Genomic DNA, 59,130 nt, shown 5'->3' with positions numbered 1-59,130 from the left:
TCTGGCGCTCCTCAGACGGCTGCGTCTAATTCAGGCTGCAAGCTGGAAAAGTGAAGAAGATGAAACTTTGGTTGGTGATTTTATGGAGAAGCTGTACCATTCCTATGATACGCAACTTATAATTTATAAGCTTTCTTGAGTTATGGCATAATCATCTGCTAGAGTTATGTTACAGTGTACTATGACATTTTCAATAAAAATGCAGAGAAGACCTCACCTGTCTGGTTGGACTTCAGGTGTGGAGGTGGTCGTCTTTGGAACCCTGAAGACCGGCTGGAGAGTTCCTGCAGAAGCAGCAATGCCTCTTCTGTCCAGAAACTGAATCTCCGTCCATGTCTAAGAGAAAAAGGTCGGTGTGAATGGACTCTACTCTACACTGCTGCTGTCTTAGTACGTTCACTCGGGTTTTTCTGACTACAGTAAACAGCTTTCAATAACATTTGTGAGACCTGATGTCTCCTCTGTGCCAGAACTGTGACTATATGGTGCCGCAGTAGCAGCCATAGCCATCTTTTCAAAATCTTTCCATTAGTTAAATCTTCCACCACAGCTGAACTGTTGGCATTCCCCCCTAAGGAAAACAAGTATACTCTCTATCACAACTGAAGACTGGCACTGGTGTTTGGTGGTACTTTCTGAGGAAATTTACTTCACTGAATGTCATTTCAGAGGAGATGCAGATGCAGAAAGCATCCTGAAAAGTAAAATAAATGTTTTTTTTAGCGTGTTGAAACATGCTCAAGTAACAGGAAGAAAATACTCACCATTAGCATGAAAATGCTGCAGCTTTAAAAGAAGCACAAAGATCAAGGACTGTGAATTATCATATTGAAACTACTTTTCAGTTTGTAATTGCACCCAATTCTTTGAGCGTATAGAGCGCTGTGAATCCGTTGAAGGAGGCGATCCTTTTGCTGAGAGAAGAATGGATTTTTGTGAATGTGGAGGTAACCTTTTTTTAAAAACAAATCTTAGCAGTGACTGTGGCGACGTGATCTGTCAGCTGTTAAAGATACCCTTGTCGGATCTCTAGCTGTCAGAAATCAACGTACAATGTTCTTGGGAAGTGAGGAGAACAGTTGATCAAGTAAACTTTTAAGTCCCAAAACACCAGACTTCACTATTGTTGTTGCAAATTACTTATATTGAACACAATTTGATGAAAATTAGTTAATTAGTTTCATCCTTTTAATACGCAGCATGACTTGTTAAGATCTGAGATTTCAGACAGTTGAAATATAGACGTGACCATAGAGTGAATCTGTGGTCGAAGGAGCACTCAGTGAGTTTCTGTGTTTGAATAGACACACAAAAAATTTGAGAGAACGTTGTTGTGCAGCGTAAGATATTATGTGCTTTTAACTCAGAAAAAAATCAAACTTTTACCAAAGTTTTGCTTTGCATATAAAATCTGTGTATTCTGTAGATAGTGTTGAGAAAACAAGACGTCTTCAGGTCAACAGGGATGTTAAAACCTACATAGTTTATCATCTATGTGAAACTCAGACATCAATTTATACATTTAATTAATCCAAATTAAATAAATACAAATTAAGTTATTATTACTTTAAGAAAATATTATTTTTTAATTGTTTTTTCAGCCACACGGAGAGAAAAAAGAGCCACATATGACTGGAGCTGCAGGTTGCAGACCTCTGCTCTAACCATTGGGGTATGGGACTCCCTCCAGCAGATGGCGCTCTAGGCAGCCACTGAGGTCGCCTCTGCCCATGGCCGGCCCTGATTGGCTGACTCCTAGCAACCTCAGCCTCCATAGCAACAGATAGGAGTCTGAAACAAATGTTCTTTGCTCAGGAAACACAGAGTTTTAACAGTTTTTTATATATACTTTAAAACATGGAAAGCAACACCGATCCAAACAAGCCCAAACGAGTTTTTATAAACGACGTGGACGAGTTTTCCTCCAGAAACATCGCGAAGGTAAAAGGAAAAACGTCTTACAGAAAACACATCCTAACTTTGATGACTCTGTGCGTAGTTTTTATCCAGGTGCGAGGCGGGAAAGACGTTCGAGGAGGAGGAGGAGGGAGAGGAGGCGTCGGAGGAGCCGTCTGTTCGGTTTCAGGTCGTGGGAACCGTCAGCTCGTCCGCCTGTGGAGAAGAAACAGCGTTTCTGCGCGAACTATACGTGGTTAGTCCTTCTAACAACCGTAAGCACACCTCTATGGAGCTATGCTGGCGCCAATATGAATTGGAACCCAAATAAAACACATTGAAAAAAAATTGATGTTTGGCCAAAAAAAAGGAACATGTCACAAACCCTTTGCTATTCTAAAATAATAGTTATTATTTTAGCTTCAAATATTCCGCTCTTTAGGCTTCAAAACTTTTGGCCCCGTTGTGGTACGTTGGGGCGGGGGTAACACAACGTTTTAAGGATTTTAAAAAGGAGATTTTTCATGTTTTCAGCGTTTTCTAAGGACGTTTTCAATGCCTGTATGTATGGGGCTAGATTGGAGCCAATATTATTTAAAACCCAAATAAAACAAATTGAAAAAAACTTGTGTTTGGCCATAAAAAAATTTAAATGTCTGAAAGTTTTTGCTATTCTAAAATAAAAGTAATTATTTTCTGCTTCAAATTTTCAGTTTTTTAGGTTTAAAAACTCAAAATTTCAGTTCTCGAAACTTATTTGAGAAACCTTAGAAGTTAAAGAGCAAACACGTTGAAAAATTTTTGGAAACTGATAAAATCCGTCTTTGTTCTTGATAGTCCCCGACCAGAGACGATCTCTTCCAGCTCCTGCTGGAGTGTGACGTTGTGGTCTATAACGTCTCTGAAAGTTCTTCGCCCCAGCAGGTTGATGAAGCATCGTGGGCTGTTACAGGTAAGCAGTTCCAGAAAGTCCTGCAGCTGTTGTGTCCTGCTCATCCTCTGGTTGTGGACCACAGCTCTTCACGAGGCGGCCGAGAGCTTCAAAGCTCAGAAAATGTTCATCCTGGTCTCCTCTGTGATGGGATGGGCCTCGACTGCCCCTAAGGATCCGGTGAGGATAAAGAAAACGAGTTCTGCACGCCCTCAGCTTTTTAAAATCTGCCCAACATGGTTACTCCTCTTAGAGTAACAAAGACGAGCTGCCGTCAGATGTGGAGTTTTGGAAAAGGAGGCCTCACCCCAGATTTAAATCCCTCAACACTCTGGAAAAAGTTGTGATTCGACTGTCTAAAATGGTGAGTATTTATACTCTGATTGAGAGAGGAGTACTGTAGTATTACTATAGGTATGTTATGCTTTATTGTGTGATTGCTTAGTAAGCATTCACACTACAGGGATTCTCCTGCTCCTTTCCGTATGTTTTTCGGCACGTAAAATTTAGATCCAGGAATCGATTAAAAAAATTGACTAATTAATTGCAAATCTGGAAAAAAATATTCACGATTAATCAACATATTTTTTTTTTAGTCACTGATCTGCAGATAATCATAATATGAAATCACACGCAAAATTGTACATTTACAACATCTATTTTTAATCCTTTGGAACCTAGGGTCTAATGCTCAGTTTTTGTCTACTTCTGAATTTACTTTTGTATTTTCAATTTGAAAGACTACCTGCTGCTTATTTGGTATCATTTTTATCAGTACAATGTCTCCTATGTGACACCACATTTATTTAGTCATTTTTCCATGTTGTATTCACACACTACACATAAAATCATACAAAACAGACAATTCTGTCTAGAACAATGGGATTCATTTTGCTGTGGAAACCCCAAAAATGTTTAACAATCTGTTTTTACAACGTAGAATGAAAGTTTTTGGGTGTAATTTTATATAAACAACACGAATAAATTTTGTCAACAAACTAATAAACATGTTTTTGAATGAAAATACAAAAAAATCCAGGCTAAAGTCACACCAGGCAGCCCAAAAAATAGGATTTTCTTTTTGGAAAATTCCCTTGTTGGATTTCTCATAGCAGACAACTGCGTTCCCCCCCGCCCCGCCCCCTACAGCAGGTGAGGTGCTGCTGTGCAGCCTTCAGAGAGACGTTTTTCTCCGCCTTATTTATTAAAATACAATGTCGGTTTGTCCAAAAACTGTAAATAAATCCTATATTATCTCTTTAATTTAATAAAATCTCAATCACAGAATGTAAAAAAAGTTTGTTTATTTTAGACAGTTTCATTACGCTGATCTCACAGCTGCACGGCAGGACGCCTGAGCGCGATTAATGAATTAATTATGTTTTATTAATCGCACGCGTTAACACGCCAACATATACAGCCCTACAAAAAAACATTTGCAAAAGAATCATACAAAAAACAAAAACTGATCTGGAAAAAAAAAAACTAACCACAGACAGTTAGTGAAAGCTAAACTTGAGACCTTAGTTGGACAAAAAATTCTGAATTCAAAATCAAACAGGCGTGCACACACTCACATTGAGCCTGCATGAAGAAATGTAATTTGCTCTGCATTTCTAAATTCAGGCACAGTCCGTGACAAACCCTTGTTTTAATGTTCTGCATCGATGATCATGTTGTCGAGTTTTAATCGCTTTTTTTTTTACCATTTCACAAAGAATCATTACATCCTTATTCATTATGGAGGCCTGAGGCATAAAGCTGCCTGATTGACAAAACAGTAGATTCTAATTAGTTTCTCATTTATTCCAGTTAATTTGTGCTTTTACGACAGAAGTCCAAGCTGAAGTGTTACGTCGTAGCTGCTGGTCTCCAGTATGGACTTGAGGAGAACATCTTTCACTACTTTTTCAAGGTGAACAATTTGATATCAACTCAGTGACACCAAAGTAACTCCCTGAACTTTTTCAGTTCCTAATTTCTTCTTCACATTTAGGTGTCTTGGATGTTGGAGACCCCAGAGGTTCCTGTATTCGGACAAGGAACAAACCACATTCCAACAATTCACGTTTTTGACCTTGGAGGGTAAAATTCTGCTGTGACTGCGTTTGAAAAGATTCTGCTGAGAGCTGACCCGATGTGTGTCTGCAGAGTGATTCAGAACATCATTCAACTGAAGCCAAAGTCCAAGTACTTTCTTGCCGTCGATAAGTCCAAGGATACTTTGGAGAGCATTGTGGAGGTAGCATTCTGTGAAAGTTACATCTGCATGAGAAGTTCACAGAAAGAAACCAGATCTGCTCGTCTCTTTAGAGCATAAGCGACGTCCTCGGGTTCGGAAGAGTCTGCAGGTTATCCATGGAGGAGGCTGTCGCTATGAAAGCTTTGAAGGTGCAGTGTTAAAGTTTACCTACAGAACAATCTAATAAAGAGCTAAACACCATCCTCGTCTCTTTTAGGAAGAAATTCTCTCCCCAGATTATTCTTGGCCTTGGACAACATAGTAACATTTTATGAAGTCATTTGTCTTCTAAAGAAAAACAGCATCCATTATGCTATCAAGGATTACACGTATTCTTTCTTGAAGGGTTTTCCTGTGTATCCAGAGAGATTTACTCAACATTTCTCTCTTTTTGCTTTGTTAACCGAATCCCCACAGGTATGGAGCTAAATTAGGGCCAATATTATTTGAAACCCGAATGAAACAAATTGAAGAAAATGTTGGTGTTTGTTCAAGAATAATTTAAAATGTCTGAAACTTTTTGCTATTAAAAAAAAAAAACGTAATTATTTTCAGCTTCAAATGTTCTGTTTTTTATGTTTCAAAACTCATAATTTCAATTGCAGAACTTTTTTTGTTTCAAATCTTTTTTCACTTTTTAACATTTTTGTTGTTGAATTTTGTGACTGTAATGATCACAGTTCTCAGAGTCGGTGAATGCACCAGGACTGAAGTTACCATCTTATTGCTTTTGATTGGTCCTTCGTGTTAGCCAATCCCCAACGCGCCACAACAGGGCCAAAAGTTTAGAAACTGAAATTTTCAGATTCAACAGCAAAAAAAAAAGATTTGAAACTGGAAAAAAAGTTTTAAAATTGAAATTTTGAAACCTAAAAATAAGCATTTGAAGCTGAAAATAATTACATTCATTTTAGAATAGCAAACAGTTTTGGACATTTTACTTTTTTTTTTTTTTTGGCCAAACGCAAATATTTTTTTCAATTCGTGTTATTTGGGTTTTGAAATAACATTTGGCCCAATTTAACTCCATACACAAACTGCCTCTTGGCGAAAGGGTTGAGAACTTAAGTGATCTTTGAGCTCCAAACATACAGACTCCACCACTGGTGGCAGACAAAGAGAGTTTAGCTGTGGGGATGTTTAAACAAGGGTCACTGATGTTACTTGGTCCCCACCCTTCCCATTGCCCCATCACTTGCAGATGGGACCACATGAGTCAAGGAAGGGTGCCTCGGTGGCCCAGTTCCATGAAAGTGGACTTTAACTATCAGAACATGGAATGTCATATCAGTGTGTGGGATAGAGGCCGGTCTTGTGGGGTAGGCTAAGTAGTATCACTTAGACAAAGTTGGGTTGGTCTATTCTCCACAGTTTGAGCTCTGGTATTTAATTCTCAAGGAGGGACAAACTTTTGTCCTGAAATTGCTCATAGTGGCAGACAGCAGACTATCTGTAGTGTGGACGAACAATCATATCAGGAGTGTGGTTTGATTACTGTAAATTGCTTGAGAATTTGTTCCTGATGCATGTTGGACTGTGACAGGCACCGGTTTTGTTAATGAGTACAGGACTTTTATGGACAAGAGTTTGGAAGATGCAGGCAGGGGGTAGAGAAATACTGGCTTAGAGAGCGCCGGATTTTATCGCTGCTTTTTGGAGATGATGAGAAATGGCACCTTCAAGTCAGAAGCCACGACTCTCGACTAGAAGTTTAGCTTGCACCAAGTGATGGACAAGTATCTGGAGTTCTTGTTTACAAGTGAGGGAAGGGTGGAGCTTAACCCTTTAAATCAGGGGTCTCAAACTGGACCTCATTGTCCTGCATGTAGATCCATTCTGTAAGCTGTGAAAAAGATCCTCTGTAACTTTTGAGAGCTGTAGGGTTTCTGCTGCCTGAATGTCTTCCTTTCTAACGAATGGTAAAGCCACAGGAAACGGACCGTCTAAGCATTGACCTCCACCTCGATGCCGCTAATGTGAACCGTCTCCTGAGCCTGAACTGGAGGTGTCAAAGTGGTCTGGTGCAGAACATGGAGAGCATGGTGCAGGAGTTCAAAGACAGCAGACAGCTGCAGGTGGGCGTCCAAAACACTTTTAGTTGAAAACTAAAGCTCTAAAGTCTGAAGTCCAGTTTTCTCATTGGTCTGGTTGAATCTTCAGCAGAAAAGAGCTGAGCAGGTTTTCTGCTTTTGTTCTCAGCCAATCAGAATCTGCCTTCTCGGCCCCCCGGCTGTTGGGAAATCCACCGTCGCTGAGATGATCTGCAAACATTACAAGATCCACCGCATCAGCACAGGAAAGATCATCAAGGAGAAGATCTCCCAACTGGTTGTTCCTCAGCTGCCTCACAGATGAACTCAAATGACATTAACAAAGGTAGACTGGTTGGTAAACCTTCAGTCTCTGTGCCACAGAAAGAGACGCTGTTTAGATCCCAGACTGGATACTTCAGTGCAGAAGCTGCAGCTGCAGCACAAGAAGAACTGGAGAAGATTAACCAAAGCATGGAGAGCAGTCAAGGTTTGCTGCTGTTTCCTATGAAAGGGGCATGGTCTAAAATCCAGATATACATTTCTTTACAAAATTTACAGTCATCGCAAGAGCTGTCTTAAAAAATGCAAGGTCAAATTGTTTTAACATTTCATATAAAAATGGTCTTTATATGAATGACCACATTTTACAAATTAAAAGCTTTAATCCTGTAGCAATGGGCAAAAAACTCACAGCAGAACCAGACTGTACCAAAAAACTACATCTTACCAAGTGAATTTATCAAATTTAAAGTCAAACTAGAAAAGTTGCATTACCTGCTATAATGCTAGTGTGAATGTTGTTTTTTTGCTGAATTTGGTCACTGAAGGTCCTGAAGCTGTTTGCTGAAAATGCTGAATCAATTTAGGCTACCCTAATTGCTGGAAGGATTTGCTGAAATAGCAAAAAACTATTTGAAAAAAAAACTAAATTGGCTAAAAGATTTGAAATGTTGTTAAAGAACTATGAAAGTCTGCTGAAGTTGACTTAAATTTCTCAAAGAATTGTAGTAAGTTTGCTTTAAAATCCTCAATACATGCCGACTTTACTAAAACATGTAGTGTGATGCTTTAATAGTAGCTAAACTCCAAATTAGACCACAAACCCCTTAGTAGATGCCAAATTAGGCTAAAAAGCTGGCACATTGCTAAAATACTGCAACTCCAAAATTGCCTAAAAATCCTTAGTAAAATGCAAAATTGTCTTAAAAGAAAAACCTTATCCTGTTGCTAAAATATTAGGCAAACTCCTTAGGTAAACTAACAGATCACAGTAGATAACATATTAGCCAAAAATGTTAGCATGCTGAGAAAATATTAGTTAACTTCCAAATTAGTCTAAAAAAAAACCCCCTCAGTAGTTACCATAAGCCAAAAACATTAGCATGTTGCTAAAGTATTAGCTAAATTTTAAATTAGAATAACATAAACCTCAGTAGCCAAAAACGTTAGCATGTTGCTAATACTATTCAAAATTAGCTTTAAAAAATTCTCAGTAGAAGCTAAATTACCCCAATTAGCTAGCACAATGCTAATTTAATGGCGCAATGTCAAATTAATTTAAAATAACTATAAACGAGGGTTCAAGATGCACAAAATTTTTAAGTAACTTGTTGAAGAATTTGAATAATTACTCATTCATATAGGGCATATTTTACTCAGTATTTCAAAAACTAAAAAGTTGAACTTTTCACACGATCAACAAGATTCCAGCAGATTCTGAAGGAGAAAAGCGGTGAGCGTTCTTCCACAGTTGATAAGTAAATTGACTCAAAAGTGCTACATTTTTAGCTTTAATGTTTTTTTAAGGGTCAAATGTAAGAAAACCAGGTTAACACTTTATAATAATGTTCATTAATAAGCTTTATTAACTCATTGACAAACATTATAAATGTATTTATAGGGTGTTAGTAAGACATTTATTAGCACAATAAGCCGAATAAAGTATATTAACTTACTTGTTAAGATTCGTTAACATCTAAAGTGAAGTGATTGTCAAATTAATAAACTGCTTATTAGCTTAATAAATGTATTACATTTCTTTGACAACATTATATTGCGTGTTTTGCAGCATCTCATTTGAACTGTTACCAAAAATCATAGTGAGGCCGCAAACAACGGCAACCTACATCTAACAAAAACTAATTAAAACATGAAAACACAGAACTTTGAATGAGAGAAGATGGAAGACAAGGATTTGATTTGAAAACATAAACTTACGAATATATTAAAGCAACACAAAGCAGCTGGTAAACCACAGCAGAAGTATCAAAACAAAATAAAAACTTTTTTAGTTATTTTAAAACCTGTTTGCAATGATCAACTTAAATTGCTGTTCTGTGTTCTAGGTCATCTGACTGAAGGTCAAGTTTTTAAGATTTTGCAAGACAAGCTGAACTCCAAGCCGTGCAGGAACCAAGGGTTTGTTCTGGATGGTCTTCCTGAGACCTTCAGTCAGGCATCCATGCTTTTCTCCAGTGAGATTCTACTTTTACTTCCACTTCTCTGTTAACCCGTCTTGCTGTTTAGTACGTTTGGTTTGTCTTTGTTTAGCTGAAGATACAGAGAGTCGGGATTCAGACGTGGAGTCCAGAGCACCAGGATACAACAAGATCATCACTCCAGGTGGGATTTATGTAGAGCTGGGGATCAATAATAATTTCCAGAAACAATTTGATTCCAAAGAGCCTGGATCAATTTGGTTCAATTTTTTTTTCGTTTCTATCGATCCTCTCACTTCAATTTGGAGTTTACACATTTACACACATTTGTTTAGAAATACATTAATAATCTACTACATGTTTTGACTATATTTATATTAATCTGATCCAGTTGACATACTGTAAATGTATCAGTGAAATAATGAGATTGTTAATATCATCCAGTGTTACATGGATTCTCTAAAGGAGAAGTTCTAACTAAAATGTTCAGATCATTAACATTGGAAACATTGTTCTGCTTCTCCTGGAGGACGTTTCAGTTTGGACACTAGGTGGTGATCACGCTATAGCATTACACCTTATTCTACAAGAAGAAGAAAGTAAACTATGTTTTAGACCACAAATAGTTACTTTAAAAATATTTCCTTAAAAGAGTTTGTAAAATTCATGTCTATGAGTTTATAAAGATGTTCATTTAGTCAGTAATGTATGTTTAGTTTGAACAAGCATTAGCATTAGCCGTCCTATGGGAAATTCCATTAAACGTTAGCATCAAGCTAGTGGACTTTACCTTAATGTGCTAAATTGATCATTATTTTTATGAATCAATCTATAAAACTTATATCGATTCAAATTGATTTTATTAACCCAGACCTAGATTTATGTGACCCTAATCCTAAAAATGTTGAGTCGGTTTCTAAAAACTAATATTTTAGCTTTTTTAGGTTTTGGTTGCCCCTGTCATACATGTTGACACAAATTGATCATTTAAAAACAACTGTCTTTGAATTGTGATTAGATTTAGAAAAGGATTTCCCAACAGTTCCTCCACATTTGCTGGTCCACTGGTTTTAAAGGCAGTTGTTCTGTCGTTTCCAGATTACGTCTTTTCCCTGGAGGCGTCCGACGACTTCCTGACTGAACGAGTGCGTGATCTCCCACAGGGCGGGGCTGAGGAGGCTCAGCTGGAGCAGGATGAGCTCCTGTCTCGTCTGTCCAGGTACAGACGGCTGCAGGAGGCAGAGGAAACGGTGCTGGACTTCTTTGATTTTCGTGAAATCCATTCGGAACACATCGGTACGTTCAGTAGAACACCGTCAGCCTCTCTCTGCCAGTGGTAACGCTGAGCTGTTGGTCTGCAGAGCTGAGTGCCGATGATCCGGAGTACGTAGGTGTTGTGAAGAGGATCACAGAGGTGGTAGGACTCCCCAAGAACTACAGCAGGAGTTTCGAGGAGCACAAGGAAGGAGATCCTCTAAAGAAGGAGGCAGAGAGGAGGCAGGTGCTGGCAGCAGAGAGGAGACGCAGGAAGGAGGCTGCTCTGGCTGAGATGGCTGCTCAGCATGAGGCGTGGGTACGGCAGGACAGGAACTTCTCCATCATCCGCACAGGAAGGAACAAACAGCTGCGTCTGTCTTTCAGCATAGAGGCATGCAGGAGGTGCAGCGGCAGGAAAAGGAGCGGCTGGAGGCCGCGGCTCTTCCCCTGAGGATCTACCTGATGGAGTTCGTGGTGCCGACCATCACAGAGGCCATGACGCAGTGCTGCGCGCTCAAACCCGACGACCCAGTCGACTTCCTGGTATTTAAACACGACAAACCGTCCACTTTGCAAAGGCTGCAGACCAGCAGTGATCACCGGTTTGATCTTTGCAGGCTGAGTTTCTGCTAAAGAACGAAGAGGAGTGAGAAGATCTGCTGCAGCGCTTACACCAAAGACTTTCCAAGAGACTTCTAATGTTTTAATCGGTAAATTTTCTCTCATTAACAGAACCTCGTTCAAATGTTCTTCGTTGTTTGTTCCACAGAAAGTGATTTAGTTTATAATCTCTAAAACTTCAAGAGCATTCTTGAAATCTGAAGACCCAAAAATGTAGAAAACTGCTGCACTTCACGCTGTCGAACAGCAGGTGGTGCAAAGAGACTTTTCTAAAGCTCCACAGTGGTTGGTGTGACTGCTGACTGATGTGTTCTGGTGGTGCAGTGGTCACCTCATGTTCTGTAAACCAGCGTCTGCAGACAGACGCCTTTTGTCCTGGTGTTGTTCGACGCGTTTCAAAGGAGGAATTCTGCGGTTCTTCAGAACAAGCTGCCGACTGTCTGCGGATCCCTTCAGGACGGAGACCTCTCTCCAAAACAGAGTAAACACCAAGAATAGAGGATTACAGAACAGCTGTAAACACTCAGAATTACAAAGATTTAAACAGTTAGTCATAAAAAAGAACACTGTCGCAAGAAAAGTCAAAGATATAATCCAGTTACACAACCTTCACACCATCAACGTTAAACAAGCCGAGTTCCCAAACTTATAGAAATGAGGCGTCAGGATTTCCTGCACATCTGGATTTATTCATTCAAGTCTTATGAAATATTAGTTTGTTTGTCAGATTCCTGCTGTATTTGTCTTAAAAGAATAAAGTTATAACTATACAAAACTAACATTGATTCTCCTCTTACATATTTTTCACAGTAAATGGCACAAATGAAAAACTTGCAATTTAAATAAAACATGTTCCTCCTTTAAAAAAGGCAAAAACACACAAAAGAAGAAAAGTAAAACATTTAATAGATGAACTGAAACATGACAAAAACCATGGGAGCATCGAAAAGGTGGCAGAACAGAACAGATGACCTGACGAGGAACAACTAAAATCCAGACACTGAACTAGACTGAAGGTAATTAACTGACATGAAGACGGCGGTAAATCATGACAAACTGACATGACAGAGGGACAATTCAAAACATGACATGACCAAAACCCGTGACAGAACTGACTAACACCAAACCAAAGTCCACAATCCTGACAGTGCCCCTCCCAAAAGGGCCAATCCCAGATGCCCAAAAAATACCACACTTGGTAAGAAGGGACATGGAGGAACAGAAAAAAAAGAACAAGTCCAGAACACAGCTTGGGTTCCTTCAGCCCAGCAGGTGTGAGGGGTGACTTGGTAAGCCCCTCTGCAGGAACAGACGTGTAGAGGAGCAGCCCCGCGATCCTCCTCCAGAACATGCAACGTGGTCAAGGGTGATGAGGAACGACCATATGACAATAAAAAAACCAAAGTCCACAATCCTGACACGAAATAGCCTTGTGAACTACGATGTGAAATAACAGGTGAGAAGCATTTTCACTAGAGCCTTGTGCTTTTGGGGTCCAGATGACCCCACCCTGACATTATAGCGTTATCCTATCCTTGTATTGATTTTCCCTCTTACTATTAACTGTTGTGTTATTTTCTGACGTAGCTCCTCTTTGCTGTTGATCATGACCGTATCTGATCCTGCAGGATAATAGAGATAAACAAGGATCAAAATAATTTGTGACCGTCAAAAAATATTTCTATTAAAAGCATTCCTCTTTTTACAATTTCCCCTTTAAATACCCCGAAAAACAACAAATACCTCTGATTACAACAGATAAATTTAGCCTTAGGTGCAATTAAAACACACGCAGTCAACATGCAGCAATCTGGATCTTGGCTGCTCCTATTACATGTGTCTAACATGAATTTCTATCAGTTTTTGTGCTTGATTGCATTTAAAACACATGAGAATAACATCAATCAAAATAGAACCTGTTAGTATAATATCTGCTCAAATGAAAGGTCAATATTTTTAATAAAACCTCAAATATTAAAAGATTATTCACATTTGTATTTAGATTTGTGAACGATCTAAGAGAGGAAATGAAAATACAGTTCAGCAGGACATTCATAAATAAATATTGTTCATTTTTCTGTTGAAATTGGTAAAGTTACCTTGTATTATTTAAGTAAAATTGTATTAAACAGCGTTCAGATGTCAGCTTTGCTGTTCTAAACCTGAACACTGGAAGTCAATTTTCACATTTTCAGACCTGTCTCCATTTTGTCTGACGTCACCATGAGAAGAGTGTATTGAGTTGGAACAACACTCGTTGTTGTTGAATTTTAACACAGTGTTGAATCTTTATAATTCCAGTGTTTAGTGTTAAAAAAAAAACACAACAGATATTTTTTTAGACACTGAATAAAGTTCAAATCATTTGAACACTAAGTAGTGTAAGTGTGTAATCCCACACACTTGATCTCTTGTGTCTGAGTCCTATTCACACTCACTGCATCCTCATGCACACACTGCCAACTCATAGCCACCCGGAGCAATGTGTGGTTCAGTGTCTTGCCGTCTTCTCCAAGGACACTTTGGCACATGGGAGTGGAAGGCGGAAAACCAAACATAGAATCTTCCAGAAGTTGACAGCTCTACCTCACAAGTTACCACTTGATTAAGGCTGCGACTGACACCTCCCGATTACAAATGCCGCTGTTGAATTTGCTGTAAAACTTGCATTTAGGTTGCCACGCTGTGGAATTGTGGAATTTTTGCCCATAGCCTAAGAAGAGCCTTTTCACTGACCTCGGGAGAATTTGTAGGCCGTGTTTGGACGTTTGACTCACTCTATTGAGGTAGAATACTAATTCTAGGCTCCTATTTAGGCTGAAGACTGCGGTAGCTTAGAACTGGGGGTTCAGTTTCTTTATCAGTACAAGTTAACACAAAGTCTTAGTGTAGGTGTGCAAACGTGTAAGTGGGCCTGTGTGGTTTGTATGTGTGGTCCAGCTCAGAACAGCAGATGTTTGGATGACCACCACTGAAGAGGTTGCTAAAGTGTGTGTGCGTGCATGTTAGACTGCTGCAGGGGTGGAGAAGGCTGTTGTGACTGGAAAGTCAGCAGATAAAACAACACAGTTAGAACCCCCACAGCCCCCACAAGGACTCCCCACCACAAACCCATCATGTTTGTGTCACAGCTCGAGCCTGATCTAAACCCACACCTCCAGTGGACTCAAGTTCTGGGGTTTGAGCTCCTCAGTGTACTACTGTGCAGTAGATTTTCATCCACTTTGTTTTATAAAAGTCTGTGCACGTGGAAACACAAACGCCTACACACCACTGACTGTTTGTCATGCTAATACAAACACCTCACTCTTGTTTTAGGAATAAAGCGGTAAACTATTACAGCGACACATGTCAACCAGACCGACCTCCTCCACAAACCTGTGTTTAACTGCCGTGTTTGCTTTCTTTGGATAATGGAGCAGACATGGCAACCTGACAGCATGTGGACGCTTTACTGTGCGTGCAGACCAGTCACCCATTGAATGCTGCGTCTGTTTCATCCAACAGTTTTTAATATCTGTGAAAGTCTGGTTTCAGGAGGTTCACAATCTGCCTGAGCTGATCGCAGATCTACAGGTCTTCAACATATTTACATAAGTCAAGATCAGTTCATGATACAGCCTATGGAATCAGGATAAGAAAAATACTGCAGAGCAATGCTGATCATACATGAACACAAAATGTGACCAGATAAAGATAAAAAAATTCAAATACAAATTCAGCTTAAAATTAAGAAAGAAAACTGAAAAATTGTTAAAAAATAAAAAGTCAAACAACCTCAATAGAAATGGGATGAATTAAGATAATGTTAATTAAGCTAAAAAAAATGTTGCCCAGAGAGAAGAGAAAAGAAGCTAAATGTTTCTGTACAAGCACATGCTAAAAATACTGCAGGAAAGATCAAAAAGAATGTCTGAAAAAAATGGAATCATAAAGAAATTGCTAAAAATCAGAACTCAGGTGCTAAACCAGCTAAAGGAAGATGATACCCAGAATAACCAAAAAAAAAAAATCAGAAAACTGCTCAAAGAAAAAGTTAAGTTTGTAGAAGTTAAAATCATGTTCTTTTAACTGGTCGCTTTTATAGTAGCAAAATTTTAATTATCATCTCTTTAAAACTTCTTTTTATTGTTTTAGACTAAGAAAAAAAACATTTCAAGAAAAAGAAAACATCATGGAGAAACTCTAGTTTTATGTGCCAATGGTTTCTTGTTTATTGCAGAAGTTACATTATAAATATAATCCAAGATTGTTGAAATCGGCAAAGTAGTCGGCTTTATTTTTTACAATTATTCTATATGTTTAAAAGCAGTCAAACTCCTCACTACAGAATTTCTACACTTTTCTCAAACAGACATGAACATTTTCACACTTTTCTCTTTTGTTTAAACTCTCAAAGTTCGAATCTTCATAGAAAATTAGGTCCAATATAAAAGAATTTAAACAAAAATCTAATTAAAAATCAGAGATTTATGTAAATGTGTCAAACATAAGACATTCTGTACAGAAGACATGGCACAGAGATCCATTGACAGAGATCAACAGCCAATCAGGATACAGAACAGTTGACTGTAAGGAAAAAACGTTTAAAATGACACTAAAAAAGTGCCTGTGAAAGGTGAGCTACGATATAATGAAGGATCACTGCTCGCTTCAAGTTATGCTTTGTTTTAGCTAAGAACATCAAAAGATTTGTTGTGATTTTCACAAGATATGACCCAACAATAATCAGAACATTTAGAAAGTAAAGATTCAGAAGAAAATTTTCATTCTGAAAACTCATTTGATGTGATCGAATCTTTGCAATTTCCAGGATGTCTGCCTGCAGTGAGGGTTAAAGTTCTGAGTTGGAGTTTATATCCTCTAATGAAACATTTTTACCTCTTTGGAGGCTGGAAATTGTTCCCTGTGCCACAAACTGTCCCAGAATGGACTGACTTCAAGCCACTCTTCAGTTCTTCCACCGGCTTACAAACAGTCCCAAAGAGCAGAAAGCAACAACATTTGTGAGGAATGTCATCAACTTAAAAAAAGCCTGTAATCAGCTTTCTGCAGTCTATAAGTGCCTTTTAACTGGACCGAATGATTTTTGTTTCCAAGTTTATGATGTAATGACAGACTTATCATGTAGAAGCAGCTAACAGGAACCAGGTGATCCGTGCTCTGAAACCTGGTGAGATCATTATTCTTGAGAGTCCGTAGCATTCCTGCTGCTCAGAGTGGTTCTGTTCTTCTGCAATGTGCTTTTAATTAAGCTGTTTTTACCATTTAGAATGCAGGGGGTGTATGAGCCAAAATTAACAACCTTCACTATTGAATTACTTACATTAAACTTTGTGGGAAACCTTTAACTTTTATCTGTGTATCTGCTGTTGCTGAGATGACATTAAGTTTAATTTTCTTTGTATTTTCTTCAGATCTAAGAATTCAGCTGCATCATCGTTTTAATATCTTCAGTGCACGAGCCTGTGTTTGGTCCATCACAATAACGTTCTTGGAGCGTCTGTTCAAACTCGTAACTTCTTTAACTGACTGTTCACACGTCTGATGAAAGCACTTATGGTTTAGTCACAACCGTACGAGTGGAAACAAGAGTGGAAAACCTGTACGGGAAACGCAGATGACCCGAACAAAATATCAACATCGTAGACCGTTCAGTTGGTTAGTAAAGTGAAAATATTCAAAAAAAAAAAAGACTGCTGAACATTTTAACGTTTGAATGGTATCTAACTGAAATGATATGTGGGACTTCACTAGTTTGAAAATGCACAAAGTTTTTGAAGGATTCGAGCAATTTCTCATTAATTTTCTATGGGGTATATTTTACGAAATAAATACCAAAAATAACTTCAGAATTAATTTTGCTTTACAGAATTTAGTAATTTTAATCACAAATCTCTGATTAAACTAAGGCTAAGACATCTAAGGAGGGTGAAACTGCTTCAGAAAAATTAAAGGATAAACACTTTTAAAAGTACTTGTGTTCACAGTAGCGTTCCTCTATGATTTGACTTCTGAGCATTTTGGCTCTACAGTCAAACATGGGGCATGTTGAGAGATTTGTGTGTATGTTTGCATCACAAAGGTCACTTTAAGTACCATGTCTAATGTCTTCCTAGCTGTTCTGCTGAGTCAACGGAAGCTTAGATTAAATAAAAGACTGAGACCAGAGCCAAACATCTCCGAGCAGCGACCTCTGTGTGGAGCAACCCGATTACTGGTATTCCAAACACAGGACAGATAATGAAGCAGCTCCTCCCCAAACGCCAGACGAGGATTAACTGTTTTTTGAGTTTACTTTTGGACAAGTTCAGATGATGTTTCAGAGTATCTTTTGTTTTCATGAACATTTCAAAGTCTGAACTTATATCAAGTCATAGACCCAAGACCCTTCAACACCAGAGCTGTTGGATTACTGTAACTCCTTGACTGTTTACGTGATTCTTGTAATTCCAACGGATTCTGAAAGCTGAGAAAAGTGGAATCCACTGAAATTACGTTAATTGCTCAAACAGTTGCAGAGTTGCCAAGATTTAAAGGGTGTGTTATTTCCTGTCCACCAGTGGTAAAGGGGTAACTCTTTCCTCAGTGTGACCAACTGGGATAGCCTTTAGCAGGGTCGTTCAGGCCTGATCTTCAGGTCAGGTTCACCAAGGCATCCTCAGGGATCTCATGAGGTACTAGCATGCAATGTCAGGTTTTTCCCACTAGCAAAAGGCAAGTGCCAGATGCTCGGTGGCAATGGGGCAGTGCCATGACAACGCTTCTTCTTTTTTATCTTTTGGCTGCTCCCTTTAGGGAGCCATGATGAGTCATCTGTCTCCATCAAGCCCTGTAGCATGGATCCTGCTTGCTCACACCAACCACCCTCATGTCATCTATCAACCCACTCTTTGGTCTTCCTCAGGACCTCTTTCCTGGTTTCTCCAACCTCTTTTATCTCCAGAACATCCACCATGATCTGTTCCTCTGATGGATTCATTCCTGATCCATCCTGGTCTCTCCCAAAGAGAACCTCAACATCTTCATCTCTACTGTGTAGCATTACACCCTTGGAAACAACTGTGATAACCTGTGTTGACCATTTGATCACCCAACTTTTATGTGGAGTGCCTCTTCTCAAGATAACGAAGTCCTCTCCCAGCAAGGGGGGCATAAAGTTGTCTGAAACCCCCATCTCCCACTTGGATGTAAGTCATTAAACCGGGCCAGAACCCTGACTATTTAGCATTCAAAACTCTGGTTAATTTCAGCCTGTCAACTTCAAAAAAGTCTTGGTTCCAGCAGACTGACCCCCTGGAGAGTGGAAGAATTCCCGACAGACTCTCAGAGTCCTTTGTTTGAAACATGTGACCCTTCATAACTTTTCTTATGTTTTAAATCACAGGGCTTTTGTTCATTGGATCTAACATGTAAAACATCTCTCTACAGCACCAAGAAATGTCATATTATTACATGTGTGTAATCAAACCTTTATTCCTTACAGAAGAAGATTCACAACTACTTTGAGGTTAAAATCCATTAATTAATCATGTGTAACCGTCAAAGCTTGGAGAATTGCTTTTCTGTGTTTATGTGGACTTTGGGAAAAGTTTTATGTGCCACATACAGGATCCACACATACATATAGGGTTTTACAAACTTTTTGACAACTTTGTTTGATAGAAACCACTTTTGTTGTTAATTCAGCATTACGAATAAACACATCCACAGACCAGAATAAAGTTACACCCCTGATATTTGCATAGACAGAGCTCATTGGGACATGCAAATTACCTCCAATCATAAAGTACCTCAAATCCCCACGGATTGGGCGATTCTGGCCCTGCCTCCCAAATTCAAAACCCTGGCGCGCACGCCAGAGCAAGCTGCTTCTCAGGCTCAACAACACGTGTTACGGCCACCTTGGCCGTTCCAGGGAGGAGCGTGTTTCCGACTCGCAATCAAAAAATAAAGTACTCGCGGAGATCATCTTGTAAAAATAAAAGTTGGTTTATTTTCAAAACGAGTCCGTGGTTGGCTTCCTGTAACAAAAAAATGATCAATGTCTCTGGTGTTCTGTTTGCTATTTGTTCTGATTATCTGCGTGCTTTGCGATTATGAAAAAACCTTTTGCTCCTCATCCTCCTGGCTTCCACGCCAAGTTAAATGGGCTCACCTGGCTGCAGGTGGCTGCTGATTGTGGGGAGGAGCCAATTACAAATATAAACTACATAAACATAAACTATCTAATTTCATAATTATTTTATCCAAATAAATTGTAAATTTCATACATCCACTAAAGTAAATCTACATGGCTCCAACATTCCGGCCCCTAATTGTTGCAACGATAGTAAGACAATTACTAATATTAATATTAACTAATTAATCGGAGCCAATTCATCAAATCCCCATTTAAATAATAATAACGATAATAAAGTATGGCTATAAGCTACTGCTTATGCTACTCTGAACCTGATCTTAGAACTAAGATGAAATCCAGGTCAAAAGGTCTGTATAGTCTCTGATTACGTCAGAGTCTTGTTACTGTCTGTACTGTCAGTCAGTCTGCAGCAAGCATAGCTTACTTATGGGTCTTTGAAGGACGGTGGTCTTGGTTTTCACCAAGACGCTTCTCACGAAACCCTGAGCGTCAGGAAAGGTCTTCATCACACGTCCCATAGTCCATGAACTTCTTGGTGCGTTGTCATCAACAATGATGACAAGGTCGTCAGGTTGAAGATTTCGTGTCTTGTGGTGCCATTTATTTCTCTCTTGTAAGAGGGGAAGATATTCCTTAATCCATCTTTTCCAAAAAAGATCTGCTAAATATTGTGCTTGTCTCCATCTTCTTCTTGAATAAAGATCTTCTTTAATGAAAAGTCCTGGTGGCAGAGTTGCTTTCGTTTTCAGTTGGAGTAGGTGATTCGGCGTTAAGGGTTCCAAATCTTTGGGGTCATTTGAAGCTGGTGTGATTGGTCGATCATTTAATATTGCTTCAACCTCACACAGTGCCGTCTGTAGCGTTTCATCATCCAATGTCTGTTGCTTTAGAACTGACATGAGAGTCCTTTTGACTAGTTTGATTAGTCTTTCCCATACTCCTCCATGGTGTGCTCCTAGAGGCGGATTAAAGATCCATTTCACACCGTCCAACAAAAGCGAATCACTTAGCCTCTTTTCATTTATTTCCTTTAACACATCTTTTAGCTCTCTTTGTGCTCCAACAAAGTTGGTTCCGCAGTCTGTTCTGATGCTCAGAACTGGTCCTCTTCGGCAAATGAATTTGCGAATCACATTAATGCAAGAGTCTGTGGTGAGAGAATGCGCCATCTCTAAATGTACAGCTCGACTCACCAGACAGGTGAAGATGACTCCCCATCGTTTCACATGTGATCTTCCTCGTTTTACATCTATAGGTCCAAAGTAGTCAATTCCAACATGACTGAAGGGTGGCAGATCTGGTTTAATACGATCTTCAGGCAAGTCTGCCATCTTTTGCACTGCAGGTTTTGCTTGCATACGTTGGCAGTAGACACATTTTCTGATGATCTTTCTGGCAAGAGTGTTAGCATGTGGCAGCCAAAACCTTTGTCTTAATCGAGACAACATGTGATTTCTTCCAAAGTGACCTACTTGGTGATGAATGTGCCGAAGGATGAGAGTTGATACTCTGGAAGTCTTTGGTAAAATTATTGGATTAATTTGATCTTCAGAGATCGTAGCTTTATTTATTCGACCTCCAACTCTTAGGATGCCTTTTTCCATGATGGGATCTAGCCTGGAGATGGAACTCTTCAAACTCACAGGTTTTCCTTGTTCCAGCAAGTCAACCTCCTTTCTAAAGTGGTGACATTGTTCGAAACGAATTAGTGCTTTCTCAGCCTCTCTGATATTCTCTATGTCCAAGTGTCCTGTGTCTCTGGTTGTCTGGCATTCATGCCATTTTGCCTTCAAAGATTGGTTCTGAAGCAGTCTTCCAGATTTTCTCTGACTTATTATATGCAGTCCTTTTCTCACTTTCAGTATCCATGCCACGGCTCTCAGAAGTTTGCTCCATGAAGAAAAGTAGTTGATCAAAGTGTTCACTGGATTTTCCTTTTCTACGTTCAAACTGTGAACTATGGCGATTTTCTTTACCTCAGGGTCCTCTTCTGAAATCACATCAGTGTCGTGTGATGAATTTGGCCATTCAGTTTTTGTCTTTTGTAGAAACGTTGGTCCTTTAAGCCATCTTGATTTCAAGAATGAGTCCACATGCAGTCCACGGGAAGCATCATCTGCAGGGTTCTCTTTTGAGTTCACATGTCGCCATTGTTTGGGAAATGAAAGGTCATGAATTATTGCCAGTCTGTTCGACACAAAGGTATGGAATCTTGAGGTTTGGTTGTGGATGTATTTAAGTACAGCTGTACTATCTGTCCAGAAGGTGGAGTCGTTGAGTGACATTTGCATTTCTTTTCTCAGCATCCGATCAATCTTCACAGCCAGCGTTGCTGCAGTGAGCTCCAGCCGAGGAACTGTGATCTGCTTGATTGGAGCCACTCGAGCCTTTCCAAAAACAAAGGCAATGTGGATTTGGTTTTGGCTGGTTGTGAATCTAAGGTAGCTTACTGTTCCATAACCTGATTCACTTGCATCACAAAAATGATGAAGTTCGGCTTGTTCAACAGAATCTACGTTCTTTGGAGTCATGCATCTGTCAATGTGAAATCCAGTTAGCTGGTTCAACTCTCTCAACCATCTTTGCCAGGACTTTGTGTATTCTTCTGGGATGGTTTCATCCCACCCACATTTGGATTTGCAGAGTTCTTGAAGGATTTGCTTAGCTTTTAGCACAAATGGTGCAAGAAACCCAAGTGGATCATAAGCAGAACCTACTACAGACAAGATTCCTCTTTTCGTGGCAGGTTTTTCTTTTGCAGCAGCCTTGAATACAAACGTATCCTCTTTAACGTTCCACTGCAATCCAAGTGCTCGTTCAATCAGGCCATGCTCTTTACCCAGATCCATTTCTTGCATCAGCGGAGCTCGGCGACAGGCAGGAATTGATTCCAGAACTTCGTGGCTGTTGCTGACCCACCTTGTCAATGTAAATCCACCTCTTTTGCAAGCACTTTCTAGATCTTTACAGAACTTGGTTGCATGATCAACTTTGATCAGTGATTTGAGACAATCATCAACGTAAAAGTTGGTTTTGATTGTTTGCAACACTTCTTCATCATAATGGGATTTGTTGTCTTCTGCTGTTTGACGCAGTGCAAAGTTGGCGATGCTTGGAGAGGACACTGCTCCAAAAAGGTGGACGTTCATCCTGTACACCTCCAATTCTTTGCTGATATTTCCATTAGGCCACCACAAAAAACGTAGATAATTTCTGTCCGACTTATTGACGCACACTTGGTAGAACATTGCTTCGATGTCAGCCATAACTGCAATTTGTCCTTGCCTGAATCTCAGAAGAACTCCAATAAGCGTGTTTGTTAAGTCGGGTCCTTGGAGAAGTTCATCATTTAGAGAAGTTCCCTGATACGATGCAGTGCAGTCAAACACAACTCGAAGTTTGAGTTTTTTCTTATGGTAGACACCATGATGCGGTATGTACCATACATGTCCATCATTGTTGGTAATTTGATCTTGTGGTACTTTCTCTGCATATCCTTTCTCGAGCATATCCTCCATGAATGCTGTGTATTCAGATGCATATTCTGAATCCCTTTTGAAGCGCCTTTTAAGACTTTGGGTGCGTTCTTTAGCCATCGTGTAATTGTTTGGCAGGGCCTTATATTTGTTCTTCAGTGGCAGAGGCAAGTGGTAATGTCCATCTTTGTAACATACAGAATTTGTTACTATCTTCATGAATTGCTTATCTTCTACTGACATTTCTCTCTTTTCTTCATATTTGTTTTCAGAGAAGTCTTGGTTGTACTGTTCCACCAGCAAGTCTCTTAGTTCCAAAACAGAGATGCGGTTAGATGTTACTGCGACTGGTTCAGTTGTGGGACTTGTCTTTAGTGGTCCACTGACAACCCATCCTAACAATGTCTTCCAGGCAAATGGTCCATCATTTTCACTATTCACAACATGCCATGGTTCAATTGCTTTTGGGACGTTGGTTCCTATGAGTAGGTCAATGTCAGCATCAATTCTTTTCAGTTTGACTTCTTTGAGATGAGGCCATTTCTTCAAGTCCTTTTCTGTGATGATGTTGCCTTTGGATACAGGTATTTGACCTTGTGTGTAAACCTTTGGCAGATCCAAATAAACATCTCCATTTAAATTTCCTACTTCCAGTCCAGTAATTTCATAGGTTTTTGTTGGTGTCTCCTGTCCCATTGTCTGTAGAATAATTGTTGTCTTGCGTCCTTTAGCGTTGAGCTGATCCATTAGTTTTGTGGTACAAAACGTCGCTGTACTTCCAGGGTCTAAGAATGCATAGGTCAGTATGCTCCTGTTGCTTCTTGCCAGTTTGACTCGAACAGGGACAACTGCAAGTGCAAAGTCTTTTCCGGCCCCAGTTGCATCCTGAGCTGAAATAAGCGCATTGCTTATTGAAGTTTCCTTTGTCATTGTTTCCTCTTCTTTTGTCTTTACATTTTCTTTGTGTAGAATTGTTGGATGTTTCATTTGACATACTTGACATGTTAGTCTCTTTTTACAGTCTTTGCTCAAATGTCCTCTAAGTAAACATCCAAAACAATGTCCTTTGGTTTTCAGAAAATCAACTCTGTCTTTGTGTTCTTGTAATCTCAACTTTCTGCATTCACTTATTGCATGCTTTCCTTGACAATAGCCACAGGATTGAGAAACTTTGAGTTCATCTTGTTGCTTTAGATTGACAGATGATTTTGCCGATGTGTTTTCACTTTCAGTGTTCACAGCCACAGAAGTCGCAAAACTGCTGTTTCTTGGTTTTGATGTTCTTGTTTCAAGCGCTTTGTTTCTTGAGAGTGTCTTTTTTGCAGGATTTTGGTCTTGAATGTCACCAAACAACGGATCCATCATTAATCTGGCTTGTCTCTCCACAAATTCAACCAGATGCTGAAACTTGACTCTCCTTTGGGACCTTAGTTGCATTTCATATGCTGCTGTGCGCCATTTTTCACGAAGTTTATAGGGCAGTTTTGAAGCAATTAATCTTAAATTTGAGGAATTGTCAAGTTCATCCATATAGTTTAAATCTTGCATTACATTCCAGCATCCTCTCAAATACAATGCATAGGCATGTAGTGCTTTTTTATCCTCAGCTTTAATCACAGACCAGTTCACTGCCTTGTCTAAATAAGCTTGTGAAATCTTTATTTCATTCCCGAAGTAGTCTTTCAAGAGACGTTTGGCTTCACCATAACCTCTATTTGCATCCATATGTAAGCAACTGCGAACAAGGTCACGTGGCAAACCTGATGTAAATTGTTCTAAATAGTACAGTCTATCATGATTGTTATTAGTTTTTTCTTCAATCAGATGTTGGAATGCGTTCATAAAAGACAGGTATGTCAGAGGATCACCATCAAAAACTGTGAGATTTCTAACAGGCAGCGATGACAATTTTTGTTGTGAAATTATCAGCTGAGCAATGTCGGTTTGAGCTTGATTTGAATTGTTGCTTGCATTGTGGCTAATTTTAGCTCTTGATGTCTGAGGGGGGCTCAGAGTTGGTTGACGTACGTTTGCTCTTCTCCTTAACGCTTGAATTGGTGTAGTATTGATGAAAGTCTGTAGTGGTGTTTTTGGTGCACTGTCCAGTCTTTTGAATTCCTCCTCTGTTTCGTCCTCTTCATCAACATTATTCTCTTCAACAGGAGATCTTTCATCCTTATGTTGCTCCTGTTTGTATTGGTCAAGGTATTCATTCATGCCATCTTCTTGTTTGTCCACATTCTCACCATCATCTTGCAGAGCTAAGATCTTTGCATTAGCTGCAGCAAGTTTTCCTTCTATTTCAACTTGTTCCAGTTGACTTCTTAACTCCGCTTCCTTTAGCAGTAGAATGTGTTTTCTCTTCAAAGCTGCCGCCTCAGCTTCAAGTGCAGCATGTTCAGCCTTGGCCTTCAGTTTGGCAGAATGAGTAGATGAGGACCCAGATAATGAGCTGGTTTGTGACACACTGTCTTGTGGTCTAACTTTGGTTTGTGCAACATGATGTTCTCTCCATTCTTTGAATTCTTTAATGAAATATTCAATGTTCATCATTCTTGGTTCAAACCAGTCTTCATAATCAGTTATTTTATCTTCTTCAGACAAAAACTCTTGCACACATTTATGAACACTTCTGAATTGATGCACAGACTCCATAAACGCTTCATAGTTTCTGTTTAAGTCATCAAGGTTCACATCATCCACCATCAGGGATTTGATTTCGTTCCTCTTGCGCGTGCATACAGCCAGCTTGGCACGTCGTGACGCCATGCACGCTGACAGCCGCTGCTCCGCCTCCTGTTCCTGCTCAGCGCCCCGCATTGTCTTTCATAAACAAAGCAAACTTCTTCAACAAAGCAAAACGGGTTACTCTCCTTTAGTGACCCTTGGTTTCATTTATGAACATGTCCAAAAAACACCGCTGATCGTTCATTCATAAACGCAATCAGCTGATTCCATTACTCACGCTCCGTTGCTCAGCTGATGTGTTGCGCAACACCTCCTCAGCGCTGGCGTCTTTACTTTGCAGCTGAATGTTTGAGCGCCGAATCTCCAGAAAAAAGTCCGGTTTCTTGAGTCTTGCAGGTTTTTTCATAACTTGTTACGGCCACCTTGGCCGTTCCAGGGAGGAGCGTGTTTCCGACTCGCAATCAAAAAATAAAGTACTCGCGGAGATCATCTTGTAAAAATAAAAGTTGGTTTATTTTCAAAACGAGTCCGTGGTTGGCTTCCTGTAACAAAAAAATGATCAATGTCTCTGGTGTTCTGTTTGCTATTTGTTCTGATTATCTGCGTGCTTTGCGATTATGAAAAAACCTTTTGCTCCTCATCCTCCTGGCTTCCACGCCAAGTTAAATGGGCTCACCTGGCTGCAGGTGGCTGCTGATTGTGGGGAGGAGCCAATTACAAATATAAACTACATAAACATAAACTATCTAATTTCATAATTATTTTATCCAAATAAATTGTAAATTTCATACATCCACTAAAGTAAATCTACATGGCTCCAACAACACGCCTCTAAGCCAACAGGCTGACAAGCCAGAAGCCAGAACAGGAACAGAACAGAAACCTCACAAGTTCTTTCAGTCTTAAGATCATGTTTTTTTTGCGCGCTTTCTTCCTTTTCAACATTTTTGTCTCCAGTTTATTTCATAGACTGATTCCAACATTTTACCATTTTTGATGCTTTTATTTTGAAACTGATTTTTTTGGCCAGACCATTCGATACGTTTCATTGTCCGGCCAGCTTTGCGACTTATACTTTTTGGTCACAAAACGGAATAGAGAAATCGTTCGACCACCCCAGAAGCTAAGTGACTGAACGGAGCAGAACCAGCATAACCATAGGTTCCCTTTCCTTCTACGCCTGGCTGCAGATCTCGCCTCCACGGCCCGCCTGAAGCATCCAGCTAAGAACGGGATCAACCACCCTTCCTGGCAGAGCAGACCCAGATCTCCAGACCGCATGGTGAGAAGTCGAACTTCGCTCATACAGTCAACTGCTGGTGGTTAGAACAAAGATTAACTATTTTTGTAAGAGTAACATCTTTGCCCCGTTTTGAATTCCCCCTTTTAAGAATAGCTTATTCTCAGCTCAGTAACAACACAACACACACTTAATGCAGCCAAACACTTAGCATTTCTCACCTTAATATTGTATGTCTTTTCTTCTCATTTATCTATTTCTAGTTATTGGTTAAAGCTAGGGCTGCACGGTGGTGCAGTGGTTAGCGCTCTTGCCTCACAGCGAGAAGGCCCCGGTTCGAATCCCGGCTGGGACCTTTCTGTGTGGAGTTTGCATGTTCTCCCCGTGCATGCGTGGGTTTTCACCGGGGACTCCGGCTTCCTCCCACCATCCAAAAACATGCTTCATAGGTGAATTGGTGACTCTAAATTGCCCCTAGGTGTGAATGTGAGAGTGAAGCTATACTATATTCTGTGTTCCACATATGTTCATTGCTTTCCATGCTTTTACGTCCAGTACTTCTGCTTGTTTAACCTCATGTTATTCAATAAATATTCAAAAGGACGTCGTTGTTCAGAGATCATTATTTTTCTTCTTTGCGGTAAAGTCCCTTCAAGGGTAAAGATACTTAGGCTAAAGTTGAGAGACTGATTAATTGATTACTTTACTGATTGGAAGTAGCGGCTGATCACTAATGAGTATTATAGCTGACTAACTATTGGTGACGTCATCGAGTGGAAGTAAGATCTGAATTCAAAGACTATTTTTCCATAACTCTCCGTTTGCAGAGGTAAATGTGGGCAAGAGGAAGAATTCGGATTTGGTCTTGTTGCATTCTTCCAAAGTTAAAGTTGCTTCTGATGAAAGAAAATACTCATGACAATTATAAGATATAAGTGGTTCTCAATGGGTTTTTTTTGTCATGTTTGAGTTCATTTAATATTTTAAGTTTCTGCCACCAAGCCCGGTCCACCACTTCCTGACACATACAGGTTCTTACCGGATTTTACAGCTGCAGACAGCCCATATCTCATCATGAGGGAGATTCTTCCTAAACTTTATCTTGTGCATCCTTAAAATGTAAAAGCTGTCACAGTTCTGCACCGTCTGCAAATGCCAGAACTTCAAAAACTGTTACTAACATCTTGACATAAACAGCATCCATCTCTTTTAAGCACAAAGAGCTTTGCACTTCATTTTAGGGCCAAAATCTTTCACAAAAGTCTTGGGGTTTTCACAAACTAAGCATAAAAATCTTCATTTGAAGGAAACTTTTGTCTTCAGCTGGAAAACGTGGTGGGTAAAATTTATTTTTCTAACTTTACATGATGGTAAAGGTTTAAGCAAACGTGTTTTCACTTAACTAACCAAATGTCGGGTTTCCAGTTGTCAGCTGTTATGGGGCTTCGACAGAATTTAGCCGCCTAAACCAAACAAGAGATGCAATAAGAGAAAAACCCACCAACCCACAACAGGACCACCACTGAGCTGCAGCTGAAAGGCTCTGATGATATCCAGAACCCAACCATTTCAGCAATTAGATTCAAATTAACTGTTTAGCAAAACCACACAGCAAAATACGGCAGGAAATTTATTTTGTAAACAAAACATCTCAGAGGCTAAAATAGAGGATTACATGTCTAATTTCCACTTTAATTAAAAATCTAAGAAGTTATGGAAGAACAGTTCAACAAAACTGGTCAGGAATTTCTTTGTATGAAATCTAAAGCAATCTTTTCTGACATTTTTTTTACTCAACTATATAATTGTCTTCTATAGAACACCCGGAGACCCAAATGGACTCCTCTGTCTTGCATTTAAAGGTTACCGTAGACGGGCTAAGAGAAAGGGAGTTCTGAACTGCTCCTGGTGCTTCGGCACAAACTCTCCTGTACTCAGCATGCCTGCGGCCCTCTCCTCTTCACTCTCTGCCAACAGAAATATTGTTTCCAGCTGGATGACTCCGGGAGTTCATAAGGTCTTTGCAGCTGTTTTTGTCCATGAGGTACTTTTTGTGAGCCTGTTTGTATCAGAGGATTCTACTTAAAATTTCACTTCCAGATCCAACTGATAAAGGAGAACAAACAGGACTGGCTTCAGGAAACTTCTCAGACAAACATCAATGGTTAAGAACAATACAAAATAGAAGGTTTTACTCTACTTTGTTAGCTGCTGACTCATCGTCTGTCTTATTAAGTCACCTGTGATGCAGTTGAAAGGGTGAGGGTGTTTTCACAGCTGTCGATGTAATGAGCGTTTTTGGTGCCTGTCAAGTCAACGGTTAGCTAACGTCTGAAGCTGTGCAGCTCACAGCATGTTAGGTAACCTATGGCAACCCTGGCCGATTTAACCCTTCAACACCTGGTGACCCTGAAACACAACATTTTTATCATACTGTACATTTCCAACCATTAATGCGATCAACATATTTTCACCAGATTTTGAAAATCTATTATGTTGATCGCATTAACAATCGAAAAGTAAACACTGGACCTCCTGGGTTAAAGGGTTATAAAGGGTTAATGACTGAATTGACAAAAACCGGACCTGAAAGGCTTCTGGAGGAGCTCGAACTTTAGTCTAAATTCTCTTAAATTTCATCAACACAAGGTTCAGTCCTTGGACCAAAGTGGTTTTCACTATACATTAATTATATTTTTTTGACGTCAACAAAGTTGAGATTTATTATGTTTGCTGATTATACTAAAATGTTTTGTTCAGGAAAAACTATTGATGAACTATTGAAGGTTGCTAAACATGAATTTAATTTGATTAAGAAATAGTTTGATTATAACAAGTTATCTCTAAATGAAAACAAGACTAAATGTATTATATTTTCTGGAAATAGAAAGATTGGAAATGCTAAATTATATTTAAATGGTGCAGAAATACAATATGTTACAGAAGTAACATTTTTAGGATTAATAATTGATGATAAATTGTCTTGGATTCTCACATAAATTACATAAAACATAAAGTTTCTAGATCTGTTGGTATTCTGTTTAAAATCAGTGATGCACTAAACAAAAGAGCTTATATCTTGTTTAGTGTTGATTAGTTGTTTCGTATCTTTCAGATTGTGTAGAGATTTGGGGAAATGCAGGAAAAACTATCATTGAATCTTTGGTTAAATTACAGAAGAAACAATTAGAATAGTTAACAGAACAGGATATTGTGAACCAACAAATTCTTTATTTTGTTCGAATAAAAGTTTACAATTAAAGAAAGTTGTTTATGTTAAGGTATTAGAAATTTTCTATAGAGTAAAAATAATTTAGGTTAAAAAATATACAGAAATTATTTACTTTAGGAGTTATAATTTAAGAGGTATTTTATACTTTGAACAGGTTAAAGTTCAAACCAATGTTAAGATGAGATGTGTTTCAGTTCTTGGAGTAAAATTATGGAATGTCTTGAGTGATGAATTCAAATTAAGTACTTTGCTTTTGCAGTTTAAAAAAAGTTTAAAACATAAATGTATAAGTGATTACAATACATCCATCCATCCATTTTCCTGTCCGCTACTCCCCTTTCGGGGTCGCGGGGGTGCTGGAGCCTATCCCGGCCACTAAAGGGCGAAGGCGGGGTTCACCCTGGACAGGTCTCCAGTCTGTCTCAGGGCCTCAATGACACACACATCCACTCTCACATTCACACCTAGATGCAATTTAGAGTCACCAGTTAACCTATGAAGCATGTTTTTGGACGGTGGGAGGAAGCCGGAGTCCCCGGTGAAAACCCACGCATGCACGGGGAGAACATGCAAACTCCACACAGAAAGGTCCCAGCCGGGAGTCGAACCGGGGCCTTCTCGCTGTGAGGCAAGAGCGCTAACCACTGCACCACCGTGCAGCCCCGATTACAATACACATATGTAAAATTATTTGATTTACTTGTATCTGTTTGTAATTTTTTTTTATTGTATCTTTGTCAATCTGATCAGTATGGACATTGTCGAGTTATCAAGGATAGACATTGAAAAAGCTTCATAAGCTTTTACCTATTCCTTTTTTATTGGTTGTTTTTATATTCTTTATTATGTTAACTTCACAAATGTCAACAAGATCTTTAGTTAAGTGATCACTGAGTCATCAAATGTTTGGATATTACCCTAAAGGGGCCATACCACGACCACAACTTTATGAGCTTTCAAGTGTATTATACTGTTCATGGGCTGCACGGTGGCGCAGTGGTTAGCACTCTTGCCTCACAGCGAGAAGGCCCCGGTTCGAATCCCGGCTGGGGGATTTGGGACCTTTCTGTGTGGAGTTTGCATGTTCTCCCCGTGCATGCGTGGGTTTTCACCGGGGACTCCGGCTTCCTCCCACCGTCCAAAAACATGCTTCATAGGTTCATTGGTGACTCTAAATTGCCCCTAGGTGTGAATGTGAGAGTGAATGTGTGTGATTGAGGCCCTGTGACAGACTGGCGACCTGTCCAGGGTGTACCCCGCCTTCGACCTTCAGTAGCCGGGATAGGCTCCGGCACCCCCGCGACCCCGAAAGGGACGAAGCGGTCAGGAAGATGAATGAATGAATATACTGTTCATTCCTCCCTATAAAGAACCCCAAAGTGGTATTTTGATCTGTTCATACATTTAAGAGTAATCCTCTAAAAACCTGCACTGTCTGCAGCAGCCCCTCCCATACCTACAAAAATGAACGGATCCTCAATACAATCACGATCATACGATCACCCACATATTAATGTGTGATTCCTTCCATGACAAATGTGGACAAAGGTGGACAGGGTTTTATGTCTGCCATGGACATTAGTGAAACTCAAAAATCAATGATAAAAAAAAAAAAGTTCAGCACACTGTCTTGTCCAGATGACCCCACTTTTAATGTAAACAAGCTAAGGAGAGAGGAAGGGTTTTAATGCTCCTTTAACACCAGAGATTTCACAACAGTGTGTACATTCTTTAAACTATCGAAACTTTAACTGTTTACACAATAATTCATTCCAGTGGATTCTGAAGCGAAAAAAATGGGTTTTGCGCTGATATGCAACACCAACAAATAGGGGTTTTTCTGATTTAGGTTGATTTTGTGAACGGTTTTAAAAAGTTACAGTACTTATGATTTATGCGTTTGTCACAACTATCCTAAGAGTGTTTTTTGTGTGGACATCCTACCAGCACATGTATCACATGCACACCACACGCATGCAGCATATGTGCACGACCAGTACTCACACCTTTACACGCTCCCTTGAAAACTCTGATAACCCAAGAATCAGGTACTGATGTGATATTTGTTGCAACCAAACTTGATGTCCGTAGTCACTCAAACATGCTAACATGGGCTACTGACTCAGACAGTTGCCCATGTTGAGGGATGGTTGAATACAAATTAGCAAAAGAAGTAATTTTAATTTCTTATTAGACAATTTTGTTGGGCAGTTTCATAAAGCCACTCTTGATATGAGTTCCTATCTTCGCTTTACATCACCAACCATGTGATTTTTTTGGGTGTCCAATTTTTTATTGTAAAGACAACACAGTAAGAAATCCCAGTTTGATAGAAATCAGAGACTTTTTAAAACTTTTTTTTACTTTATTGACCAACTGCAGGAATAGAAAACAATAGAATTGTATTTATAACCAAAGCAAAATGTTTCAATTGAAACTGCAATTCATGGTAGTGTCTGCAGAGTACCTGCTCTGAAAAATAGACTTTAAACTACATTTTAACAGCCAAAGAGAACTCTCTTTTAAACAAGAACATGTCTTTTTTAAAGTAGATGTAAAGAAAGTGTGAAATTTGTAAAACTTTAAAAAAATAACTGGGGCAAGATTTGTCAAAATCTGTCTTTCGTCCTAGATGCTGATGAAGACCCTCAGCTATAATTTCTGTCTGCACACTTAGAGTGCCCAACACTGGATCAGTCTGAGGGACCCTTCATGTCTTTGGGTTTCTAGATGTTTGTAGGTTAATCTGGAAGACACTCTACTTCAAGTCAAAGAGTCAATTTGATTTATAGCAACAGGTCATTGAGGGTTTTGGTTTCTTTGATCCTTGATCACAATAGATCTTGTTTTAGTTTGTTGCTCGTGACAGTCCATATCTGGGTTTGTCTCTAGTGTCTCTTGGAGTCCACACCAGGTGTCACAGAGTGCGTTTGAGGGGTCTTACTCAGCATTCCTATTTCGACTGGAGCAGGAGGTCCTGGAGGTCCTTGTGGCCCTGGAACCCCTGGTATTCCCCTTGGTCCAGGAGGTCCCATGATGCCCGGTAATCCTGCTTGGCCTTGTAACCCAGTGGGCCCGGGGGGTCCTGGTACACCGTCACTACCGATAGGACCCATATCCCCTTTCTGGCCCCTCTCACCTTTTGGGCCTGGTGGGCCAAGTGACCCTTTGACTCCTTTCAATCCTACTGGACCTTTGTTCCCAGCTGGACCAGGTTGCCCAGGTGCACCCTTTGAACCGGGAGAACCCTTTGGTCCACTTACACCACGGATTCCCATGGCGCCTTTATCCCCTTTATATCCTGATAATCCTGTGGCTCCTCTTATGCCAGTCTCTCCACGGTTTCCTTTAGGCCCTGGAGGCCCTGGAGCACCTGTTGAAAGAAAATAGAAGGTGGAGTTCAAATTTAAATTGAACTCACACTTACATTGTACTTTAACATTAGAGATCAAACAATAAAAGTTTGGAATTGTTCAGATGGATGGTAAAATGAGATTAGAGCTGCCAGGCAGGAGGTCTGAAGGAAAACCAGAGGAGATTGCAGGAGATGCAATGTGGGACCATTAAAAAAGTGAAGAGGAAGAGTGGACTAGAGGTTGATAGTTTAGTGTAGGTTCCTCTCGTTAGATCATTCAACAGAAAACAATGAAAGATCCTCTGCACCTTTTACAATGGTGAAGTTCTGTATAATCTGGCTGTGGTGAATGTCCACCAGCTTCATCTCTTCCATCAGCATGGACAGGTTCCTGACGTCCATGTTGAGTCGGACATTCAGCATCATGTTCTGCTCCCTCAATGACTCGGCGGACTGCAGGAGTATCATGACTGTACTGTTCATGCTCTGAAGAAAAGACAACTTGAGCATAAATGACCACGAACAAACAAGAGAAATCAGACAATAAGGAATCATTTTCTAACTATATATATATAGATTTACCTGCGATAACGCAATAAGTGGGAATGCTGTAAGCTAAATGTGGCTAAAAATGCTAAAGATGATAGCTGAAAAACTTGAAGTTTATAGCTTAAACTGCTGAGGCTAATAGCTGAAAATGCTGAAGCTGATAGCAAACTAAAATATTGGGGGAAATGACAAATTAGCCTAAAAAAAGTGTAAAATGTCTAATTGAACCAAAATAGCTAGCATAAAGCCAAAATATTAGTCAAATCAAAATTAGTCTGAAAATACTGAAAAAGGCCTAAAATAGCCAAAACAGCTAGCAAAAAGCTAACATTTTTGCTAAATTCCAAAATAGAGTAAACACCAAAAATTACTCCAATAAACAAATCAAATGATTTTCAAAGATAATGTTAATACTTTCTTTCAACCAGTCGTCATATTTCAAAACTTTGTGAATCTGAAGTTTCGTTTAATCCTGAAATAAAAGTGGTCATCACAACTCTTCTTAAAGGTGCTTTCAAAATAACCATGCATATATAAGTGACCTTTAGGTGACGGCTACCCTCATAGTTTTGGATACCATCAACTTTTCTCAAGTCCAACCACACATTTGTAATGAGGTTCAGGTAAAGTTTAAGACAGGTCAAAGGATCCAAAGATTTGAGTATCCATAAAGACGGAAAATGATCTTAAGTTTCAAAATGGACAGAATCAATCCTGTGCTTCTGTATCTATTGGTGGTCAGTGTAACTGCATACCAGTCCATGTTTGAGTGTGGGTAGTTGGTTTTATGCAGATGTTTCATTCTTCCTTGTTCAGGTACTTTTTTGATTGAGCATCAAGTTTATTTCATTTTAACAGCCAAAATTTCCAAATGATTGATTCATTTTGGAAACATTATAGAACCAAAGTTTCTTGTGTATGAAGTGAAGATGGAACCCTACTGTATTGGACTGCCAGTTAATGTCATGGAGATCTCTGGGGATCTTGTACTAGCCATTGGTTTGTATTTTCCTTTTCCTTCACTCCAGACAAATGTTAAATGGCATACACTTGTAAAGCACTTTCTACCCTCCTTCGAGGGCCCAAAGCGCTTCACAGTCACAGACCTATTCACCCATTCACACACACATTCACACACTGGTGGTGGCTCTGCTGCCAAACACTGGCACCAACCTCCCACCAGAGGCAATTCGAGGTTCAGTGTCTTGCCCAAGGACACTTTGACACATGGGCGAGCAAGGCGGGAGTCGAACCCACTCACTTCCGATCACGAGTCGACCACCCTACCGCTGCACCACAGCCGCCCCAAGTTTCTGTTCCTTTGACTTCAGAACTCTGCTTACAGCTGCATCCTTTAGAAAGGTCTACCCTGTCTATATGTGCACCTATTGATAAATATCTTTCAGACAATTTCCTGATTCAGCAGCAGTCTAAGCAAAGATGCCCAGATTTCCCTCTCCCCGGCCACTTCCTCCAGCTTCTCTGGGGGGACCCCGAGACGTTCCCAGGCCAGTCGAGAGACGTAGTTTCTCCAGCGTGTCCCAGGTCTTCCCCGGGGCCTCCGCCCAGTGGGACATGCCCGGAACACCTCTCCAGGGAGGCGTCCAGGAGTCATCTGGACCAGATGCCTGAGCCACCTCAACTGGCTCCTCTCGATGTGGAGGAGAAGCGGCTCTACTCCGATCTCTCTCTGGGTGACCGAGCTTCTCACCCTATCTCTAAGGGAGTGCACAGCCACCCTCCAGAGGAAACTAATTTCAGCCGCTTGTAGTCGGGATCTTGTTGTTTTGGTCACGACTCAGAGCTCATGACCATGGGTGAGTACTGGAACGAAGATCAGCCAGTAAATTGAGAGCTTTGCTTTCTGGCTCAGCTCTCTTTTCACCACAATGGACCGGTGCAGCGACCGCAAAACGGTGGACACCGCTCCAATCCACCTGTCAATTAGGAAATTTTGTTTTGAAAAATAATTTAAAGTTTTCAGCATTCTATATAAATACTACAAACATCTCTTTTTTTCCAAACTTTGCAATCCATCTATCCCTCTTCTGCTGTTCATTCAGACACAGGTCATGGAGAACCAGTCTGAGCTGAAGGATTTTCTGGCCAGCCAACAGACATAGTCTCTCCAGCATGTTCTGAGACATGCCTCCAAACACACGGCTCCAGCAACCATTTGAAAGAAACTCATAGCCCTTTTTAGTCTTACCTGTAAATAGAGCAACCACGTCAATCCTTGAAAACCAGCGGTAGCTGCTTGATTGTTTTGATCTGTCTATCATGACCCAAAGCAATGCCGATGAATGAGGACAGGAATCTAGATTCACCAGTCAATTGAAACCTTTACCTTTTGATTCAGCCCATTCCAGAAACAGCAACCACTGTCCCTAACTCGCTATCAAAGCTGGCAGGTGTATGAGAGGTTCCTGTGCTTGTCATCACCTGCAGGTCTTCTGTGTGTCTTCCCATACGGCTCTTGCAGGACGAGCTCTCGATGTTGATGTACTTGTACATGCTCTGGACGTGAATGACGGTGGCATTGATGCTCGATGAAATGGTGTCGATCTCCATCTCAATGGAGTTCAAACGGCCGTCCAACGCAGAGAAACGCTCGCCCGTCCGGTTTTCGTAATATCTAAAGAAGATGGTTAATAACTATTATACAGGATTTTTTCACCTCTTATTGTATGAATACATAAATAAAGACAGATACATAAAATAAAAAATATGTAAAAGTACAGAAATAGAGCATGTTTGTATGCACGCTACCTGGAGTGGTAATGAAGATCATGGACGTTCTCCTCATGTTCGTCCATAAATGAGGACACGTTGTCAAGCTGCATTTGGAGGTTCATCGCCTGTACAAAATCACATGACCTAGAGTTTTGTTTTTACTAGTTAGGATCAACCACATCTTTTCAAGACCTCACTCGCTTTAGTTATCAATCAATTATTACTAATGGTTTAAAAAAAAAATCACGATAATTGTATAATTTCATCATTTCAGCTCGTCTACATTATGTAGTGATTAGTTGAATTTTTAATTTTTTTTTCAATCAGCTAGGGGCACTTTGGGCAACTGTTTTACTTTTTGAAAAAGATTGGGTATAAAGTGAAAGCTAAACCCCGTCAGCCTCTTAACAGAAGGAGAGCTAAATAAAATGTATACGTTTTAATTTTGATCTCTCTTTCATTCCTCTTTGTCCTGGGCGGGGTCAAAAGGATGCTGGAGCCTTGCCCTCCTACTTCAGGTCAAAGGTGAGGGTCACCCCGGACAGTTCACCAGTCCATCAACACTCACCCTTCAGAGACTATTTAATACTCTTTAATCAACCTGATGTTTTGTGAGAAGACCAGGCCTTCTCACTGTGCAACAACAATTCTAGCCACCACACAGTTTATCATTATATTAAAAGAAATTAAATAATTGATGATTGATTATCCATTTATACAAGTTTAGGCCCTTTGAATCCATGTTGGGGTCACGGGGTTGCTGGAGCCTCTCAGTTCAATGTAATTTTGAGTTTACACATTTATACACATTTGTTTAGGAATACATTAATAATCTATTATATGATTTGAATATATTTATATGAATCTGATCCAGTTCACATCCTGTAAATGTATCAGTGAAATACTGAGATTGTTAATATCATCCAGTGTTACATGGATTCTCTAAAGGAGAAGTTCTAACTAAAATGTTCAGATCATTAACATTGGAAACATTGTTCTGCTTCTCCTGGAGGACGTTTCAGTTTGGACACTAGGTGGTGATCATGCTATAGCAGTACAGCTTATTAAGAAGAAGAAAGAATGAGGAAAAACAGTGTTTTAAACCACAAATTGTTACTTTAAAAAAGTATTTCCTTAAAAAGTGTTTGGACAATGTCTGTAAATTTATAAAGAAGTTCATTTATTCAGCAATGTATGTTTAGGTCGACTGAGCATTAGCATTAGCCATTCTATGGGAAATTCCATTAAACGTTAGCCTCAAGCTAGCGGGCTTTAGCTTTATGTGCTAAATCGATTTATATTTTTATGAATGGATTATTGATCTGTTAAAGCTTAAATATATTCAAATCAATTAATGGATTTTATTAACCCAGCCCTATTTAGAACCACCAATTAACCTATTGTGGGATCCATACAAAAGGAGAACATCCAAAGTCCACACAGAAAGGAACTGCCTGGGACTCAAACCAGCACCTTCTTCTTCACGCTGCAACCCATGATTGATTACTATCCCTCTAAATTTCTCAAAACGCCCGTTGCTCAAAGACCAGAACTGCGCCTACCTGATGGGACAGGTCATAGAACATCTCCGTCGCCGTGGCGATTCTCTGCTGGTCTATGAGGATGTTGCTGTGCAGGTAGAGCACGTTCTGTGAGATGCTGCTGGTGTTGGACATGATTGCGCTCATAACTTGACTGTTGTTCTGCCAGCTGCTGTTCAACGTCTGCAGAAGCCGAGAGTCCTCGTCTGCTTTTCTCTGCAGCACGTTGATCCAGTCTTTGCTGAAGATCACGAACAGCAGAGAATATATGTGAGAGACAATGACTCAAAATCAGACTTTTAAGGCTAATTTTGAGTTTAGCTAACAGTCAAGCAACATGCTAGCGTTTTTGGCCAATATTGCATCTAAATCGTTTTTTTAGGCTTGTCTTGAGTTTAGCTAATATTTTAGCACCATGATAACGTTTTTTAGCTAATTACTCATCTACTGAGGTTTTGGGGCTAGTTCTGAGTTAAGCTAGTATTTTAGCAACGTGCTAGCTTTTTTGGATAGTGTTTCATCTCCTGAGTTTTTTTTTTTTTTTTGAGGTGGGGGGGGATTTTGAATCAAGCTAATATTTAAGCAACGTGTTAGTTTTTTTTGGCTAACTTGGCATCTACTAAGGCTTTTTGGGATTATATTGAGTTTAGCTAATATTTTAGTACCATGCTAACGTTTTTGGCTAATTTGGCATCTAATGGGGTTTTTAAGACTAATTATGAGTTTAGCTAATATTTTAGCACCATGCTAATGTTTTTGGTTAAATTAGTATCTAATTTGGCATCTACTGAAGTCTCTAATGCTAATTCTGATTTAAACTATTTTTTTTAGCAACATATTAGCTGTTTTGGCTAATTTGGCATCTACTGAGATTTTAGGCTACTTTTGAGTTCATACCTTTTACACATTTTAAGCTTTTTTTGCAATTTTCCAAGTAATTCTATAAATTATTTGTGCACTTTCTGCAATTTTAAGTTACATAGCAACTTAAGCATCTTCAGCAGAAAGCTGAAGCACATTCAGTGACCACATTTTGTAATCAGCTTTCACACTGGCATTATAGCAAGTAATGCAACTTTTCTTGTGAGACAGTACTGTCACTTTACAGCCATATTGTTATCTATTTTTCCAAATTTTTTAATTAAATTATTCCCACATTTTTTACATTCAGATTATTTGAAAGTGTCAACGTGGTCAGAACTTTTGGGAAATCTTTCAAAATAAAGTTAAACTCTGATAAAGTAGCGCACAATCCCAAATATTACACTTGCTCCTCATGTTAAAGCAAAAACACAAAACGAGATTGGCGTCACGTTGAGGGCCGCGTTTCCCTCACAGGTTATCTCACCTGAGCATCACCGTCGTGTTGATCTGCTGCGCTGTGGCTTTGACGTGATACTGATCCTCAGTGAGCGTCTTCATCTTCTCCTCGGTCTCCTCCATCACCTCCTTCCAGCCCTCTACCCTATCCACGCACCTCTCCAGGGACTGGTTGAGTAATCGGATGGACACCAGGTGGTTTTGGACTTCCTGTTTCAGCTGGTTGCTGGTAGTTCTTGTAGCAGTCTGTATTTGGGAGGCTCTGTCCAGGACCTGAATGGGGAGAAGATTTTATCCTTATCATACTGTATAATTGCAGGCATTTCATATTTGAGCTTGGTGTCTCATCCTCATACCTGTTCTTGTCGCAGCATCCTTTTCTGGATCTCCTCAAACTCCTTCTTCAGACGGCTGATCTCCTCGCTATAAAAAGTCGGATCCAAGCAGCCTGAAGAGTTAGACGAAGACTTCAGATCTGAAAATGTGGTAAGGATGGAAAGTGTGTCTTCAGTTGAGAGAGAAAGACATTTTTTCCATCTTTTGTGAACTTTCAGTTTGAAATGAAACATTTTTTTTCTTTACCATCTATTCCTTGTTGAGCCTGGTTGATCTTCCTCTGATAGGAAGATTCCTCTGTAGATAAGTAGTTCATCTTTCTGAAAACTGAAACAACAGAGCATCCATACAGAAAATGTGTGGCTTTATTTAAGGAGTTGAAAAGTGAATCTACTAAATGACAAAGCACCAAAAAAAAAAAACAAAAAAAAAACCTGAAGCTGAAGATCAGCAGCACTTCAGCTGAACAGGAAATGAAAAGTTACAGGCGGAGGTTTGAGTTTACGCCACCCAAGTCTTCATAAGTTGTTGATGTTTAAAAGAGAGATTTGATGGTTTGTGTTGCAGGGTCTTGATCTCCCAAGGAAACGATTTCTAACATTTTCATCAGTCATTGTGCAAAAGTAGAATCATTTATTTAAAAATATATATTTTGACAATACTTGGTAATGATCCAAATTCAGAGAATAGAAAAGAAAGGTCACGTAACCATTAATTCTGAGTTTACATTGAAACAAAACTTTTAATCTCCTAAACATGAAAAAATAAAGCAGAACAGAAAATGAAAACTCTGTCTCTGAGGACTGCAGTCGTTCTTTTTGCATAAACGTATTTCCATTTCTCTGTATGGTCTGATTTTATTCACATTCATTGGTAAAAAAAAAAAAAAAAAAAACTTTCAATAATCAAAAAATGTTTTAACATGATTGTTTTGTCCTCTATTCATATTCACATCTGTTTTTAAGTGTTGCCATCGACATCTCCGGTGTTAAAGGGTAACAGGTTAATAAAAACCTTTGAAAAGGAGATAGGACGAAATATTATTGACAATGTTCATAAAAAAACACCAATAGTGTTACTAAATACAACGAATGTACCCTTGTGTGCCTTGAAATGGCATCTATTAAAATTGCAGTTCAAATAATGCTAAAAATCCTGTAAACCTGGATGACATGGTGTCGAGGAGCTGAATACAGGCTTGTACTTCATAGGATGACTCGCTCTCCCTCTGAGGTCCCTGAACAACAATAAAGCCTGAAGATTTACTGCCTTCAGCTCCAGTTAAGTGTTGTTAATGTGAAAACCATCTGTGGATGCTGAGCAGCTGTCAGGAGGAATGTGGAAAACCTCATGGATTCATGAAGACAGAAAGTTCTGAGGGTTTTCCTCACAGAGCTGGAGCTTCACAATCAAGGTGGACTTCAGCACGCAAGAAACACGAGGCCCCAGAGAAAACATTTGAGACGAATATTTCTCACCGAGAGACGCGAGCACTGCAACTATGATGATGAGGAAAGCAACAAATCCGTACAGGACTTTCACTGCCGTCTGGAGAGAATGGCTCTGCTGGCATCTCACACATCCACCTCGAGAACGACCTGCAGACAGAACCACGAACCTCATTGATCTCATCCTGTCCAGCAGAACCAGAGAAGCGTTTCACTTCTGCGACCTTCTTTCATGGGAGGGGTAAACTTGTACAAACCCATTTAGTATCTGAAACTTTACTTGTATATATTTTCATTTATTTCTATTGTATTGGATTAGACAGACCCGAACACAAATTCAAACCCAAACCATAAACAAACTAGCACATAAGAATAACTGGACGAACCCTCATGGACATGTCAATGCAGAGACAAGATGATTGAAGGACTTCCACCCGCAAAGATGCAACACCCAGAAACAGAGGTTGCTGTGTCTTCACAGGAGGAAGTGTTTCTGAAGATTATGTTTTTCAGATTTTCTTATTGGAAGATCTTTTGGACTCAACCGAGTTTGCTTAATTTGGTCCGGATAGAGTCAGAAACCTTGTTTTTGGTTTGTATTCAGACTGGTGTCCACTGAAAATTTCTGCTTATAAACAAAAGCCTGTGACTAAAGATCTCTTCAGTCACTGACCAGGAATGAAGAGGGCAGCATAAGGCAACGACAAGAAGAAATGTTCGGCTTATTAACCCTTGTTGGAATAGTCCACTTATTCGGACTTTAGATTTCACTGACCAATTTTGAACGTCTTTATCAACGTCAGGTTCAACACTTTTTACTGCTGCTTTGGTACGGTGGAGGCATGCTGCAAGACGGCTAAGAAGATACACTGGTAAGTGTTTATGACATTCATGCCTCGTTTCCACTGAGCGGTCCGGACTGGACTGGACCGGGCCAGGCTGGACTTCTGAGCATTTCGATTACAAAAAAGACCCGTTTAGCAGGACCAACTGGTACCATTTCTGGTCCACCGTTGGTCGTAGGTCCATAGAAAAATGGAATGGACCCATTAGGGCGGAGCTTCTGTCATCACACGAAGTAACCCATTGATTGGTGGAAAGGTTTTACATCAACAGCAAGCGTCAGACTAGCGCTTTTCTAGACACAAGATCGAACCCGAAAGTTTTGTCCTCTTTTTGTCACTATTCTTCTTCGCCCTCCACAATCTTCTTGCAAGGAATGATAATCTTTTTACATACAGTATTCAGAAGTAGTTGGGGACCGGAGAGACGCCAAATTCACCAACACAGAGACCCCTCCCCCTTTTCCATCTCACCCGACCTCTGCAGCCAAAGAAAGTCCGTTACCGATCCATAATCATCAAAAACCCTTCCCATCATGCTTTGTAAACATTTATTGAAGAACATTGGAGTATTGCTCAACAGAAAGAGACTGTTCTGCAGCGTGGAGGCCGGCTTCATCCATAATAAACACCTGATCCGGAATATAATGATCCTCCACGGTTATCTTTTTCAATTTCTGTCCGTTTCTGAGTCAGCTTTTGCTGTATTTGCACCGTTTTGACGCACAGCTACGTCATCGGTCTACACCTGATGGTCCAACGCTCAGTGGAAAGGCTCACTTGAATTATTCTGACCATTCTAAACTGGCTAAGAGGGGACTGGTCTGGTCCGTTCACTAGGTGGAAATGAGGCATTAGATTGCCAGGAAAACAGAGTGAGAAGCAATGTGAATGATGTTTCAATGAGCTCCTGTCATCCAACCACATTTAAATGAGTTGTTGTGTCTCATCTTCGCTCTACTACTCTGTAGCGCCCAGTTACTGTGCACATTTTGGTCCAGTTGATCCAGTTCCAGCTGGGATCTTATTCAGACTGAGGAAAGTCAGAGCGAACCGAATCTTGGTCTGCTTGGAAATGAATCGAGACCCCCTCAAAGACGGGTCAGAGAGCGGTTCCTTGTCCCGGACTAGGGTCTGCTTGGATTTGTTTAGACTGACAATTTGCTCCAGATTATTGGAGAAAACGAACTCTTGTGTCCCGTTTCCTTAAATAATCCCAAACAAATTTTCAGTCTGATTACACCCAAGCAGACCTGGTCCAGGACCTGCCAATTTTTACAATCACCTTAAAATGTTTAAGTAAAACAGTCTCATTCATTCCTCAAATTTGCTATTACCTCAAACATGACAAAAATCTCCTGTTTGTTCATATTTACTCCAAGATTTCTCCCTACGGCAGCAAATATAGCCAAACTCACGAGAATTCACAGCAGACTACAAAGCAATCTCCACTGTAGCGAGCTAGCAAGCTCCTCTGTATTGAGCTAGTGAGCTACGCTGTAGCATGCTTACGAGGTCTTTTGTAGTTACCTAGTGAACTCTGCCACCACGGAAACTGTGGACAAACCAATTCGTGGCCCACATTTTCTGCTGGGGTGGGGACCAAACATGTCAAAGCTGTCTTTGACACACAAGCACAATCTCACAACAGAGATCCAGTACGTTTGGAGAACATTACCTCTAAATGAAGGCATCTCCTCCTCTTCCACTGTGAAGTCCTCGTCTAGAGAAACAAGGAAAATCCAAGTGTTATGGTCCACTTGTTTACATGATAAAAGGCTCAATAAATATGCAGTTTGTTTATTTTTTATATATAATTACACATATGTCAATCAGCCCAAAAGAAGACATTTAATGAATCAAACTACTGTATTTTTTAAAGTATTTCTAAAGTTGCTCCTTTGACTACTTTGTTTACTTTTTTCACTTGTAAACATTTGTGTTTTTTATCTTTAAAAACGTAACAGCCACAAAAGACTGAGATCTTTACCTTTAAAGAGCTGGTTCTCGTATCCATCGTAGTTGTCTGTCAGAGAGAAAAAGAGAAACACTTTTAATAAAAATGTCTGGTTTATTCTTTAGCAGCGACAGAGAAGGAGCAGCTGGTGGTTTGTGTTTTTCTTCTTGGAGTTTTTGGGATCCCCATGGTGAAACGAAACCTGAAAGCCCCAATAAAACAGCCAATTTGCAGTAATTCTCCCACATTACGTTCAACCTGATGTTTTCATAGCTGCTGCAGCGAGCGTGGAGGTTTCTGCCATCATCCACACCTGAGACCCTGCTGGAAAGAAAGAGTGTGGGGAAAAAAAGGAAAAAACTCCCACCAGGATAAGATCATCAGAAACAGGCATTTAACTGGGCTAGAGAGCCTCAGGAACATCAATGCAACTCTCCAGAATCTATCCAAAATGGAGTTTTATGAACCTGAACTTTTACTTACAGAAGCAGGTTGTGTTTGTTCACAGTTTCTGCACAACAGTTTCACCATAAATGTTCAAGTATTCCAATTAGACAGGAAGTGAGGTCACTGGACCTGCATTACAGGAGAAAGCTAAAATGTCAGGAAACCAAAATAAGGACGATGACGTCCATCCTCAGTCTGCAACGCCAGCCAAAGTGAAGGTTGGAAAGTCTGGAGCGAGGTCGGTGTTTACATGTGTCAGTGGAGCAGCTGAGCTCAGGTCTGAGAGTCACTGAACACTCCCACTTATGTAATCATGACGGCGGCCGAAAACAGAAGCACACGGTCTGCACTGTCCCAACCAACTACAGAAAATAAAAAGAAGATTCTTTAAAGGGGAAATACCATGAAAAACTAACTGTTTGATCTTTTAAGTGCATTAAACTGTTCATTCCTCACTATAAAGAGCCTCAAAGCAGTATTTTGATCCATTCACCTATTTCTAAGTAACCCTCTAAAAACCTGCAGTCTCAACAGCGGCCCCTCCCATACCCACGAAAACAAGCGGGTCGTATCGTGCTGACATAACATTGTGAGACCGCCCCTTTTAGGAAGAGTCTGCTCCGCCCCCAGGCTAACACAAACACTTTCTCCATAAAGCTAGCACCTCGAGCTAACAGTGAGTACACCCCCATCCTCCTCCTGTCCGTGCACAGCAGACGACAGCTGTCTGTGTTGTGAGTTTGTGCAGATGGCTAAAGGTGCATGCACACCGAACGCGATTCGCGTGACAAATTTGCATGCCCCGCACCTCTTTTTGACGTGCGGGCTGTTCCTATTAAATCAGGGATTCCAAACTCCGAAACTGGTGGCCCGCCATTCTTTCGCCGTGTGGCGAATTCGCTGCTTGCTGCCTGTAAAACATGTTATGAGCTTGACGTTGAGCGTCTGAGTTTGGATGTCTGTGGATGTCACACTTCCAATGAATGGAAGATACGGATAATGTTGGTTTATTTATTGTGAGGCGTTCTACAAAAATCTACAAAAAAATGAAATCCTTCAAAGATTTTCTCGTTACCGGGTCTATTATGTTACTCGAGGGTGTGTCTGGCTGACAGCCGCTTCCACAATATTTCTGTGTCTCTGTGACTGAGTTTGAAGGCTGTCCCCCATTAACCCGAGATGGGGGAAATATGGGACCTTTTTTTTTATTGTGTCGATGAAAATAAGTAAAACATCACAGTTCAGGAGACCCGAGCAGGCTGCTCCCGCTCCCCGCAGAGGCTGCCTGTCTGCCGGAGTATTGAGCGAGCTCCACTGAAGTCTGGGAGGCTAGCTATAACCAGAGAACTGCTACAGACAGGCTCCCGATCTGTCCAGTGTCTCCCGCCTTGCTAGAGACGAGCTCTGGAAAAAAATCCCTAAAATGGATGGAAGTTCTGGACAAAGTGATGGTATTGGATTAGTATTTAGTTTGGTGTGAATGCACCTTAAGTGGATTGTACACAACAACTATGAGCTTTTCCAACAACTTTTTTTACGTCTGTTCCTCATTCACAACTATTTGAATAAATAAATAATCAGAAATTCAATCTTAATCTTAATTGTCTTTATATATGTCCTCTAAGAAAATGTTAAAGTCAACAAAAACACTATTTTCCTCTGAGTGGGTGTTTAGAAGACAGAGACACAAAAAGTAGGATAACATTCTTTCCATGAAGTCACACCTTTTAGTGGTTCTATTGACAAAATGGAGAAAAAACTAAAAACCAGTTTGATCCAACTGAACACTTTCTGTGGGGCCACAAGAACTACCAGAGGAGTAAAGCTGCTTTCTGGGTTGTCTGGGACTTTGGAGGGTCGTCCACCCTCGTACTGCACGTGACTAAAACTTTTACTAATCATTTTGTTTTGGTTAAACTTATCTTTACAGTATTAGTTTCACTCTAACAGGAAGTTGTCAATCTGATACTGGTAAACCGCTTGAAGGTTTTTGGTTGAGCTGGAAGCTTTTCAAGCCTAAAATCAACCGAAAGTATACTTTGAATTCTTTCCCACCCTTATTAACATGCATCTGTGGGGCAGGAACCGAATTCCAGTTCTGTTCTGGACTCTGCGGTCTAAATGTGCTCATATTGAAATGCTTAAGTGTCAGCACATGACTTTTTGGAAGTTAGGACATAAAACCTCACAGTCAGTCTCCGCCCTGAAGTATCTGCCAGCTTCACAGCTCTGGCTCCTCTGCTCCCTCACACTTTCATGTTTCTCCGCTAACATTTTTATGGCTTTTTGAGGAAACAAAAAAAAAAAGAAAAAAGCCAAGATCAGTCCAGCTCTTCAACAAACAGAGCAGAGCTGAACCCATCTGACAGCAGCTCTGCTGGGTGACTCACTGATTCAATCAGACAGAAAAAAAGAAAATTGGTAGAAAATCTATAAGAAAAATCACATTTTTTCACCATTTTAAACATTTACTTTTATGGTCTCTATTGACGTTCCTCCAGTTTTGTTCTTCTGTGAAGTACTGGAAATATGTTTGCATAACTATAGTGAGGAAGACCTCCATCTCTCCTCCAGAATACAGAGAAGTTCAAGAGTGAGATTAAATCCCCCCCGAGGGTCCGGGTCTGCTGTGGGGGCTCGTCCGGGACTTGGAAGTCATCCAGGTGTCTTTTTTTTGTCAGATGTCCAAAACCGGATTTGGCTCCTCTATATGTGGAGGACTGGGGGGTGAACTCTGAGCTCCTTCCAGACGGATTAACTTTGAACCCCGCTTTAAAGGGAGACGCCCCCAACCCCCCCCCCCCATGACGCTGTTAGGTGACTACCTATAGAAAAGGATCAGTACGGGGTCAAATCAGGATCAGCTGAAAGAGGTGAACGAAAAAACAGATTGAAAACTTTAAAAATAGACGTTGTAACTGAAAAAAAGAATTGAAAATTTGAAATCTAAAAAACAGAATTGAAAATTTGAAAGAAAAAAAACTGAATTGAAGTGAATGAAAACAAGTTTGTAAATTTGAAAAAAAAATTGAAAGCAGTTTTAAACTTGAAAATAATATTGTAAATTTGATGGAATTATTGAAAAAAAATGAAACTCAAAAGAAATTATTGAAAATTTAAAAAAAATGTAAATTGGAAACTTGAATAAAAAAACTAAAACTCTTACCTATTAAAATGTTTTTATTTTTACTTTCAACTTATCCTTTTTCCATTTCTCGTTCTTTGTTTTAATTTATCTGTTTTTTTTTTGTTTCAATTAAGAATTTTTGAGTTTTCTCTGCCTAGCTAATCATAATTTCACATTTGAGCTCATTGACTACCGGCTACTAGAACAATATAGCTGCCTTTAGCAAGTATATAAACTTCTGCACAACAGGCTTTGGAAGAGTTTCCAAAAAAGAGATCTACCTCACATCCAAGTACTAGATCTGGGCGGATTGATCCAAAATATCAATAATATCGATCTCTAGTTGGTACCGGATTGATACCAGCCCGCAGATATCAATATTTCAGTATCGCTCCACAGACGGCTAAAGGGAGAGTTTCATCTATAAACTCGGTGTCACCACAAAAGACCTCTAAGACTGCATAACTGCTGACTCTGCACTAACTCGCTGCTTATTTCACTCCTCCAGCCGAGGAAAAGACTCAGTCACAACACCAAAGGGCGTTCCAGCCTTCTCCTGTTCAGAACCGAGGATTCAGACGTGGAAATGCTGCTTCATCCCAGCTGTAAACACCTTCAATGAGAGCTGGAGGTCATGACCCGAAGGACCACTTCCCCTGGAGGGGCGGGATTTGAAAAGCATTCTACGCCTGACAAGGAGTTAAATATACTATTAAAAAGAATTTGCCAAAAAACATAAAAAATGTAAATTTTACTTTTTAGGAATTCTCACTTAACAGTAATGCAAATGTGTCTTGTGTCTCTCCAAACCCCACTGCATACTACTGAATGAGCTCCTTTTTGGAATCTACAGAGGGCATTCGGGGCTTTTTGGTGATCCCAAATGTAAATGGGTGGAGATCTGGGAATTGTAGTTTTAGGTAGATTTAAAAATGACTTTTTGTTGTTCTGGTTGTCAGGAGGATATCTAAACAAAACCACAGATTCCAAATGATTAGCAAAAAATGATATTTTAAACTCCAGACAGCATTGTAAAAGAGTGAGACAACTAAACTGAAGCTAAACATGAGCTAGTAGCAGGTAATTAATGCAGTAAAACGCTGAAAACTTACCAAAAAAGGTCAACTTTATGCTAAAGCAGCTGTAACAGTGAATCTTTCACAATGCTGATGTTGATGCAATTATATTGTTAATTGTTCGTTGGGATTATCAAGTAGAAAAACAATAAATAAAGCTCATGTTTTACTGTTTACTGATGACATCCATACATTTTTTTATTTGATCCCAGTTTTTAGGTTATTTTGTGCAGCAGTTTTGATCTCTTGAAGTCCCTCTATGACAATTTTAGTTTAAAAAATATTCCCAGAAGTGTTTTAATTATGATAATGAAGTTTTCAACTAAAATCCCACAACCTAAATGTCTTAAAAAGTCCTTTTTAAGCTGTTTTGATGTCAAGAAGATCATTCATTCAAACAGGACTCTAAAATCCACAGAAGACCTATTTTTATTTTCACTCTTTTCTTTCCCCGGCGTTCACCTGTCTCCTGCCCCCCCTGATGTTCAGCCCCCCCTCCCTCTGACAGGAATGCATGAGGCAGCATGTTTCACTCTGAGCGAGCAGAGCTGGAAACCACATTAACCAGAACCGCATCTGTTCCTCAGCCGGTGAATTCACAGCGTTGCTCTGTGGTTTAGATGTAACCTGAGAGTTGACATGTTGAATTTGTGCTGCTCGTTTCTACGTCCAAACTGACTCATTTTGTCTTTAATCAACTCTGATGTTACACAAGTTTACATAAAAGACATGTTTTTGTCTTAGAGACAAAATCACAGTTTCAGGAAAAGTACCAACACTCAACCAGTTATAGAATAATTCAAAAACTAAATTCTGTTTTTAAGGGGTAACTTTTACTTTAAATGTAGTTTTCAAAATAAACTGATTTAAAATGTAAAAAACGGTTTTGAGTCCATATGACACCACAGGTATATAGTATCATGATGTTCTGTTACTGACAGTAAAACAAACGTTGTGTCTGACCAATCAGAAGCAGGGTAATATACAAACTCACTCACAGGTGCGCACACACGTACACACTCACAGGTGCGTGCCCACACACAGGCACGCTCACAGGTGCGTGCACTCACATATACAGGCGTGCACACACTCAAAGTGAGCGTGCATGAGGAAATGTCATCAGCTCTGTTCCTCTTTTAAACATTGGCACAGGCTGACATTTTTACATTTTCTGCAGTGATAAACATGTTGACGAGTTTACATCAGTTTTTTTACAGACTCAGTTCTTCAGGCTTCACTTTTGCAGGTCAGAAAGAATTTGGTTTTGACAGGGATTAGTGATCCAATACATAAAGCAGCACAGTAGGGGGCGCTAGGCATACATCCATCCATCTTCCAAACCTGCTCTGTGTGCTCTGGGGGCCACAGGGTTGCTGGAGCCTATCCTAGCTACTGTTGGGTAAAGGTGGGAACACTCTGCACAGGTAGCCTTCCAGCCAGCAAGGCCAAGTGGGCCCCATATGGTATAAAAGTAAGAAGAAAATGTGGATCCCAAATGGCCAGCCACCCAGTGATAGCTGAAGCATGCTAGCAAGTTCCCCTAACGTGAGCTCTGCTGTCCACCGAGCAGCTGGCTAACTTAGAGAGTCAACCCCCTGAGTCACTAAAGTCAATGTGGGCAAACACAGGTGGAGCCACCACAGAAACTGCTGAAAAACCCATTCGGGGTCACATTTCTAACCACTTTCAATCTTTGCTGTCCCACTTTGCCTTGCTGGCTGGGCAGCCTGTCACAGAGCCACACAATCACCATGGAGACACTTCAGAGCATGTGTCAAAGTCAAGGCCCGGGGGCCGGATCCGGCCCTCAGGGTAAATATATCCAGCCTCCAAGATCATTTTATATTCTTATTTTTAACGGCCCGATGTTATCTTGTAGCATCCCAATTTTGACAGAATACAGATTTTATGGAGAGTAAAATATTGAAAGTAATTTAAGATTTAGGTTGATTTATTCTAGAATAATATTCCTGCCTGTGTTTGTTCATATTTGTGTTAATAAAGTTATGTTTTAAAAGCTTTTTCCCTATGTATTCACTAAATGTTTGTCCCTTTACTCATTGTGAGTTTTGGGTTTGACACTCCTGCTTTAGAAGCCTCATCTAACCAATAAAGTGTGTTTTTGGACAGCAGGGGGAACCAGACAAATCCCACACATGTACAGGGAGAACATGCAAACTCCACACGGAAACAAGCCAGCTGGGAACTGAACCAGGACCCCCCACTGAGAGGTGAGAGTGCTAACCACTACACCACGATGCAGCCTTTTCACTGTTCAACCAAACTATTCTTTATAGCTTAAAAACCTTCAAACTCATTTAATCAAAATGATCAACATCATTGACACAAATGCACATCAGCTCTTTCCAGATTTTTCCACAGAAAAAGTCTGACTTTCTGAGCTCACACCAGAACCAAACGGACTCATCCAAGCTCTAATCCCCTGAACTCCCGCCTGCAGCGTGCTGCTGAGTCAGAGCAGAGGTCGAGCACAAGCTTCAGAGTTTCAGAGGGAAAACAATTCTGATTCTAATGCACAACAGCGCCACACTTTTACTTTATAAGGAAAAACGGCCAGACTCTGGGCTGAGTTGACCTCATGGTGACCTTTAGCAAAAAGCAGTACACCTGAAGTTAGTCTGATCCTGAAGTACAAGAATAGTCCATGTATGTGCAGTGAATACTTCATGCTAACAATACATAGATAGTAGATAACATGCAGCATAGACTAAGTATACTTGTAGTGCACTAGAATAGAAGATGTTTGTTAAAGAAAGACTTTAACTCAACAGAACTAAATCCAGTCACTGTTAGAATTCCGAACCAACATCATCCACTGCATTCCTGTTCTCTTCCAGCTCCAGCAGGAGCCCCCCCTCCCTCCCTCCCTCTCTTCAGGAGTGCTGGGTTTGGAACAGAAAGGCCGAGTTTTTAAAGTCTGACGTCCAACAACAACAACAAGCCAGAGGACTCGGAGCCGCCGCCGGCTGCAGGTGCCGGTTCTGGTTCTGGTTCTCCACAGGCAGACAGGTGCCTCTCCGTTGCTCTGGAGAGGGTCTTACCTTTCATGGTGAACTTTCCTTAACGGTTTGGTCTGAGGTCCTGTTTGATGCAGCCTTCGTCTCCTCTCTGACCCGCTCAGTAAAGATGCTCATTTGGGTTCTGACAGCCTTTAAAGTCTGACGGCGCTGACGGGAAAAAGCAGGAACGGACGCATCTGCAGCTCAGAGGAACTTCCAAACAGAAAGCAGGTAGCAACCTTGAAGGTCTGGACTTGTGTTTGCGTGCAGCTCTGAAGCTGAGAGCAGCTCTGCAGCCAGAACCCATGTGCAGAGGAGAGACAGAACAGTCCGAGATGGGAGGGGAACAAAGGAAGTGGAAAACGAGGGAGGGGCTGGGAAAGGGGACATGGGGAGAACTAAAGAAAGAAAGGGGAGGAAGAGTGAAGCGGGGAGGCTCCGCGTGTTTTGGACTGGGACTAATTGCTAACAAATGTCTGAACAGTGTGGGCTGAGCACCTTGAATATCTGCAGCCTCAGCCTGCAGAGCGGGGAAAGGCCTCGCTCAGGCAGACGTGTGAAAGCTGTAATTCCAGCTCGCGGCCCTCAGACGGCAGGTGTGATCCTCACACCGACTCACATCCGGCCAGGCGGCTGACGAGGCGCCTTCACTGAGCAGCTGAACATCTGCAGCTGAACTGCTGACATTTGATCCATCAAAGTGAAATCTGTGGATTTGATGGAAAACAGGGAGACCTGAGCTCAGCAGAAAACTGCTTTTTAACATTCATTTCTAAAGACATCCTGCATCCCTCTATCACAGGGGTCATGACCTGCAGCTCTGGAGCCTCTTGTGGCTCTTTTATGTCTCTATTGTGGCTAATATAAAAAATAAAAGATTCTAATTTTAGAATCAGAATCAGCATTATTGGCCAAGTTCAGTTTAAATATACAAGGGATTTGGTTCCAGTGACGTGTGCTCCCATGTGCAAAAACAAAAAGATAAAGATTAAAAAAAAAGAAACGACTATTAAAAAATTATGAATTAATAAAATAAGATTAAATAAATAAATAAAAAAATGTAATATACATATACAATACAAAAATAAAATTAAAAAGTATTTAATAAATACTTCAGTTAAAAGTATTTGTAAAATTAAAAAAGTCAACTCATTCACAAACAGTAGAAGGACAGTGCTTATCACTCTGTGAGGCTCCTGACTACAGTACCCATAATGCTCCAGCAATCCATCAAGACCCAGCCAGGAAGGCCAAGTGGGCCCCAACTCTGTTTGCCCACATTGATGAGATTCAGTGGGTAGGCTCGGTACGCTAGCCAGCCTCTCGGTGGACGGCATAGCATGCTAGCCAGCTCCTCTGTATCAAGCTAGCCAGGTCCGTTGCAGCAGGCAAGCAAGCTTTGCTGTATCGAGCTAGCAAGCTCCGCTGAAACTAGCAAAGTCCGCTTTAGAGAGCTAGCCAGCTCCGTTGTAGCAGGCTAGCAAGCTCTGCCTTAGCGAGCTAGCAGGCTTCGCTGTATCAAGCTGGTGAGCTCAGCTGAAGCGAGCTCACCAGCTCCACTATGTTAAAACTAGCGAACTCCACTTTAGGGAGCTAGCCAGCTCTGCTGTAGCGAGCTAGTGAGCTCCCCCTTAGTAAGCTAAAGGGCTTCGCTGTAGCGAGCTAGTGAGCTCTGCTGTAACTGTAATGACGAGGCTGAGGTTGATGGATCATTTGCAGAAGGATTTAGTAATAAACTGAGAGAATGAGGAAGGGGCATGGAGCCAGGCAGGATCAGACTAAGGGGAGAGGGAGACGAGCCTCCAGAGCGATTCAGAACCTTGGCTAGCAAAGTAGAAGAGCAGATACGTAAAGCATTAGCAAGACTTCACAATGAACCTGCCTGAGAGTAAAACCTTAACAGTGGTGGGTTGATTGTAAAAGAGCAACAGGTGTGAACAGGCTGACTGAAAACAGTGTCTTCCGGGTAAGAAGTCAGGCTGATCTGAAATGTAGTAGGAGTGCTCAGAACTCCAGTGATAGTTGCCACTCGAGACCAGAAGGGGAAACAGAGGACCGATTCCTGACAGTAGCGAGCTCCTGTACTGTTTGACTGTAGACAAACCTATTTGGGGCCCACATTTTCTGCCCACTATTAAACCATATGGGGCCTACCTGGCCTTGCTGGCTGGGCCAGTTCTCATAGCTCACCAAAGTCAAACTAAAACATTTTGACAGATCTTTGAGTAGGGCTGGGTATTGATAATAATATCCAGTTTTGAATATATTAATATGAATCTGATCCAGTTCACATACTGTAAATGTATCAGTGAAATACTGAGATTGTTAATATCATCCAGTGTTACATGGATTCTCTAAAGGAGAAGTTCTAACTAAAATGTTCAGATCATTAACATTGGAAACATTGTTCTGCTTCTCCTGGAGGACGTTTCAGTTTGACCACTAGGTGGAGATCACACTGTAGAAGTACACCTTATACCAGAAGAAGAAAGTATGAAGAAAAAACTGATGTTTTATACCACAAATAGTTACTTTAAAAATATTTCCTTATAAGAGTTCAGAAAATTAATGTCTGAGTTTATAAAGATGTTATTTTAATCAGCAATGTATGTTTATGTCAACCGAGCGTTAGCATTAGCCGTCCTATGGGAAATCCCATTTAACGGTAGCATCAAGCTAGCAGACTTTAGCTTTATGTGCTAAATGGATCTATATTTTTATGAATTGATTATTGATCTATTAAGCTTAAATAGATTCAAATTGATTCATGTATTTTATCAACCCAGCCCTAGTTTTGAGTGCCGTTTACCACAGAAAATCAATCGGAGAATTCATAATTAAGCTGCATCAAATTATAAAGTGGATTTGGAATTTTTAACCAATATTTATGAATCAAAAACACAGTAACTTTTTACTTAATTAATCTAATTTCATTTTAGTTTGTTTGGTTTACAAATTTCTGGCAGAGATGCATCACAAACAGTAAAATAAACTACATGCATTTTTTTTTTCTGTCACCACTATCATTATTTGCTGTGATTATCTCATGTGATACAGAGTGTGGGGCTGCACGGTGGCGCAGTGGTTAGCGCTCTTGCCTCACGGCGAGAAGGCCCCGGTTCAAATCCCGGCTGGGACCTTTCTGTGTGGAGTTTGCATGTTCTCCCCGTGCATGTGTGGGTTTTCACCGGGGACTCCGGCTTCCTCCCACCGTCCAAAAACATGCTTCATAGGTTAATTGATGACTCTAAATTGCATCTAGGTATGAATGTGTGTGTGATTGAGGCCCTGAGACAGACTGGAGACCTGTCCAGGGTGTACCCCCCTTCGCCCTTCAGATAGGCTCCAGCACCCCCGCGACCCCGACAGGGATGAAGCGGTCAGGAAGATGGATGAATGATACAGAGTGTCTTTTATTTTGAAAGGAAGTGAAAAGTTATTTCATATTTTGGGGGGAAATGTATTTATTTATTTATTTTGCATCACACTAGCATTATCACAGGTAATGCTGCATCTAGTTCATAATTTTGTTAAAAAGTTACACTTTTAAAGTTTAAAGAATGTAGTTTTAGTCTTCAATAAATGTTTATCCTGTTCGGCCCGTGACCTAAGGTGTCTTTTTTTATTTTGCCCTTTTGTATGATTGAGTTTGACCCCCCCTGATTTAGAATTTTACGGTTTGACCTCCAATTCCTCAAACTGGAAGCATCACATTCAACAGACATTCATCATGGACGGCAGCTCCTACAAAGAGGAGGAGCCTCTGTCCTGGCCCCCAAGCCATCATAAAAATGTAGAAAACATGATTTCTCTTGGATGAAATTAGTGCAGAGGTTCATGTGTTTCCAGTTGTTTTGAGCTAAAGTTGCTGCATTCTTGTTGCTGATTGATGTCAGGAACATTCTTTGTCCTCCGCTCCATGCTGCATCCATTAGTGGTTCTTTCTGTTTCCCAAAGTGTCGACTCACGACTGAAGACTGAAAATTGAAAACACTAAAAATACAAAACTTGTAAAAATCCGAGCTGCACAAAGAGAATTGTTACTTTGGATTTGAACCTCTAAAAACAGACATTTGCATGTAGAAGCTCTGTGAATATTAGATGAAATAATAATAATAATACATTTTATTTCAAAGCGCCTTTCTGGTCACTCAAGGACACTGTACATTACAATGAGAACGAATAAAATCAAGACAAGTAAATACATCCTAAAAACAGAAACACGATAGAATCTAAAAAACACAAAATAAAAAAATAAATAAAAAAAATAAATAAAAGAGAATAATGTCTTGCTCAAGGACTCTCTGATGCATGGGTGGGAATCAAACCTGCGATCCTCCAATCAGGAATCATCTGGTTGTCAACTGTTCTATCTTTGCATGGCGGCAGAAACCGTCACTTTTAGTCTACTTGTGATTGCTTAGTAAGCATTCACACAAAAGTGATTCTCCTGCTCCTTTCTGTATGTTTCACAATCACACTTTCAGTGATTTCAGCAATCTTGATATCAAAATATTCAGCTTTTTCAGGACATTACTGCTTGTGTTTGTGGTTTTCATAAACTTTATAGTTTTTGAACTGGAAATGCATGAGGAAGTCTTCAAATTTAGTGGTTTTAAGTGGATTAGCAACAAGAATTTAAATATGTCCATGGGCTGTTTGAATCTTTTATATTACTAAAAAAAACATCATGACAGAACATTAGAGTTTAGAGTTTAGCTTCTATTTTAACCGAATGTTAACATTTTTGGCTAATATGTTGTCTACTGGGGTTTTTAAGCTAATTTAGAATTTAGGTTCTATTTCAGCAACATCAGAATCAGAAGCATTGCTAAGTATGATTACACAGGAGGAATTTGTCTTGGTGATGATGGTGCCCAACGCACACCAACACACAGAGGCAGCCATCTGCGGCACCAAGCACGGGAAACGAACAAATGCAATCCACACAAAAAACACACAACAAATGTACAACAAACAACACACAAATGTCCATGGAAGCATGGGAAATCAACAGACAAGGTCTAAAAGGAGCTCCTGGTGGAGGTTTCCACCCTGCTTTTTCCTCAGTGGTTGTCAGGTTTTTATGCTAATTTAGAGTTTAGCTTCAAATTTAGCAACATGCTAACATTTTTGGCTAATTTGTTATCTACTGTTTTTTTTAAGCTAATTTAGAGTTTTGCTTCTATTTTAGCAACATGCTAACGTTTTTGGCTAATTTGTTATATACTGGGATTTTAGCAGTGGCGGGCCGTCAGGGCCTGCAAGGCCTTCTCTGCTGGCCTAAAAATATCTGAATCACAGACTGATATTAATTATTTATTATTTCCGTGAATACGTATTCTATAATTCCAAATGCTCTGTCTTCGTCCTTTCATTGCTGTCTCCCTGGCTGCGCTGCTTCCAGACGTGTATTTTCCTATTTAAGCATTAACCAATCACATTGCAGCACCATTTGTTGCTAGGGTCAAAGAAATCTGCCCGGAGGCCTTCACAATCAGTTCTGCGGGCCCTGTAGCATACAATAATTGTCGACCAAACTGTTGCTTCAACCAATCAGATCTGGAGGAGACCACGTGCTAGGCCAGCTAGAAGGCCCACGGAAACGTCAGGATTTTCACGAGCTTTGATTGGACAGCTCGCAGCTCGCTCTGGTTCTGCTGACGGACACAGGTGCCGAGGAGCGGCGTGTCAGGTTTGAAGATGTTACCAGTGGAAAGCGTCTGATCGTCTGATTTTTGGTGGAAAATGAATGTCTGGGTAAAGTTGTGGCACAGTTTTGTCTGGCACGGGTAAAGGAGTTCCGTGACTCCGTTGAGCCGGAGAGAAGCTGAAATCTACGAGGCCCCTGAACGCACCACGGGCGCGTGCAGCGCAAAATCCTCGCGCAAATATTATTTTCCAGACACAGACCTTGATCGATCACAAAAACTGATGTTTGTCTCCCTCCTGGACCACAAGAGGCTTCAGGAATACCAGAACATTTCCCGCATGCAGCCTTTTCCAGCTTATCACAGCCACGGAACACTTTCCATCTGTGAAACGCATGGATTCTGCATGACAGAGTGATTGAAATCTTGAGGAAAGAAAGGATGGATTTTGTGTTTAAATAATCCGGATTTTTGGTGAGTAAAATCTTGCTATATACCAAAATATTATTGCAATTTTATCAGGTTATTTTTTTATGCTTTTTTATGTGTGTCGCAGTTGTACCTGCAGTAGAAGTTTTATAGCCATAAAATAGTTAATGAGGGTTGGATTGATTCAGATGGAGCACTACTGAAGGCCTAGGTGTGAAATGCACGGCCCGCCACTGGATTTTAGGCTAATTTAGAGTTTAGCTTCTATTTTAGCAACATGCTAACGTTTTTGACTAATTTGTTATCTACTGTGGTTTTTAGCTAATTTAGTGTTTAGCTTCTATTTTAGCAACATTTTTGACTAATTTGTTTTACTGAGGATTTTTTGCTATTTTTTTGTTTAGCTAGTAGCCTTTTCAAACAACATGCTAGCTTTTTGGGCTAATTTGGCCTGTACCAAGGTTTTTCTGGCTCATTTGGAGTATATCTCAGTTTTAAGCAACACACTAAATATTTTTGCAAAGTTTTTATGAATTGAGTATTTTTAAGCAATTTTAACATTCTGCAAATAACTTTTGCATTTTCAGCAAATCCCTTCAGTAATTAAAGTAAATTGTCACCATTTTCAACAAAAGCTTCAGCATCTTCAGCAACTACTTTCAGGAAAAAGCATTCACACTAGCTTTTATCGCAGGTAATGCAACTTTTTTTGTTGTTATTTGTGCTTTTAAATGTTCTAAAATGTTATAGGAAAACTTTTCTAGAATGTTCTCCTCGTTACTGTACTATTTTAAGCTTAAGAATTTGTAACCAACACAAAAAGGCAGGATGTCCTTTCATATATTTTAAATGAAGCTCATCTACCTTCATTGAATTATGCATACAGTTTCCTGATTGTTTCTCTCAAATTATTCAAGTATTTTAAGTAAAATACTTTTGAAACGTGCAGTTTTACATTGAATCTCAATGGAGAAAGTGTTTTGCATGTGAATTTGCTGCTTCCTGGTGGTTCCTAAGGTTATTACAGTCTTTACAAAAGCATGTTTTTTAAGCCACAGTTATGCAATCACCAACACCAAGAAATGTTTTTTTTTTCAATGAA

At 40.2% G+C, this 59,130-nt stretch overlaps 2 protein-coding genes across 6 annotated transcripts; one reads left to right on the top strand and one right to left on the bottom strand.

Moving 5' to 3' along the window:
• Window positions 1-1,746: 1,746 nt before the first annotated feature.
• Window positions 1,747-40,464, top strand: LOC112157752 (adenylate kinase 7). Of its 5 annotated transcripts, XR_004947270.1 has the most exons (20): window positions 1,749-1,941; window positions 2,000-2,152; window positions 2,734-2,848; window positions 2,913-3,007; window positions 3,081-3,191; window positions 4,662-4,742; window positions 4,824-4,912; window positions 4,979-5,069; window positions 5,141-5,218; window positions 6,995-7,144; window positions 7,269-7,397; window positions 7,484-7,589; window positions 9,448-9,576; window positions 9,653-9,724; window positions 10,639-10,836; window positions 10,902-11,113; window positions 11,182-11,340; window positions 11,415-11,507; window positions 26,916-27,007; window positions 40,067-40,464. XR_004947270.1 is itself a non-coding variant. In XM_024290726.2 (18 exons), the coding sequence occupies exons 1-18, from the start codon at window positions 1,858-1,860 to the stop codon at window positions 11,445-11,447; spliced, it is 2,082 nt and encodes a 693-aa protein (XP_024146494.1). In that variant the 5' UTR covers window positions 1,748-1,857; the 3' UTR covers window positions 11,448-12,197. The 5 variants fall into 5 exon arrangements, 3 of the variants coding, with proteins under 3 accessions (XP_024146495.1, XP_024146494.1, XP_024146493.1); XR_002921203.2 differs by lacking the exons at window positions 26,916-27,007; window positions 40,067-40,464 and having other exon boundaries at window positions 1,748-1,941; window positions 10,902-11,109; window positions 11,415-12,197; XM_024290726.2 differs by lacking the exons at window positions 26,916-27,007; window positions 40,067-40,464 and having other exon boundaries at window positions 1,748-1,941; window positions 4,665-4,742; window positions 11,415-12,197.
• Window positions 32,496-52,269, bottom strand: scara3 (scavenger receptor class A, member 3). The gene is made up of 12 exons (XM_024290728.2): window positions 51,991-52,269; window positions 44,312-44,347; window positions 44,000-44,044; window positions 41,510-41,629; window positions 40,278-40,358; window positions 40,052-40,170; window positions 39,724-39,968; window positions 38,397-38,616; window positions 36,871-36,959; window positions 36,544-36,736; window positions 33,861-34,038; window positions 32,496-33,570 (listed from the first exon to the last, which is right to left on the bottom strand). The coding sequence occupies exons 1-12, from the start codon at window positions 51,995-51,997 to the stop codon at window positions 33,086-33,088; spliced, it is 1,818 nt and encodes a 605-aa protein (XP_024146496.1). The 5' UTR covers window positions 51,998-52,269; the 3' UTR covers window positions 32,496-33,085.
• Window positions 52,270-59,130: the final 6,861 nt, after the last annotated feature.

Source organism: Oryzias melastigma, linkage group LG24 (assembly GCF_002922805.2).
Source record: "Oryzias melastigma strain HK-1 linkage group LG24, ASM292280v2, whole genome shotgun sequence".
Lineage (NCBI taxonomy): Eukaryota > Metazoa > Chordata > Actinopteri > Beloniformes > Adrianichthyidae > Oryzias > Oryzias melastigma.
This window is presented reverse-complemented; position numbering and strand designations above follow the sequence as displayed.

Excerpts from the sequence above, each read along its gene's own strand:
- LOC112157752 (XM_024290725.2), top strand. The coding sequence starts at position 1,858 with ATGGAAAGCAACACCGATCCAAACAAGCCCAAACGAGTTTTTATAAAC. Across the intron at positions 7,145-7,268 it reads AAGACAGCAGACAGCTGCAG|CCAATCAGAATCTGCCTTCT; the intron begins GTGGGCGTCCAA and ends TTTTGTTCTCAG. Across the intron at positions 11,341-11,414 it reads ACGACCCAGTCGACTTCCTG|GCTGAGTTTCTGCTAAAGAA; the intron begins GTATTTAAACAC and ends TGATCTTTGCAG.
- scara3 (XM_024290728.2), bottom strand. Across the intron at positions 38,617-39,723 it reads AACACGACGGTGATGCTCAG|CAAAGACTGGATCAACGTGC; the intron begins GTGAGATAACCT and ends CGTGATCTTCAG. Across the intron at positions 36,737-36,870 it reads GATCTTCATTACCACTCCAG|ATATTACGAAAACCGGACGG; the intron begins GTAGCGTGCATA and ends CATCTTCTTTAG.